At 40.6% G+C, this 72,089-nt stretch overlaps 1 protein-coding gene and 1 long non-coding RNA gene across 3 annotated transcripts; one reads left to right on the top strand and one right to left on the bottom strand.

The window, feature by feature from the left end:
* Positions 1 to 40,516: 40,516 nt before the first annotated feature.
* On the bottom strand, positions 40,517 to 48,105 carry ZSCAN23 (zinc finger and SCAN domain containing 23). Of its 2 annotated transcripts, none has more exons than XM_017656596.3 (4): positions 48,015 to 48,105; positions 42,388 to 42,783; positions 41,931 to 42,069; positions 40,517 to 41,580 (listed from the first exon to the last, which is right to left on the bottom strand). In XM_017656596.3, exons 2-4 carry the CDS (start codon positions 42,706 to 42,708, stop codon positions 40,967 to 40,969), a joined length of 1,074 nt encoding a protein of 357 aa, XP_017512085.3. In that variant the 5' UTR covers positions 42,709 to 42,783; positions 48,015 to 48,105; the 3' UTR covers positions 40,517 to 40,966. The 2 variants fall into 2 exon arrangements, with proteins under 2 accessions (XP_017512085.3, XP_017512084.3); XM_017656595.3 differs by having other exon boundaries at positions 42,301 to 42,783.
* Positions 48,106 to 48,212: 107 nt separating this feature from the next.
* Positions 48,213 to 57,297, top strand: LOC140846703 (uncharacterized). Its single transcript, XR_012126095.1, has 3 exons — positions 48,213 to 48,283; positions 54,920 to 55,060; positions 56,951 to 57,297. It is a non-coding gene; the product is annotated as an uncharacterized lncRNA (long non-coding RNA).
* Positions 57,298 to 72,089: the final 14,792 nt, after the last annotated feature.

The raw sequence follows: 72,089 nt of genomic DNA on the forward strand, positions 1-72,089 counted from the left end.
TCTTTGTCTATCCCTTGACTGACTTTGTGGGTAGTTGATTTGATTTTGCATCTGCTTAGTAATTAATTGTTCTACTTTCTTTACTGTGGTCTTATTTCCCATGGTGACATCTATTTATCCTTGGGAACACTTCCATCTATAGCAGTCCCTCCAAAATACACTAGATGTAGTTTGTGGGAGGTAAATTCTCTCTGCTTTTGCATATCTGGGTAGAGTATTCTTGGTTTGAGGCCCTTCTGTTTCATTGTATTAAATATATCATACCACTCCTTTCTGGCCTGTAAGGTTTATGTTGAGATGTCTGATGATAGCCTGATGGGTTTTCCTTTGTCTGTGATTTTTTTCTCTCTCTAGCTGCTTTTAAAAATCTGCCCTTATCCTTGATGTTTGCCATTTTAATTATTATATGTCTTGGTTTTGTCTTCCTTGGGTCCCTTGTGTTGGGATATCTGTGTACCTCCATGGCCTGAGAGACTATCTCCTTCCCCAGATTGGGTAAGTTTTCAGCAATTAGCTCCTCAAACACACTTCAAAATGCCATATTTTTGAGAACTTTTATTCTTCATGTTTTGTTCAAGAAAATATGCATTTATGTGCCTGGAATGGGACCAGAATGTCAAATAAAGAAATATGCTATATGCACTTTCTCATTAAAAAAGAAAAAAGAGAAGAGGCCTGCGTAATCAGTAATTTGTTCTTTGGCTACATTTGTTAGGTTAAGTGAAAATTAGTCTTCAAGCCATTAGTTTTACTTAAATTGTGATTCCTATTCTTTAAAGTCCTGACATCAAAAGGATAACATTACTAATGGTAATGAAATTTGTTTGCTTTAAAGACCTCTTGTGCTGGAGTTGGTTTCAAATTGTGGGACACTGTATGATAAATTAAGTCATAACTTAATGACTAGAGTGAAAATTGATGATGATTCAAAGCTATTGATGATTTAAATGTTTCAGCAGTAAAGTTTACAAAGCTTGTCCTTAATATATAGTATACTCAAAAATATCAAAAAACCATTCTTTATATGGTGCTCAAAATGCAAAGTTAACCTGGTCATCTTTATCCTGCAGATCTCAAAATCAATAAAGAGGATGCTGGGAATTTCCCTGAACAATGCAATGTAACAAATGGTTTTTGTTTTCTCTTGATTTTGAGTCAAGGATTGCTTCATTTATTTATATGAACTGCCCACCTGATGGGACTTTGAGTTTGCTTATTCTCCTCCCATGAAGAGTAAGTTGGGTCTCCCTTTGTTTTCCAAATGCAAATTAACACACCTCTAAGGACACATCTTTCTTGTTTGGAGTCTTGACTGGGGGCTACATGTTATATCTTAGAATACAGGCAGAAATTGAAGGCTCACAATTGACCATGCTGTCACTAAAAAGATATTGAACAAGTTTTTTTGACTGGACAAATGATTGCAGCAACATTTGAAATATATTAACCATCTAATATTCCTATTTGTATATTATACAAAATGTAAATTTAATAAAAAGTTATTAAACAACAACCCCAAGTTTTTTAAGAACTAAATTTTGAGACAGCTAGTAAAACATCTAGAAATCTGAACTAGCAATCCATAGGCAACTCTTCAAATCACTAAAGTAATGTAGCTGGTTTGATCAGATTGTTAAGAAAAAAGTAAATGGCTTGGTGTGTTGAATCTGACAAGATTTTGGGGGGACATTATGAAGAGCCAATTCGCATCAAAGACCACCCAGAGGTCTGATATGAAGAAATTCTGCCTTGCTATTTGCAGATGTTGACACTTAAGAGCTTTTTATGTTAGATGAGGTGCTATTGTTCAAAGTCTTTTCCATCTGTTGGCTTCCTAACTTCTCTCGAGTGAGTTTTCTGGTATTTAATAAGGAATGAATGTCCAGGAAAATTTTTACTACACTGATTACACTAAAAGATTCCTTCCAATGTGGATTCTGATATGATGGAAAAGCTCTGAGTTCTGACTATAAGCTTTCCCATACTTGCTCTATTGGTAACAATTCTCTGGAGTCTGGTGCAGAGGAAGGGCTAACCACTGTCCAAGGGTTTTAAATATAATTTACATTTATTATAGGATCTCTCTCCAGTATGGATTCTCTTACAATAAATTAGTCCAGTTTTTATCCTGAAAGTTTTCCCATTTTCTTCACATTTGTGGGTATAATTTTTATTTTGAATGAAGCCTGAACTCTTGGGTAAAAGCTTTTCCACATTTTATCATATTCATTAGGTTTCTCTGACCAGTGTGTAACTGATGCTGAATAAGAATGGAGTTCTGAGTGAAATTGATTCTACCTTCATCACACTTATACCATCTCAGATATCCTTCTCATCTTCTTTGATATTTTTGTACTTCCACATAATGGCAGTTCTCAGGAATACTTCCATTAGATCTGATAGTGTGTCCCTGTCAGCATGTTATTTCTTCAGATTTGTTCTACTTTCCAAGCACCTTCTTATTATCCATTTTGATTAAATTACCTGAGAGATTGAAAATTTCAGCATAATTCACACAAACCTTAATCACTTGTCATCAAATAAGCACTTATTGAAACTATATGCTGGAGAAATAGGTAACAGAACAAAATGTTTCACATAAGACAGATGTGTATTGAGCTTATTACTTTTAAATTATACCATATTATCTTCTAGAACTAATATTAAAATGTTTACATTTGAATGAATATAACTGAGATGTACTTCAAAATTATATAGAAAAAATTTGGAAATGAGTAGTTTTGTATAAATGAGACAAGACTGGCCATAATTTGATATGTTGAAGCTAGGAGACACCTTTATGGAGAATCAATTTACAATTCTATTTTTACCTAGGTTTGTTTTTTTTTATAATAAAGAAAGAAGAAAAGGATAAAAGTATTTGTGACTTTTAGCTGGTAGCATGTAAAAATATAAAGAAAAAAGCAGCAACTTAAAAACACACTCCAGGGGCGGAGCCAGGATGGCGGCGTGAGTAGAGCAGTGGAAATCTCCTCCCAAAAACACATAGAGCTATGAAAATATAACAAAGAAAAATCTTCCTAAAATAGAGACCACAGGACACAGGACAACATCCAGACCACATCCACACATGCAAGAACCCATCGCCTTGCCAAGGGGGTAAGATACAAGCCCCGGCCCGGCGGGACCCGAGCGCCCCTCCCCCCGGCTCCCGGCGGGTGAAAAGAAACCGGAGCATTTTTTTTTTTTTTTTTTGGCGAGCGCTTTTTGGAAGCCTTACCGGTGCCTGGGACCGGCGGCTGAGGACAAAGAATATCCCGCGTTTCTCCCTGCGGGACCGGCGGGCGGGTGCCTGAGACCGGTGCCTGAGGACGGAGGAAATCGCGCGTTTTTCCCCTTTTCTTTTTCTCTTTTTGGCGAGCGCTTTTTGGAAGCCTTAAAAGGACAGGGACCCCAGTGCTAGGGAGGCAGGGTGGCGGGACTGGTGAGCAGGTGCCTGGGACCGGTGCCTGAGGACAAAGAATATCCCACGTTTTTCCCTGCGGGACCGGTGGGCGGATGCCTGAGACCAGCACTTGAGGACAGAGGAAATCGCGCGTTTTTCCTCTCTTTTTTTTTTCTCTTTTCTGCGAGTGCTTTTTGGAAGCCTAAAAGGGACAGGGACCCTGGTGCTAGGGAGGCAGGGTGGAGGGACTGGTGAGCGGGTGCCTGGGACCAGTGCCTGAGGACAAATATCGAGCGTTCCTTCCCTGCGGGACCGGTGGGTGGGTGCTTTTTGGAAGCCTTGAAAGGACAGGGACCCTGGTGCTAGGGAGACAGGGCAGCAGGACCAGTGAGCGGGTGCCTGAGACCGGCACCTGAGGACAAAAAAAAAGAAAAAAAAATCGCTTGTTTTTTCCTTTTTTTTTTTTTTCTTTCTTTCTGTTCCCTCTCTCATTGCTGCTGTTGTTGTTTTGGTTTGGAGAGTGCTTTTTGGAAGTCTTAAAGGGGCAGGACAGGTCACTTAGACCAGAGGCAGGGAATCTGGGGATCTCTGGGCACCCTAACCCCCTGGGCAGCAGGGGGCACAGAGACCCCTTACGGAGATAAATAGCCTCCTGGCCGCTCCCCCTCCAAACGGGGCTCCACCATTTTGGAGGAACAGCCCCAGCCAGACCAAGCAAACAGCAACAGCGGAGATAAACCCCAAAGCAACTGGGCAGGAAGCAGAAGCCCTGTCTGCGCACAGCTGCACAGCACAAGCAACTAGAGGTCGCTATTCTCCCAGGAAAAGGCTACAAACCAACAAGAAGGGAAGCTCTTTTAGTGGTCACTTGTACCAGCTCTGCAAACTATCTCTATCACCATGAAAAGGCAAAACTACAGGCAGACAAAGATCACAGAGACAACACCTGAGAAGGAGACAGACCTAACTAGTCCTCCTGAAAAAGAATTCAAAATAAAAATCATGAACATGCTGACAGAGATGCAGAGAAAAATGCAAGAGCAATGGGATGAGATGCAGAGAAAAATGCAAGAGCAGTGGGATGAAGTCCGGAAGGAGATCACAGATGTCAGGAAAGAGATCACAGAAGTGAAACAATCCCTGGAAGGATTTATAAGCAGAATGGATAAGATGCAAGAGGCCATTGAAGGAATAGAAGCCAGAGAACAGGAACGTATAGAAGCTGACATAGAGAGAGATAAAAGGATCTCCATGAATGAAACAACACTAAGAGAAATATGTGACCAATACAAAAGGAATAACATTCGTATTATAGGGATACCAGAAGAGGAAGAAAGAGGAAAAGGGATAGAAAGTGTCTTTGAAGAAATAATTGCTGAAAACTTCCCCAAACTGGGGGAGGAAATAATCGAACAGACCATGGAAGTACACAGAACCCCCAACAGAAAGGATCCAAGGAGGACAACACCAAGACACATAGTAATTAAAATGGTAAGGATCAAGGACAAGGAAAGAGTTTTAAAGGCAGCTAGAGAGAAAAAGGTCACCTATAAAGGAAAACCAATCAGGCTAACATCAGACTTCTCAACAGAAACCCTACAGGCCAGAAGAGAATGGCATGATATACTTAATGCAATGAAACAGAAGGGCCTTGAACCAAGGATACTGTATCCAGCACGACTATCATTTAAATATGATGGTGGGATTAAACAATTCCCAGACAAGCAAAAGCTGAGGGAATTTGCTTCCCACAAACCACCTCTACAGGGCATCCTACAGGGACTGCTCTAGATGGGAGCACCCCTAAAAAGAGCACAGAACAAAACACACAACATATGAAGAATGGAGGAGGAGGAATAAGAAAGGAGAGAAGAAAAGAATCTCCAGACAGTGTATATAACAGCTCAATAAGCGAGCTAAGTTAGGCAGTAAGATACTAAAGAAGCTAACCTTGAATCTTTGGTAACCACGAATCTAAAGCCTGAAATGGCAATAAGTACATATCTCTCAATAGTCACCCTAAATGTCAATGGACTTAATGCACCAATTAAAAGACATAGAGTAATAGAATGGATAAAAAAGAAAGACCCATCTATATGCTGCTTACAAGAAACTCACCTTAAACCCAAAGATAAGCATAGACTAAAAGTCAAGGGATGGAAAAACATATTTCAGGCAAACAACAGTGAGAAGAAAGCAGGGGTTGCAGTACTAATATCAGACAAAATAGACTTCAAAACAAAGAAAGTAACAAGAGATAAAGAAGGCCACTACATAATGATAAAGGGCTCAGTCCAACAAGAGGATATAACCATTCTAAATATATATGCACCCAATACAGGAGCACCAACATATGTGAAGCAAATACTAACAGAACTAAAGAGGGAAATAGACTGCAATGCATTCATTGTAGGAGACTTCAACACACCACTCACTCCAAAGGATAGATCCACCGGGCAGAAAATAAGTAAAGACACACAGGCACTGAACAACACACTAGAACAGATGGACCTAATAGACATCTATAGAACTCTACATCCAAAAGCAACAGGATATACATTCTTCTCAAGTGCACATGGAACATTCTTCAGAATAGACCACATACTAGCTCACAAAAAGAGCCTCAGTAAATTCCAAAATATTGAAATTCTACCAACCAATTTTTCAGACCACAAAGGTATGAAAGTAGCAATAAATTCTACAAAGAAAACAAAAAGGCTCACAAACACAGGGAGGCTTAACAACATGCTACTAAATAATCAATGGATCAATGAACAAATCAAAATAGAGATCAAGGAATATATAGAAACAAATGACAACAACAACACTAAGCCCCAACTTCTGTGGGATGCAGCGAAAGCAGTCTTAAGAGGAAAGTATATAGCAATCCAGGCACACTTGAAGAGGAAGAACAATCCCAAATGAATAGTCTAACATCACAATTATTAAAACTGGAAAAAGAAGAACAAAGGAGGCCTAAAGTCAGTAGAAGGAGGGACATAATAAAGATCAGAGAATAAATAAACAAAATTGAAAAGAATAAAACAATAGCAAAAATCAATGAAACCAAGAGCTGGTTCTTTGAGAAAATAAACAAAATAGATAAGCCTTTAGCCCAACTTATTAAGAGAAAAAGAAAGTCAGCACAAATCAACATAATCAAAAATGAGAATGGAAAAATCACGACGGACTCCACAGAAATACAAAGAATTATTAAAGACTACTATGAAAACCTATATGCCAACAAGCTGGAAAACCTAGAAGAAATGGACAACTTCCTAGAAAAATACAACCTCCCAAGACTGACCAAGGAAGAAACACAAAAGTTAAACAAACCAATTACAAGCAAAGAAATTGAAACAGTAATCAAAAAACTACCCAAGAACAAAACCCCGGGGCCGGACGGATTTACCTCGGAATTTTATCAGACACACAGAGAAGATATAATACCCATTCTCCTTAAAGTGTTTCAAAAAATAGAAGAAGAGGGAATACTCCCAAACTCATTCTATGAGGCCAACATCACCCTAATACCAAAACCAGGCAAAGACCCCACCAAAAAAGAAAATTACAGACCAATATCCCTGATGAACGTAGATGCAAAAATACTCAATAAAATATTAGCAAACAGAATTCAACAGTATATCAAAAGGATCATACACCATGACCAAGTGGGGTTCATCCCAGGGATGCAAGGATGGTACAATATTCGAAAATCCATCAACATCATCCACCACATCAACAAAAAGAAAGACAAAAACCACATGATCATCTCCATAGATGCTGAAAAAGCATTTGACAAAATTCAACATCCATTCATGATAAAAACTCTCAGCAAAATGGGAATAGAAGGCAAGTACCTCAACATAATAAAGGCCATATATGATAAACCCACAGCCAGCATTATACTGAACAGCGAGAAGCTGAAAGCATTTCCTCTGAGATCGGGAACCAGACAGGGATGCCCACTCTCCCCACTGTTATTTAACATAGTACTGGAGGTCCTAGCCACGGCAATCAGACAAAACAAAGAAATACAAGGAATCCAGATTGGTAAAGAAGAAGTTAAACTGTCACTATTTGCAGATGATATGATACTGTACATCAAAAACCCTAAAGACTCCACTCCAAAACTACTAGAACTGATATCGGAATACAGCAAAGTTGCAGGATACAAAATTAACACACAGAAATCTGTAGCTTTCCTATACACTAACAATGAATCAATAGAAAGAGAAATCAGGAAAACAATTCCATTCACCATTGCATCAAAAAGAATAAAATACCTAGGAATAAACCTAACCAAAGAAGTGAAAGACTTATACTCTGAAAACTACAAGTCACTCTTAAGAGAAATTAAAGGGGACACTATTAAATGGAAACTCATCCCATGCTCATGGCTAGGAAGAATTAATATCGTCAAAATGGCCATCCTGCCCAGAGCAATATACAGATTCGATGCAATCCCTCTCAAATTACCAGCAACATTCTTCAATGAATTGGAACAAATAATTCAAAAATTCATATGGAAACAACAAAGACCCCGAATAGCCAAAGCAATCCTGAAAAAGAAGAATAAAGTAGGGGGGATCTCACTCCCCAACTTCAAGCTCTACTACAAAGCCATAGTAATCAAGACAATTTGGTACTGGCACAAGAACAGAGCCACAGACCAGTGGAACAGATTAGAGACCCCAGAAATTAACCCAAACATATATGGTCAATTAATATTTGATAAAGGAGCCATGGACATACAATGGCAAAATGACAGTCTCTTCAACAGATGGTGCTGGCAAAACTGGACAGCTACATGTAGGAGAATGAAACTGGACCATTGTGTAACCCCATATACAAAGGTAAACTCAAAATGGATCAAAGACCTGAATGTAAGTCATGAAACCATTAAACTCTTGGAAAAAAACATAGGCAAAAACCTCTTAGACATAAACGTGAGTGATCTCTTCTTGAACATATCTCCCCGGGCAAGGAAAACAACAGCAAAAATGAGCAAGTGGGACTACATTAAGCTGAAAAGCTTCTGTACAGCGAAAGACACCATCAATAGAACAAAAAGGAACCCTACAGTATGGGAGAATATATTTGAAAATGATAGATCCGATAAAGGCTTGACGTCCAGAATATATAAAGAGCTCACACACCTCAACAAACAAAAAACAAATAACCCAATTAAAAAATGGGCAGAGGAACTGAACAGACAGTTCTCTAAAAAAGAAATACAGATGGCCAACAGACACATGAAAAGATGCTCCACATCGCTAATTATCAGAGAAATGCAAATTAAAACTACAATGAGGTATCACCTCACACCAGTAAGGATAGCTGCCATCCAAAAGACAAACAACAACAAATGTTGGCGAGGCTGTGGAGAAAGGGGAACCCTCCTACACTGCTGGTGGGAATGTAAATTAGTTCAACCAGTGTGGAAAGCAGTATGGAGGTTCATCAAAATGCTCAAAACAGACTTACCATTTGACCCAGGAATTCCACTCCTAGGAATTTACCCTAAGAACGCAGCAATCAAGTTTGAGAAAGACAGATGCACTCCTATGTTTATCGCAGCACTATTTACAATAGCCAAGAATTGGAAGCAACCTAAATGTCCATCTGTAGATGAATGGATAAAGAAGATGTGGTACATATACACAATGGAATACTACTCAGCCATAAGAAGTGGAAAAATTCAACCATTTGCAGCAACATGGATGGAGCTGGAGAGTATTATGCTCAGTGAAATCAGCCAAGCGGAGAAAGAGAAATACCAAATGATTTCACTCATCTGAGGAGTATAGGAACAAAGGAAAAACTGAAGGAACAAAACAGCAGCAGAATTACAGAACCCAAAAATGGACTAACAGGTACCAAAGGGAAAGGAACTGGGGAGGATGGGTGGGCAGGGAGGGATAAGGGGGGGGAAGAAGAAGGGGGGTATTAAGATTAGCATGTATGGGGGGAGGGAGAAAGGGGAGGGTGGGCTGCACAACACAGAGAGGACAAGTAGTGACTCTACAACATTTTGCTAAGCTGAGGGACAGTAACCGTAATGTGGTTGTTAGGGGTGACCTGATATAGGGGAGAGCATAGTAAACATAGTATTCTTCATGTAAGTGTAGATTAAAAATTAAAAAATAAAAAAAGGAAGAAGGAAAGAAAGAAAAGGGGGATTACTCCTTAACAGGATAAAACTATTGGTAAATCAAAGATCAACGCATGCTTTAAATATCCTTAATGTTGATCACTTAAAGGGTGTCAGATGATCAGCTATGGAGGTACTCTTTTCTGATAATATTCCTTTCTCTTAATTAAAAAAAAAAAAAAAGCAGTTACTGTGTGCTGACCTCCAATGAGTTCTGCACAGTGGTATAGAGGGCATGTCAAAGTGTGGGCAAAGGGTCTGTTTGTTTCTATGCAGAAGATCAAGGCCTAGCTTGGATACCCAGAAAATGAACTAAGATACGATATGAGGAGGAGCTTCCGGCATCAGCACTCTCTGGAGGACTTGTGCCGGGGGATGATCATCAAAAAGCCTCCACAGGGATCCGGACGATGCTGCGGTTGTGGCTGCATCCAGCCCACCGTCTCCTGGACTTGCCATAGGAATGAGGAGGGAGATGTCTAGGCTGGCATGTGCATACAGTGAGACAACGAATTTGACCGGATCTGTACTGTTGGAACTCAACCAGGAGTTGGGAGGGGTGCAAGTTGTAGCACTCCAAAATCTCATGACTATGGACTATCTATGGTTAAAAGAACATATGGGATGTGAACAGATCCCAGAAATGGACTGCTTTAATTTGTCTGATGGTTCAAGTACAGTTGGACAATATCCATCATATCATAGATAAATTTTCACAAATACCTAGGGTGCCTAAATGGTTTTCTTGGCTTCACTGGAGATGGATGGTAATTATAGATTTGCTTTGTTTATGTCACCGTATTCCTATTATGTTAATATGTGTGTGCAAATTAGTTAGTAGTTTAAAACCCATACATACTTAAGGTACTATACAAGAAGATATGTCAAAGAAATAATCAATCCTCCCATGTTTCCTTCATATGCTACATCTATAGCTTTTCTTCTTCCTTCCTAATTACAACCCTTAAATAGAATTCGTGCCTCATATCGAATTTACCGAGTATCATAATTCCTCCAGGTGGTAAAGATACCTCGAGACAAGTGCTGGGCATAGAAGCCACAGGGCATAAATCTGCAAAGAAGTAAAAAGCTAACCTTTGCAAACAATATGGCTTCTCTCTCACTTACCAACTTTACATTTCCCTGTATGGCCCTGGAAGATGACTGGTTAGCCAGAGACGGGTAAGATTCCTCAAGGGAGGAACAACCTAAGACAGGCACAGTCGCAGGGGGGCCATCAGGTGAGAATTTGGGGATCAACAGAGGTGAGGCTCAGAACCTCACCCCCCCCTGCTTTGAGAGAAATCTTCTGCATCCGTGGATGTCTTGCTGCCCTTGTCTAGCCTGGATTAATACTTAGTCCATAGGCACACACCTGATCATTTGATCATCTACATTTGCCTTCTTACAGCACTAAACTATGTTTTCTACCTTTATCTTGCATCTACCTACCACTTCAGCATTTTATTAAAAATAAAAATAATAATAATAATAGGAGAAATGTGGGATCAACATATAAATCAAGTACAAAAATCAAACGAATATTCATATTTGACCTGATTGTTTATAGGTCATATTGCATGATCAAAACCGAAAGTTTCTGTGATGAATGCCCTTGTACTGTTCACCATGTAAGAATTTATTCACTATGTAAGAATTCGTTCACCATGTAAGAACTTGTTCGTTATGCTTCAGAAGATTGGAGACTGACAAGAATTAGGCTTGAGATGGATTAATGATTGTACATTGAGCGTTGACCCCCCTATACTGAATTTTGTTGTTGTTAACAACCATTTGATCAATAAATATGAGAGATGCCCTCTCAAAAAAAAAAAAAAAAACACACTCCAGAGCTAAAAATAATTTAATATCCATACAGTGAAACATATTTCAGCTATATGTATTACATGTAACTCTCTTGCAAGTATGTCCATAATGTAATATTAAATTTAAAAATAGCAGCAATTGATAGGTATGGTATAATTATATTTGGGCATCTGTGTGCTTTTCCAGTAAGTTTTGTTTCCTATATCATTTTTTAAAAGTGTATTTTTGGATTAAATACCTAAATATAATGCCTGAAACCATAAAACTCCTAGAAGAAAACAGAGTTAGTAAACTCTTTAACACTGACATTAGTAATTTTTTCTGGATATGTCCCCTAGGCAAGGGAAACAAAAGCAAAAATAAACAAGTGGAACTATATCAAACTGAAAAGTTTTGGCACAGCAAAGGAAACCATCAACAAAACAAAAAGTCAACCTACTGAATGGGAGACCTACAAATGATATATATGATAAGGGGCTAACATGCAAAACATAAAGAACTCAAACAGCTCAACACTAAGAAAACAAATAATCCAATTAAAAAATGGGTTTGAGGACACAGATACTTTTCCAAAGAAGATATACAGATGGCCAATAGATACATGAAAAGATATTCACCATCACTGATCATCAAAGAATGCAAATCAAAGCTGCAATGAGATATCACCTCATACCAGTCAGAATGGCCATAATCCAAAAGACAAGAAATAACGAGTGTTAAGAGATTTAAGATGGTGGCATGAGAGGTGAGACAGAGAACTCCTCCCAAAACTGCAGTGTGAAAATACAGTTAATACAACTAACTCTAAAACAGCAGCAGGAAAGAAGGCTACACCACACTGCATATAGACCTCACGAACAGAGCAGACATCACAAAATAGGGTAAGGTGCCAAAGCCTTGATCCAGCAGGACACAGGCCCTTCTCCCACCCCAGCTTACCAGCAGGAGGAAGACAAATGGAGCCAGGAGTGGGTGGAAGCCTAGGACTGCTGAACACCTAGCCCTGGGAATCTGCTTTGTGACCAGAAACCTACACTGTGTTGTGTTCTGGAGGATGGGGAGCTGGGACAGGCAGAGTGCTTGAGAGACAGATTCTGGCTGTTTGTGGAGGACAGAATCCACACCTGGTCACTCTGGGACAAGGGAAAGACAGGCAGTCTGAAAGGCTTCTTAGCAGTGAGAGGACTGCTGAACGGGCAGAGTTTGAACAGAGTTTGTTGTGTAGGAGAAGGGATAGGGGGACAAGGTTGTCTGGGCGTGCTCTGCCCAGGAGATTGGGAAATTTGAGGAGCTTTAGGCACTCCATCCCCCTGACTGGCTGCTCAGCTCAGAGGCCCAACACTGTGATACACAGCCTGCCGAACCTTCCTCCTGGCCTAATGACACTGGCTCTCAAAACAGCAGTCACTGCACTGGCATCAGGTCAGTGGGAGGGAGGCCCAGCCTATAACAGCTAGAGACACAAAGCACAGAGGATTACACATGTGTGCTTGGCCTACTGGCTCTGATACGGGAGGCCAGCATTGCAGATGGGAATCAGGAAACAGATCTTTCCTCCCTGCAGGCACCAGCTCTGCTCAACTATGACCCCCAACCTCACTCTAGGGGGTGTGCAGCTCCAGAGACTGGAGCTTCTGGGCACTAGTGGGCAATACACAGAAGTATGAAATGTCAAAAGAACATGGGTCAGACGAAAATCTCACAAACCCTAGAAAAATGGCCAAATGAAACCAAACTCATCAATCTTCCTGAAAGAGAGTTCAAAATGAAAATCATAAATATGCTTATGGAGGTACAGAAAAATATTCAAGAACTCAGGAATGAATTTAAGTCAGAGATACAATCATTAAGAAATACCATATATGAAATGAAACATGCAATGGAAGGACTTGAAAGCAGATTAGATGTAGTAAAAGAGACAGTAAATGGAATAGAAATTAGAGAAGAGGAATACAAAGAAGCTGAGGCACAAAGAGAAAAAAGAATCTTTAGGTTGTGTTTGTAATACCATATTAAGTGAGTTAAGTGAGTCTCAGATAGTAAAGAAGTTAACCTTGAACCTTTGGGAACCATGAATCTAAAGCCTGCAATGGCAATAAGTACATACCTACTGATAATCACCCTAAATGGAAATGGTCTGAATGCACCAATCAAAAGACAGTCACTGAATAGATAAAAAAACAAGACCCACCTATATGCTGCCTACAAGAGACTCACTTTAAACACAAAGACATACACAGACTGAAAGTAAAGGGATGGAAAAAGATATTTCATGCAACTAACAGGGAGAAAAAAGCAGGAGTTGCAGTAATTGCATCAGACAAAATAGATTTCAGAACAAAGAAAGTCACAAGAGACAAAGAATGACATTACATAATGCTAAAGGCGTCAGTCCAACAAGAGGATATAACTATTATATTTATGCACCCAACAAAGGATCACCTACATATGTGAAACAAATACTAACCGAATTAAAGAGGGAAATAGAATACAATGCATTCATTTTAGGAGACTTCAACACACCACTCACTCCAAAGTACAGATCAACCTGACAGAAAATAAGTAAGGAGACAGAGGCATTGAACAACACATTAGGACAGATGGACCTAACAGACACCTACAGAATTCTACAGACAAAAGAACAGAATACACATTTTTTTCAAGTGCACATGGAACATTTTCAGGAATAGATCATATACTAGGCCACAAAGAGAGCCTTGGTAAATTTAAAAAGATTGAAATTGTACCAATCAGCATCTCAGACCACAAAGGTATGAAACTAGAAATAAATTACACAAAGAAAATGAAAAGGCCCACAAACGCATGGAGGCTTAATAACATGCTCCTAATAACCAATGGATCAATGACCAAACAAAAACAGAGGTCAGGCAATATATGGAGACACACGACAACAATAAACACCACAAAGTCTGTGAGATGCAGCAAAGGCCATGCTAAGAGGGAAGTATACTTCAATACAGGCCAACCTCAGGAAAGAACAATGCCAAATGAACAGTCTAAACTCACAATTAACAAAACTAGAAAATGAGCCCCAAAGTCAGTAGAAGGAGTGACACAATGAAGGTTAGAGCAGAAATAAATAAAATTGAGAAGAATAAAACAATAGAAAGAATCAAGAAAAGAAAAGAAATAGATAAACCCCTACCCAGACTTATCATGAAAAAAGAGAGTCTACACACATAAACAGAATCAGAAATGAGAAAGGCAAAATCACTACAGACACTACATAAATACAAATAATTATGAGAGAATACTATGAAAAATTATATGCTAACAAACTGGATAACCTAGAAGAAATGGACAACTTTCTAGAAAAATACAACCTCACAAGGCTGACTCAGGAAGAAACAGAAAACCTGAATAGACCAATTACCAGCAATGAAATTGAACGGGTAATCAAAAAGCTACCAAAGAACAAAATCCCTGGATCAGATGGTTTCACTGCTGAATTTTATCAAACATTTAGTGAAGACCGAATACCCATCCTCCTTAAAGTTTTCCAAAAAGTAGAAGAGGAGGGAATACTATAAAACTCATTCTACGAAGCCAGCATCACTCTAATACCAAAACCAGGCAAAGACACCTCAAAAAACGAAAATTACAGACAAATATCCCTGAAGAACATAGATGCAAAAATACTCAACAAAATATTAGCAAAGATAATTCCAAAATACATGGAAAAGATCATCCATCATGACCAAGTAGGATTTATTCCAGGGATGCAAGGTACAGCACACAAAAATCCACCAACATCATCCACCACATCAACAAAAAGGACAAAATCCACATGATCATTTCCATAGATGCTGAAAAAGCATTCAACAAAATTCAACATCCATTCATGATAAAAACTCTCAATGAAATGGGTATAGAGGGCAAATACCTAAACATAATAAAGGCTGTATGTGACAAACCCACAGTCAACATCATACTTAACAGCAAGAAGTTGAAAGCTTTTCCTTTAAAGATTGGGAACAAGACAAGGATTCCCCACTCTCCCCACTTTCTGTCAACATAGTTCTAGAGGTCCTAGCCATGGCATCAGACAACACAAAGAAATAAAAGGCATCTGGATTGGTAAGAAAGAAGTCAAACTGTCCCTATTTGCAGATGACATGATATTGTACATAAAAATCCCTAAAGAATCCACTCAAAAACTACTATATCTAATATCTGAACTCAGTAAAGTTGCTGGATACAAAATTAATACACAGAAATTGGTTGCATTCCTATACATTAACAATGAGCAAGCAGAAAGAGAAGTCAAGAAAACAATACCATTCACAACTGCATCAAAAAGAATAAAGTACCTAAGAATAAACCTAGCCAAGGAAGTGAAAGACTTATACTCTGAAAACAAGACACTCATGAGAGAAATTAAAGAAGATACCAATAAATGGAAACACATCCTATGCTCATGGACAGGAAGAATTAATATTGTTAAAATGGCCATCCTGCCTAAAGCAGTCTATAGATTCAGTACAATCCCATCAAAATACCAACAGCATTCTTCAATGAACTAGAACAAATACTTCCAAAATTCATATGGAACCATGAAGACCCTGAATAGCTAAAGCAGTCATAAGAAAGAATAATAAAGAGGGGGGAATTATGCTCCCTGAGTTCAAGCTCTACTACAAAGCCACCATAATTAAGACAATTTGGTACTGGCACAAGAACAGACCCATAGACCAATGGAACAGACTAGGGAGCCCAGATATAAGCCCAAGCATATATAGTCAACTAATATATGATACAGGAGCCATAGATATATAATGCGGGAATGACAGCCTCTTCAACAGATGGTGTTGGCAAAACTGGACAGCTACCTGTAAGAGAATGAAACTGGATTATTGTCTAACCCCATACACAAAAGTAAACTCAAAATGGATCAAAGACCTGAATGTAAGTCATGAAACCATGAAACTCTTAGAAAAAAACATAGGCAAAAATCTCCTGGACAGAAACATGAGCAACTTCTTCATGAACATATCTCCCTGGGCAAAGGAAACAAAAGCAAAAATGAACAAGTGGGACTATATCAAACTAAAAAGCTTCTGTACAGCTCAGGACACTATCAATAGAACAAAAAGGCATCCTACAGTATGGGAGAATATATTCATAAATGACAGATCTTATAAGGGGTTCACATCTAAATTATATAAAGAGGTCATGCACCTCAATGAACAAAAAGCAAATAAGCCAATTAAGAAATGGGCAGAGGAGCCTAACAGACACTTCTCCAAAGAAGAAATTCAGATGGCCAACAGGCACATCAAAAAATGCTCCACATCCCTAATAATCAGAGAAATGCAAATTAAAACCACAATGAGATATCACCTCATACCAGGATACCCAAGATCCAAAAGACAAACAACAACAAATGTTGGTGAGGATGTGGAGAAAGGGGAACCCTCCCACAGTGCTGGTCGGAATGTAAATTAGTTCAACCATTGTGGAAAGCAGTATGGAGGTTCCTTAAAAAACTAAAAATGGAAATACCATTTGACCCAGGAATTCCACTTATAGGAATTTACCCTAAGAATGCAGGAACCCAGTTTGAAAAAGACATATGCCCCCCTATATTTACTGCAGCACTATTTATAATAGCCAAGAAATGGAAGCAACCTAAGTGTCCATCAGTAGATGAATGGATAAAGAAGATGTGGTACATATAAACAATGGAATATTATTCAGCCATAAGAAGAAAACAAATCCTACTATTTGCAACAACATGGATGGAGCTAGAGGTTATTATATGCAGTGAAATAAGGCAGGTGGAGAAAGAGAAGTATCAAATGATTTCACTCATCTGTGGAGTATAAGAACAAAGGAAAAACTGAAGGAACAAAACAGCAGCAGACTCTCAGAACCCAAGAATGGACTTAGAGTTACCAAAGGGAAAGGGACTGGGGAGGATGGGTGTGGGTGGGAGGGGAGGGATAAGGGGGAAAAAGGGATATTATTATTAGCATACATAATGAAGCTGTGTGGGCAGTACAGGGAAGGCAGTATAACACAGCAAAGACAAGCAATGATTCAATAGCACCTTACTATGCTGATGGACAGTTACTGTAATGGTGTGTGTTGGGGACTTGATAATAGGGGGAGCCTAGTAACCATAATGTTGCTCATGTAATTGTACATTAATAATACCAAAAAAAAGAAGTAACAAGTGTTGGTGAGGATGTGGAGAAAAGGGAACATTCCTGTGCTGTTAGTGAGAATGTAAATTGGTGCAACCATTGTGGAAAGCAATATGGAGGTTCTTCATAATACTAAAAATATAATTACCATGTGATCCAGTAATTCCACTTGTGGATATTTACTTGAAGAACACGAAACATTAATTTGAAAAGATATATGTACCCTCATGTTCATTGCTACATTGTTTACAACAGCCAAAATATGGAAGCCACCTAAGTATCCATTGATAGATAAATGGATAAAGATGTGGTACATATACGCAATGACATATTACTGAGTCATAAAAAAGAATGAAATCTTGCCATTTGCAAAAACATGGATAGACCAAAGGGTATTATGCTAAGTAAAGTAAGTCAGGGAAAGACAAATACCATATGATTTCATTTATACGTGGAATCTAAAAACCGAAACAAACAAAACAGAAATAGGCTCATAAACACACAAAAACGGGTGAGGAATAGATGAAGCAGGTGAAGGGGGAAAAATTAGTCAGAACGTTTGATTATCTTGATCTGGATGATTGGTTACATGAGTTTATATACATATCAAACTTCATTAAGCTGTATGCTGAGATTTGTACATTTTATTGTATGTATGTGCATTTAAAAATACACATGTTAAAATTTTCTGTATTCTATGTAGCCATTGAAGCCAATGCTTCAGTATAAGAAAATGTTCTCCTGCTTTGGGGATAAGAGGTCTGGGTCAGGGAGGTTGGTAATAAGTTAGAATGGAGAAAATGAACCACTCAATATGAGCAGTATTTTCCAACAATTTTAATGCAGAGAAGTAAAGGAAGAAAAGAATTATAGTCAAGGTTAGAATGGTATGCTTAGAGGAACTGGTTAAAAGTGGACAGATATTAGATCAAATGAAAAGTAGGCAAAAATTTTAGTGAAGAGGTCCATTTGGAAGAATTCAAAAAGATACCAGCATTTCCCATTATTTCCCAGTGGAATCTCCTCCACACCTTTCTCCTGAACAGGATGCAGCATCTAAGACTCAGAGTTAAGCTGACCCTTTCTGGCTGGAGATGGATCCTAGGTAAATCCTGTGCTGCTTCCAGATAAACTACTTAAACTATTTGGCACTTCTGGTCCCTGTAGGAGGACTAGGACCAAAGGATAATTAGACAGTTTGACAGATACTTGTTGAGAGTTACAGAGCTTAAGAAACCAATATTAATGTGGAACACAGGACAGGAGGACAGAAAGCACTTTCCCTTAATCTGCACAGGCAGGGAATAAAAGGACAGAGAGGGGAAAATACGCAGGAGAACATAACTTTGGCAATACATTTTAGCTATTTTCTTCTCACTTCAACTCTTATCTCTCTCTAGAGATAATACCTGCATTCGGATACTAGATCATTTCTTCCTTATCTCACCTTTCCTCCTAGATTATCCAGCTTCTTTTCTCAATCATCCAGCACAGGAACAGCCTTCTCCCTATACTCTGGACTGCTCCTGCACTCACGCCTGGAGCTCTTGGACAGTATGGTCAGGAAGGTCAGGAAATGCTCCAGTATGAGCAGCTCTAAGGTGTGCTCCCTGCTGTCTGTTTCTGGTCTCAGCCTCTGGTGGCAAAGAACCTGGAGCTGGACTCTTCAGGCCTAAGGTAATCTTCCTGGCAGAACTGCCTGAAATTTTGTCCGAAGAACAGTTCCATTTCTGTGCAGGCTAGATTCTTTAACTATTTGACATTCCTTCTGTTCTTCTGCAGTACCAAAGGCTGGACTGAATCCATTCCTGGTGAAACAGCTCAAAAGACAGGCTTGTTTGCAGTAACAGGGGTGCCTCAGGCTGGTGCTCAGGCATAGCACATTGTTAATAAAGACCAACTCTAAACTAAGATCACATTTACTCAGAGTGAATGCTGTACTCAAGGCAATGATTTGAAGGTAGACACTCTGTAAAAGATAAAACAAGCAAAAATGGCATTAGCAGAATGCCATAAAATTAACTAAAAGACACTTCAATACCTACAGTTAACCAAAAGAACAGGACTATTAGTTTAGCTTTTAGATGTAGGAACTTGAGTGAAATATTCAGATAATGAAGAAAAACAATACAAATAGCTTTGCCTGCTTATATTGCATGTTAAAGATTTATTCAACATTTAAAAATCAACATCTTTGTGTCAAAATTGTGCTAGATAATTTCAAAGGTTTTTATATAATTTCAGAAAACAATATTGTGCCCATCAGTCAGGGAAACCACATTTGAGTCACTCCCAAGTCAATTAACCACGGTCCCCTTGGCATACAAACCCAGTGGGTGTTTTATAGTCCTTTCCTTACCAGATGTCCCTGCAGCACCTAAACTGCAAACTACTTTCGGTCTCCTAAGGAACACTACACTCTCGTGGCTGTTTTTCCAAGCACTGATTATTGTAAAGTGCTTAGACTAATACTTGGCCCTCAGGAAGCATTTGTAAGTGCTTGTCAAATAAGTATGTGTCTCTAATTGCTCCTTGTCAACTTTATGGCTCTTCTGCCTACCAATATCTGGTTACCCTAAGTTAAGATCTAGCCTTCTCATCCCATATTTATTTTGGGCAATCTCATCCATTTTATAGCCTCAGCTGTCACCTGAAAACTCCTAAATCTGATTCCTTTACCCCAGTCTTGCTTTGGTGCTCTGGACCATTATAATCCAGTGGTGTACTAGACCCTTCCACTTACAAGTTTTTGAGCATCTTCAACTCAACACCACTGAAAGTTAACTCATCATTTTTCCCTCATACCCAGTGTCTCTTCCAATGTTACCAATTTCTTTTAAAATGGTGCCACATTCATTCACCTAGTCATCAATCCAAAACCTTATTTTTAATATAAAAATTAACTATAGTTAAAAAAAATGACTCTATAGTATTCAGTATGTGCCAGGTAGTGTGCTCAGTACTTGAAAAAAAAAATCTTTCTCCTTTTCAGTCATCAAATCTAGTTAAACCTCTCTCACTTCCATAGCCACTGTCTCACTTTCACCAACTTACAACATTGGTTCTTTCTTTGAAAACTACAAGTCTCTTAGCTGTCTTGCTCCCAGTGTTGCCCCCTTTCAATCCATTTACCACATTGCTTCTAGAATATTTCAACAAGGTTAGTAAGATTGTTATTCACCTGCTTAAATCCAGAGACTGCCCACTCTGTAGAGTATACCTTCCCATCTACTGTGCAATGCCACAGTTCACTGGGTGCCTCAGATGTCTTGCAAGAGTGCCAGCATATCAATGATCTCAGCTACTGAGGTGACAAAGAAGAACTGGGATAGCTGAAGCCTTTGGTCTGGTCTCTTCTGTAGGGCAGTGTTCTTACAAATTTTCTGTCTATGAACCATTACATTAAAAAGATGGAGAAGCATACTGCCCTACACTCTAAATTCCTTGGCATATTCCAGTTACTACTGCTTTTCCTCTTTGCTCAAGCTACAACACACACTCCTTCAACTGCTTGCAGTTTTCTGATCTCTGTTACACACTGTATCTATCCCCCAAGGTCCATTTTCTCCTTGCTGTCCAATTTCTTAGTTCACAGAGACAGCTCTGATATTGTTTATTCAGGAAGGCTATCTCTAACTCTCCACTTCCCATCTCCAAAGGCCCTCTATGCATGAAGTTTTATTTTCTTCAAGGCACTTATAACAGTATATTGTAACTGTTTCTCTGTCTTCCTCATTACACTGTAAGGTAGAGAGTACCTCTTTTATCTGATTTATTCCCATTATTTAAAGCACTTTCTTTCGTTTTGCAAAATTGTAAGGATCAAAGTTATAGTAAAGTACTTTTTAAAAGTGGGAAGGCTTTATGGTAAAAATACGCAATACCATGACCATTACCATAGGGGATTTTAACGAACACTCTGAAAAACTGCTCAGTTAAAAAGGCCCTTGAACTCAGGGAAGGCATAGGAAAGCACCTCTTTAGTCTTAAGGATCAGACAGCTGATGGACCCTGGAGCGGTGTGCCATCTAGTAAATCTGTGTCCTCATCTGAGAAGCGGATGATCCGCATAAACCTAGTTCTGTACAGCACTTCTGTTCAGTTCCCTGCATCTCCGAAACTTCTGGAAACGCTGACAAGGAAAAGGAATCTGGATCCTGAGGGATTTAGGAGAAAGGAACCCAAGCCAGGCCTGGAAAAAAGGCAACCCCCTATCCTCCTACCTCCAGGACCTGAGATCGCTGCGAAGATACAGAACTGGATCCAGATGGCCAGACTGAGCCAATTTCCCACCTACACTCACTCCGAGTTGGGGCGGCAGGGGAGAAGGAACAGGGATACTAGGGCCGCAACTCTTTTGAGAAACCGGAAATATGTCACAAAGCTCCAACGCATCTCCACGACTCATCGCCATGACTCTAAGCAACTCACTGGGACGGCAATCCTCTGAGGCCTCAGGCCTCAGGGTTCCAATCCCACAGAATCTGTTAAGATATCCATTATCCAGTTACCTTCACCCTCCAGGGTCAAAAGCAATGATCAACACTCACCTGAGGAGAGTGACAACAGGAGGAGCAAACATTGGTTTTCCCTTCACTGTTTTAAATGTTTAAAATCTCTGGTCCCTCTGCGTAACATAACTACTAACAAGTTAGGGGCTTACAGATCCCCGAGTACACTGAATTAGCAGAGAGCTGAAAGAATGCAACGGTGGTGATGGGCACTCCTTGCTCCACCGGCACTGTGAATGGAATGGCAACTGTGCAACACGGGGACAGGGTCAGCTGTAGCAGTTGTCTATGGTACATGTGGAGATAAGAGGGTCACTGGCTCCACAGCCAATTGATTATGTGGGTTAAATGCGATTATTTATGAAACCATTTGGCACAATGTCTGGTCCCCATTTATCCTAGCTACTACCTGAAAAGGCTCAACTTCTGCCTTATCCCTGCAAGCTTCTATTCCGGTGCTTTATCTTACCACTTTTTCTCTACATTTGAAGTCTAACATTCCATAGTGCTCCATCAGTCTCTATACCACTGCAATGCTCCTGAGCTTCCAAGAGCATCCATGTTGTCTGTGTAATTCCAGGGGGAAAATATGTTCCCAGCCAGGGGCAAATAACCTTTGAAGCTACAATCAGACAAAGGGAGAAATAAAATGGGAGTGAAAGGGCAAGCTCCCAGATTCTATTTCAGCCAATCAGGACCTGGATCCTATTTCACCCAATCGGAGCTTGGTCTCTCTCCTCTCCAGTCAGCAAAGAGCTCACCCACCACCCTTAGACCCTGCCAATTGACCAGAGCCACGACCTATCACCCCACCAACTACCCCTAGATCCAGCCAATCAGCCAGAGCCATGACTCATCACCCCCCAACTCCCCCCAGGCCCAGCCAATCAGCCAGGGCCATGGCCATCACCCACCCCAAACCGCCCTGGAAACCCATAAAACCTTTGTTCTGGGGAAAACATGCTCTCTCTCTGGCACCTGGCCACTGCGCTGGCACAGGTGTGAGATTGAGCTCAGGCTAGCTCGAATAAAGGCTCCTTGCTTTTGCATCCGTGTTGGCTCCTTGGTGGTCTCCTTGGGATTCACGACTTTGGGCACAACATTTGGGGGCTCGTCCGGGATCCCAGAGACCCCCAGGACTCCCGACCCAGAGGGCCCTATGCTGGCTGGTGAGTGCACTCAATTATCTGTCTGTCCTTGTCTACCTGTGTCTCACTCTGTCTTTATCTGTGTCTCACTGTTTTTGTTTGCAAGCAAGCCTGTATAAGCCTGTAGGAGTTCCAATCTGTATCTGGGTCGGCACTGACTTAGGCGGACGCGCTGGCAGGTCGCCGACCAGGGGTCTTGGGAGATGTCCCTTGCCCCCATCTGGAGGATGAAGTCCTTATCTGTGAGGAAAGTTGGCTGCCACTGCAGTCCGACAGGCCCTCAACTTACTTTAAGTTTTCCCTCCGTGGCCGCTGCAGATTCTTCTCTGTAGGTGCCTGTTGTTTGTCGTGTTGGTCTTAGTCTTGTTGACAGAAGAAGTGGGACAGACTCAGACGACCCCCTTGTCTCTCATGACAGACCATTTTTCTCAGACATTAGGGAGAGAGCTCACAATTTGAGCACGGACGTTAGGAAGGGAAATTTTGTGTTTTCTGCACCTCTGAGTGGCCGTCCTTTAACGTTGGCTGGCTGCCGGAGGGAACATTTAATCCAACCACTCTTTTACAGGTTAAAGATATTAGGGGAAGAGCTAAGAACCTCAGTGTGGAAGCCCAGAAGGGTTGGTGGCAGACTTTTTGTTCTAGTGAGTAGCCAGTTTTCAATGTCGGATGGCTGCCAGAGGGAACCTTATCATTATGTCTCAGTCTGTATGTTTGTGTGTCTAAGTGTGTAAATGAAAATATCTTTCTACCTCTGGATGGTATTAATGAAATTGATTTAAAGACAAGCACTTGTGAAAATTGGGCATTCTAAAACTTCCAGAAAATCTGATAAAAAAATGTTAAGCATTAATGCGAATTTGGGTTTGGCTGAGGCGCTCATGTCCTTATAGTCATCAGCTGCCTAAGTTTACCTAAGGTCATTTAAGTCATGTTATCTGCTAAATCTTTTAAGAATAAAATGCTTAAAGGCTTGGCTTTGTCTAATATTCAGTAAAGGTCTTGTAAGTAATCGAGCACAATTGTTACAAATGAGTGAACTAAATGAGTGTGGCAAGTGAACACCTCTTTAATTGTGTGTTACAGTGTGTATACCTACCTGCAGCCTGAGAATCTTTGTAGTAACCTAAAATCTTAAAGTTTTGCTAAGTTAAGAAGATATACTTTATGTTTAGTGACAGATTGTGCTGTAATGCTCATAGTTACAGAAATTATAAAATGTTCATAAATTTGTTAATCTAAAGAATGCTAGTGTAACCATTTAAAATAGCCTACTTCTCAGTGTTCACTGAAATTTAAAGTTTCTAATGGTTTTAAGTTCTAATTAAAACTAAAGTAATAAAGAAAACATTTCTGTATGCTAAAAGATGTATGTTTTAATAAGAGAAAGTATTAGGAATGGAAATTCGTTCTACATGCTAAAGAATGTGTCTTGATAAAAGAAAGTAACTTTGTTCTGAAGTACAGCTGTTTATTTAAACAGGGAGAACTCTGAATGCAAAAAGGGAGCTGTAGAAAGTTTGTGAAAGAATTGATATGGTCATGCTATATAAAATTAAAGCAAATGAGTCTCAGTATCAAGTACACAGCAAAATTAGAATTTCGTTTTCAGTTAAAAAGACAGTTTTCTTCAACTGTTAGTCTGCTCTTAATGTTGAAAGATTGCAGAAGGTTCTCTAATTGTTTTATCAAAGCAGTTTCTCATGCTTAAAGTCTCAGTGAGTTGCCAGAATATTTTTAAAAAATGAAATCTTAATATTAAAAAGACTAAAAGCTAAAGTTTGTTACCAACTGTGTAAACTTCTTTATTTGCCTTTGAGGTATTTTGTCATTCTGGTTAAATAGATAAGTATTGCTTCATAGCAACCTATAATACTATTTAAGCAAGTGCCAAATAAACTTTCTTCTGACAACTTCCCAAAATCAAATTCAAAAAGGTGCTTTTACCTCTAGTTAACTCTGATATTTTCCAGAGGACCCCTGGAACTTGTCAGAGGAATTTTTTTTTTCTCATTGGAGAAAGTATTTGACTAATTTGGCTTATTTATCTGATATATACTTACCTGCTTAATTACCTGAAAAGCACTGTCAAAGGGAATGATGCTAAACATTGTTACTGAATGTTTTGTTACAGAAATATCTGAATTTCCTTATGTCTACTGTCGTGCAGTAAGCTCTCATCAGATCTTTAACCATTGTCATTTGTAAGTCTTTTGCCATTTATAGTCACTGTTTTATTACTCCTACACTAGTAAAGAACTAGATTTCAGCAGAACAGGTATTGGTTACATAGGATTAAGTGAACTAAGGAAGATGGTTTTGTGACTTTTTGTTTCAGATGTTGATAAAGTGTTTTAAGCTTTTTCTCTTAAGCTGACAACAGTTTCATGAATGACAATACCTTTATAAGCAGACTTAAAATATTTATCTTTCTCTCTACCTGACCCCTCAAGAATTTAAAAGCTTTCAGTATTTTTATGTTTCATGGCAGTATGTTTGTTTGCATAAGTTCAATAAGAACCTGCTTTCCTTGTAAGAGGACAAATTAAAAACACAGGTTATACCACCAAGGCTTTGACTGGAATGTCATACCTGAGAGAAACATGCATAAACTCAGGTATGATCAGCTTTAAGAAACTAAGGTTGACTTTATAAAGCCAACAGAGCCCCAACGAAGCCCCTTGGAAGAACTGGCCTGGTACCTTGCTTATGAAGTTCCCAGCAGCCTTACCAGGTGAGTAAGGAAAGTCACTTCCTGGTAGGTGCAGGAATCTCAGGATGTCTCAGAGACCTCAAGAAGAGAAGAATTCATTCAAATCTACAGGTACTGCAGGCAAAGCCTGATGGCAAGTGAAAGGAAAGGAGCGACACACAGCAGCAATTCACCGCAGAATTCTGCTTTATTAGGGAAAGGTGCTGGGTTATATAGGAAGGGGCATGAGCTGATTGAGGTGTCACTTCTACGGGCCTGGTGGCTATTGGCTAGGTGCTGGGATTGGGTGGGGGGCGAGGTGATTGGGCTTCAGGTGGCACCGGCAGGAACCGAGGACCCCAAAGAGAGGCCGGAAGTTTGCCATCTTACTGGTGGGGGCCCTTCATTCCCCCCTTTCTCCTCTATGGGGTTGTGGATGTTGCTTTCTCTCTGACAGCTTCCTGCTGAATGGGGGCGGAGAAGGAAGTGACGGCTTGATTGGGAGGAAAGGGTTGATAGGACTCCCCACAGTAAGGATGAGTAGATGTGGACTTCTTCAGGTTGGAAATCAATGAAGGTTCCCTGTAACCATAGGCCGAGGACCTGTTGATTCCAATGGTGCCAAGAGGATATGGGTGTCAGGAGCCAGGCGTCTGCAGCCATTGTTTCCAGGAACAGTTTCCAGCAGAGAGAGGGGTCCATCTCAGCGTGTGGTGAGGAGGTCACGTGAGGATGAGGGATCTTCTGTGGCCAGAAGCTGGTAGTTCCTGAGTAAAAGCTGGTTGAAAGCTTGATTAGAGATTTTTCTGACTTGGGATTTGATGAACTTTATTATACAGGGTAAGAAGAGACAGGCAAGAAGAATGATTATTATGGGGCCTGCAATGGGCCAGACTAAGGTAAGGAGGGGGTTTGTTAGTATTGAAGAGAATGGGTTGGAATTGGAAGCAGAGTGGAGGCTGGAGGCAAGGTCGGTGAGTTTGGTAATGTCAGTTTCTACAATGCCGGATTCGTTGATGTAATAGTAGCACTCTTCCCGGAGGAAGACGCAGTGCCACCCTTCTCAGCTTGTAAGCAGATCTAAGGCCCACCGGTTTTGAAGGGTGACCTTAGCTAGCGAAGTGACCTGTCTTTGGAGAGAGGCTAGGGAATCGGCAGTGGATGTCAGGGCTTCCTCAAGTTTGGCATTGAGATCTCTAACTGCCCATAGAGAGTGACCCAAGGATCCTCCAGAAAATCCTGCCTCAATGGCTGAGGTGGTCAAACAGATACCGACCATGATGGGAAGGAAAGCAGCCCTTTTTGTGCACGAGGGCAAAGGAGGTTGGAGCTCAAGGAATTCCGCCATGCTGTAAAGTGTAAACTGTGGGATTAGGGTGACGAGAATGCAGGGTGTGCTGGAGTTGGGAGGCAGTGAAGTGCGCGGGAGGGGTGTGGAGTCGGGCCTACACAGTGGTGGATAGTGAGATTATCTGCGTATTCTGGTTCTCATAGGGGTATGTCTGCCAGGGGGCAGAGGGGTTGTCTTTCTGCATGGAAGGAGTAGTTGGAAATATTAAGGGGCACGGCGACCAGCAGTGGGTGCTGTAGTGATGCACAAAATAAACAATTGGCAGTGTTAAGGGTGTGGTTGAGAAAGATGGTGGTGTCCTGAATGAGCTGTAACGAAGAGTAGGAGTAATTGGAAGAGGGGCGGGGATAAGAAGATGAAGAGGCACCGTCAAGAGTTTGGATAATGACTTTTTCAGAATGTCTGATGTCTGATGCAAGTTGAGAGATCTGGGAATGAGAGGGAACATACTTTTGAGAGATATGAAGGGTACCATGGGGGGGGTCGAGGACCCCCTGTAGTAAACTGAGGCTGTGACTCTGGCAGCTCATTGAGAGTCCCAGGGCTCTGGGATTAATAAGGAGAATAAGCCATTGGGATATTTCATGAAACGGTTGGAGGAGTAATACTGTGGGTACCGGGAGTTACCCATGTAGTGAATGGTGCAAGACCAGTAGGGACATCTCCTGTAGGTGTCTGGCCATCGCCTGCAATAGGCTTGTTTTTGGTCATAGAGGAAGCAGAGGTAGGGAGAATAAGGGTAGCTGCTAGTGAACACTTCGGTGGAGGGAGGAAAGTGGAGGTATAAAGGCTCAGAGCAGCTTTTCAGAGGGCAGTCTAATGTGGCAATGAGGGCAGTAACTTTTGTTTGATGCTGTGTGTAACTCTGTCTGACTTTGAATCGCCATACAAAGGAGGCTGGGGTTGTGGGGAAGACAATAGGAATGAGGAAAAAAGCGAGAGATCAGTAAAGGAGGAAAAAGTCATGATTTGGGTATGGATGGCAGAGGGGGTGAACGGGATTTTGGAGGAAAGAGGACAGTAAGGTCAGGAGTCTGGAGGGAGGGAGAGTCTGTAAACTTTTGTAGGTTAAGAGATCTTTTAGGTGATGTGGGGACAGAATGGTAAGGGGTGCCCTGAATGTTAGTTTATGAGCTTCCTTCTGCAAGAGCTGTCCAGTGGCTAATGCCCGTAGGCAGGGGGCCCATCCCCTAACTGTGGAGTCTAATTGCTTGGAGAATAAGCTACTGGGGCAAAGGATGGGCCATAATATTGGCTTAGGACTCCTAGAGCTTGACTGGACCTCTCATGAATGTATAATGAGAAGGGCTTCGACAAATCAGGAAGATGGAGAGCTGGCGCTTCCACAAGGGCTCGACAGAGCTTAATGAAGGGGTGTCGGGGTGAGGAGGATAATGGTTCTTCAGGGTGGCCCTTGGTGAGGTCGTATAGGGGTCTTGCTAACAGGGAGAGGTTAGGGATCCATGCTCTAAAATACCCAGCCAGGTCTAGAAAGGAAAGGACTTCTGTCTTGGTTTTGGGAACGGGCAGGTCAGAGAGGAGCTGTTTTCTGTCTAAGGTAATGGACTTTCTTTGTTGAGATAGGAGAAATCTGAGGTAAGTGACAGAAGGGGAAGAGATTTGAGCTTTGATGGGGAATACCCAGTAACTTCTGGAAGCTAGAAGGTTAAGTAGGGAGGCAGTGTCAAGTTGAGACTGTTCTCACGAGGGACTGCAAAGTAGAAGATCGTCCACGTATTGTAATAAGGTGAACTCAGAGTGATTATGATTAAACTGTTTGAGGTCCTGAGCTAGGACCTGTTCAAAAATATGGGGACTATCTCGGAAGCCTTGTGGCAAAACTTTCCAAGTGAGTTGTTCAGAATGTCTTGTGTATGGGTCCATCCAGGTGAAGGAACTAAGGGATGGATAGGGACAATGGCCATGTTGATGAGGCGAAGGTTTTGGACAAGGCAGAAAGATCTGTTGGTTTTTTTTTTTAACAGCTAATATGGGGGTATTAAACAGGGAGTGAGTGGGTCTGAGGTAATTTTTGTTTAAGAGATCTTGAATGATGGGTTGGAGGCCTATGAGGGCTGAAGTGGTTAGGGGGTATTGGGCCTGACAGATATACTGAGAAGGGTCACATAATTTGATAGAGGCAGGAAGACATAGGGCCACGGAGGGGCTTGTAATGTCCCAAACTTTGGAATTTACAGGGTGTATGAGGGCAGAACTGGAGCTTTCATTGATAGAGGGGGGTTGTCGGCTATGAGGGCCATCAGAAAGGCAGTACTGGGGGCTGTGGAAGTGGATATAGTTATGGAAACATGGAGGAGAGAAAGGATGTCCCATCCTAGTAAAGGGATGGGACACTGGGGCATAACCAGGAAGGAGTGGGAGAAAGGTATGGGATTGTCTTGGATTGTACATAAAAAGGGGACGGGTTTAATGGGAAAATCTGTTTACCTCCTACCCCGACTATAGAAGTAATGGCTGGCGTGGTAGAGCCCCGGTATTCTCGCAAGACTGAGAAGGTGGCTCCTGTATCTAGGAGGAAGGAGATGGGGCAACCATCTACTATTAAAGTAACCCTGGGCTCCTGTTTGGTGATGGAAATGGCCAGACGAGAAGCCCCTGGGCCCCGTCAATCTTATTCTGCCAGCCCCACTACGGCGGGCTTAGGATGGGGGCTGTTCATCCAGCCTCCCCTTCGGGTGGTTGGGCAATCAGACCCCCAGTGGCCCTTTTTGTGGCATCTGGGGCATGGGGTGGTAGGAGATCTGGGGGAGGGGCATGCCCTTGACCAATGTCGTTCTTGTCTGCACTTGAAACAAGCTCCTGGGGGCGCTTGTTTGTAGAAGGGTGCTCAGGTTGTGGTTTTATCAGCTGGGCCAACATTTGGATATTGGCTTGATCAGCCTTTTGTTTACAGCGTTCTTTCTCCTCCTCCCGGTTATGGAAGACTTTAAAGGCCACTGTTAGGATCTCAGTCTGTGGGGTAGTGGGGCCCTGTTCTAACTTTTTGAGTTTAGCTTTAATGTTGGGGTAGCTTTGAGCTAGGAAGTATGTCATAAGGACATGTCTTCCGTCAGGCGTTTCTGGGTCAAGGCTGGTATAGTGTAATAGGGCTTGAGTTAGTCTGTCTAAGCTACGTCGTGGAGGGGGGCGATAATTTTGGGAGGCCCTCGGGACCGAGTCTGTGGGGGACTGAGGGGTTCTGGCTCAGTCTGTGGGGGAGTGACACGGTCCAGCCATGCCTAGTTGAGCAGGTCTTGAAGTGCAGAAGGGGGGCGATGAAAATAAAAATAAAGATAGAAAGAACTGGGAGGGCTGACGCTCCCACGTGTTGCTAGCTAGCCAGCAGCCCAGCTGCTTGCCTCTGTTGCTCCAGTTGGGCTTGAACTCATGACTCTGAGGTTAAGAGTCTCATGCTCTACCATCTGAGCTACAGCAGGGCTCCAGTTAGTTGCTTATGGAATGCGTAAACAGAATGTTTTTTGTTCTCCCTTCCTGCCACATCGGCAAGTGGAAGAAGGGCATAGCTAGAAGCAGGAGCGGTGTTTCTACACATCTTCAAGGTCTCCCTATTTTCAGAGTGAGGAGTCTTGGCTCATCTTCGAGGACAAGATATGTTTTTGTGGACAGATAACTTCCAAGGACTGTACCAGTTGTTCTCAAGCTTGTGCTTTCCTATGCTGTGTTCAGACATGGGGGAAGGCGCTTTCCCATTCTGCCTACAAACATGTGAGAAGACAAAGGTGGTCCCCAACAGGGGAGAAACAGGGGATGAGGGCAAAGACGGAGGAGGCCCTCGGACTTAGTTAAAGGGGGGTTGAAAGGCTCAGGCTTAATCCGCAGGGGACAAAGGCGGAGGAGGTGAGATGGGGGAGGAGATGGTGGGGGAGGAAGGGAGAAGGGCTGTTGTAGGAGAAGAAGGGGAAGAGAGTGAATGGGAGGCTTCTCCAGGGGCGGTGGCTTGCAGGCTAGGAGAACTTGGGGGGGGCGGGGGGAGGAGGAGGTGGAAAGCTTCGATATAGGGAATCTCCTTCCATTTTTTCAGGTGCTGGCAGTAGTTAAAGAGATTGCGAGTGATATTAGGATCAAGAGTTCCCCCTGCAGGCCATTGGTTGTTATTGTCTAGGGGGTATGTTGGCCAATCTTGGGAGCAGTATTTATGGAGAAGTTTTGGTTTTATATCAGGTGTCAGGGAGAGGGTGGCTAGATACTTGAGCAGGCATTCAAGAGGTGAACTTTCAGGGAGGGATGAGGAGGCTCCCATGGCTAAAGGACAGAGAAGGAGACAAACAGAGGAAGACGAATGGAGATCCTCAGACTGGAAGCAGACTGCAAGGAGACAAAGGGCATCCCCGATGATCCTTGGTGGTCTGCGGAGACTCGTATACGAGTCGGAATTTCTTAGGAAGTGTGGGTTGTCACCCAGACTTCTCTAAGAAGGCAGAGTGCCAGAGTCACGAGGTACCTAGAACTAGGAATTTTCGGCAGACAGAACGGATTTTGGTGGATGGAACAGAAGGAGGAGGGGGAAAAAAAGGGAGCATTCTCATCCGCAAAGGAGTCACCTCATTTATGGCTGTTGGAGGGGTGCCTGAGGGTCTTCTGCACCTGTGAAGGCCTGAGGCAGGGATTTATGGCTGTTGGAGGAGGGGCCTGAGTGTCCACCACAGTCGTGAAGGTCTGAGGTGGGGAGAGTTCCTTCCTCATCCCCGAGCATCAGTTCCTTGCCGGACGATCACGGTCAATGGCACTGCGATAGCTCGGGGGAGAGTGGCCCACCCAGGGGAAATTTTGCTTAAAAAGTTTTGGCACTGCTGGAAGGGACGGTGAGTGCGTTTATGACTGTCGGAGGAGGGGCCTGAGTGTCTGCTGCAGCCATGAAGGCCTGAGGCGGGGATTTATGGCTGTTGGAGGAGGGGCCTGAGGGTCCGCCATAGCCATGAAGGCCTGAGGCGGGGAGAGTTCCCTCCTTGTCCCCGAGCGTCAGGGCCTTGCCAGACGATCATGGTCAATGGCACTGTGATAACTCGGGGAAGAGCGGCCTGCTCCAGGGGGAAAACTTACCTAAAGGCCAGAGAGGAGTGGTGAGTGTGATGAGCCAGCACCGGAAAAAGAGGACGAGGGCAAGCTGCTGCTGGTGTCGGGGGGAAGACGGGGCCCAGTTGGGGAGTCCTGTCTCCCGGGTTTTGGCACCAATGAAAGGAAAGGAGCGACACACAGCAGCAATTCACCGGAGAATTCCGCTTTATTAGGGAAAGGTGCTGGGTTATATAGGAAGGGGCATGAGCTGATTGAGGTGTCACTTCTACGGGGCTGGTGGCTATTGGCTAGGTGCTGGGATTGGGAGGGGGGCGAGAGGTGATTGGGCTTCAGGTGGCACCATCGGGAACCGAGGACCCCCCCCCCCAAAGAGAAGCCGGAAGTTCGCCATCTTACTGGTGGGGGCCCTTCAGCAAGTCTGGCTTGGCTGTCTGGCCTCAAGAGGCCTTTAAAAGTTCAATCTGAAATTCCTTACAGAAAGTTCCAGCAAAGCATATTTAAAAGAGCCTGTGTAATCAATTGCTCTTCTTGCTGCACTTATGCAAATAATCAAGCCAGCTGTTAATTATTTTCTTAACCTGGTTACTTCTAATAAAAATGAGAGTGATTTTAGAGAAAAGTATTGTTTCAATAATGCAGCCTTATCCATACTAAATCCTAATACTAGTCATTGAGACATAACTAGATCCAGAATTCCAGCTTCTTCAAAATATCTAGCTATGATTTTCCAGATGTTTTAGTTTTCTCCTATCATTGCAATTAAAGTTTTACTATTTCTAGTTCTCATATTCAACCATGCATTCTTAATCTCATCGTTTGTCCTTCTAGAATGGAAAGTCCAACTCCAGATGTTGCTATATAACCTAATAACGCAATTTGTTTTATCTTGCCTAGAAGCCACAAAACTGCAAGTAGTAATAGAAATGAAACCCAGAATAGAAGCACCAACCTTCTGAAGCCCTCTCAACTGACCAGAGATGGAGACCTAGCTGCACCCTTTACTGCGCCCCCTTCTCAGCACGAAGCAGCCAAAGCGGTCATCGCCCCTTTTCCCTAGCAGCAGCTAGAGTCTCCATCTGTAGAGGGGAGAATGAGACGGGGACCATAGGCTTAGACAGAATAAGGTGAGAGCCTCTGGAGAAAGCAAGGCAGGATATTTGCAATCAGAGCAACGTAAATACATGCTGGAAAACCCCCCTACTAAAGCTATGTTGAACATTAAGCTCTAGAATCATTCTTCAGTGAGATCAGTTAATGTTCCCCAGATAAAGAGTAGCACATGTTTTATTATGCTAATTATTTGTAATCATGTATAAGATTCACTTTAGCATACTAAAAGGCCCAGGCCTATGTGCTGTCTTCCCTCCTTCAGATCTGACTAGGTAATTTTGCAAGCTGAGCAATTGACTTAGCATGCAGACCCAACTGTAGACGGCATAGTAAAAGGCAGGTTTCTTTAGCAAATAGACAATATCTCAGCCCACCTTAGAGGCTGGGCACACAGTCTTTTGATGTGCGCTCGAACCAAGGCGCCAGTGTCCCAGAGAGAAATCAAGGCAGGAAATTATCTTTAATATTCAAGGACCCCTTGCCATCCTAACTCCTTTTACTAACCCTTGGGCCCTGTATCATCAACAGGCTGGTCCAGATTCTCAGAGACCACGTGGGGGCCGTCCAACTGATAGTCCTCCGTGCTCAATACAAGCCCTTAGTAATCTTGTTACCTTTAGCCAGCTAATGGTGCTAAGACAACAGTATCAGCCTTTATCTCCTTACAACTGCAAAACCTTATTAGACCCACGATTGGGTCCCTTCTTAGGATCCAGAGAAAGGGGGAATGAAAGGGCAAGCTCCCAGATTCTATTTCAGCCAATCAGGACCTGGATCCTATTTCACCCAATGGAAGCTTGGTCTCTCTCCTCTCCAGTCAGCAAAGAGCTCACCCACCACCCTTAGACCCTGCCAATTGACCAGAGCCACGACCTATCACCCCACCAACTACCCCTAGATCCAGCCAATCAGCCAGAGCCACAACTCATCACCCCCCAACTACCCCTAGGCCCAGCCAATCAGCCAGGGCCATGGCCATCACCCACCCCAAACCTCCCTGGAAACCCATAAAACCTTTGTTCTGGGGAAAACGTGCTCTCTCTCTGGCACCTGGCCACTGCGTTGGCATGGGTGTGAGATTGAGCTCGGGCTAGCTCGAATAAAGGCTCCTTGCTTTTGCATCCATGTTGGCTCCTTGGTGGTCTCCTTGGGATTTGCGACTTCGGGCACAACAGGAGAAACCTGTTTATTGCTTACAAGCAATTGTCTACTTCTAGCCCATGTCTCTCACGACCTGGTTGCAAAAGGACTTCACAACACCTCTATGGCCCTGATATGCCCTCACTACCCCTTGTAACCACCTATTGATATGGAGGTGCATTACTTCTCTTCACCCCTTGGAAACACCTATTGACACAGAGATGGACTAAGGCCAGGGAGAGATTCTGGAAATACTGCAGTTTTACCCACATCTGATAAACCATTCTCTCAATAGATTCATTCAGGTAACTAATTTTAACAGTGGGATTTGTTTTGGGGGGTGGAGGTGGAGATTAGTCTCTTTTTTGTTTGTTTTTTTTGTAGGTATACTGTCTCATGGTTTCTTACCTAATCCAGTAGATTTGTTAATGGCTATTATTTCAAACCAGGCAGGTGATCACTGCCTTGGTCTAGGTAGTTACACCTAATCCCCAATAAACTCTTTCATATGTGTTCAGTCTTACTTTCATGGGAACACTGTATTCTTTCTGATTCTGTCTCCTCTTCTATATCATTTGGAAGAGTCATTAGTTGGAAGAACATACATCCTGATTTATGTGTGTTGTCTGGGTGTAGCATTCCCATTCATTCTGAAGTGTCCCAGGTTGGGCAATAAATTATACATTTGCCTTATGTCTGAGAACCACTGATATGCTAAAATGCAGATTCCCAGGCCATGCCCTCAGAAACTGATTCAGTCAGTCTAGGGTGATACACAGGAAATTGAACTTCAAACAGCCCAGGTGATTCTAACACAGATATACACTGAGAAACAGTAGTTTCATCATAAAGCTGAGGCAGTTGGCATGGAAAACTGGAAATAGGTCCAAAGAAACCTTTAAAAAAAAATCACAGTGATTTACAGACTGTACTCTTCTCCCTATTCTCCTTTTTATAGAAAGTAATTTAAAAAGTGAGGGGTAAAGAGCAGTCAGACTATTTTCATTGCTTGTACATAAGACACTTGGACCAACTATGAGATGGAGAGATTTCTAATAAATTTTATAAAAACGAAGCCCATTTCTTGGTAATACTGTCACTGTATCATCTCTCTTTATTTTTCCTTATCTTTGGTCAGCATTTGTTAGTCTAATCCAGAGTTTAGCACCTAATTTTGCCTCATATTTTGTTCCTTTTTCTCTTTCCATTCCATTTTGTTGTCACTGTCACTGTTGTTTGCAAATGCCTAAAATGTGTCTCAGGATTTCAGGTCTAAGTGTCTATGAAACTACATAAAAGCCACAATGATTTGTTCATAGTTTTGTTTTTAAAAAAGTTTTTTAATGTGACTAAAAAATATAAAGATTACCTGTGTTTAATTACTTTGGGCTTCACTTTTCTCACGTAGGTATGAAATGAAATGCGCTAACTCCACAATCTCTTTTTAAAGCTAATATTCTGACTCTATGTTAAAAAAACTCCAATAGCACAACAAAATACTTTCAGTGATTCCATACTGCTTATCAAACAAAGACTAAACTCATTAGGAAAGCATTCAAGGCCCTCTCAACCTGGCCCCCATCTACCATCTCCCATTCCTGGACTTCCCTGCAGGAAGTCGACCTAGCCCAACTGAAAAACTCCTGGTTCTTGAGTGTATGTTAATTGGGCCTTGCCTTGCCCTTTTCCCTCTGCCTAAAACACTTTCCTCTCTCATCCATCTCCTTCTATAGAGAATGTACCTTTCAATTACTAACTCAAAATTTAACCAATGACACATATGTATACTGGTATATATTTATATTTTAAAATTGCTCCACAGAAAATATTTAATATTATATAATAATTTTGACTTTAGATATACTTTAAACCTCAGATAATTTTTGTCTTACCAGAAAAAAATATATATATAGTCAAAACTAAATTATAATTGTTTTTTAAAGGAAAAGCACTGTTAGATATAGAAAAGAGGAGTCATTTCCAAATACAAAATACAGAGACTTGATTCTCCTGGAGTCCTGACCTTCAAATCAAAATCAGACTGAAAGAGTCTTTAGGTTCTATCTACTGCTGTTGGAAGGTTTTGGTTTTAATATTCTCCTCCATTTCTTGATGCACATTGTCCACTGTCTTAACTGCTCAAAGGGGTGCTAGATTATCCCTCAAGAACCAATAAGGCTTTCTAATTGGATTTGAATCAGTATTTCTTATACCTTGCTCAGTCATAAAACTTTGACTAGTCTGCTCTTTCAGACTGGATTTTTCAAGGGGATAGGCCAGGATGGATACTGATCCAGGGAACACCTGAAAGGACATCAATGCTAGAGAACTTCATGAGTTGAATAAAAGGAGCCATGTAGACAAAGAAAAGAGAGAAGTGAGGAGAATTTAGAAATGTGAAAGGGAAACAACTAAGAACTTCTATCCAGGAAACTGGAATAATTACAGACAAAGCCAAGGTCTTCATGCTATTTTCTACAGGTTAAACCAAATATTATTTCTCAACTAATGAGGAATGTGCATCCTGAATAAAAGAATCAGCATAACAGAATTAGCACAGTTAGTATCAGAAAACCAGAAAAGTTAGTTTGGTGAACTGTCGGTCATTTTAATCATGTTAACCATCATTGCATTCTAAGTGGTACATTTGTCTCTACAGCATATAGATGTTTTTGCTTCTTGATGTTTTACCAGTTGTTGAGAAAATTAAGAATTTTCGAGAAGCTGTAAAAAAAAAGCACAAACCAAAGCAAATATCCAGCCTTCAACTGCAGGTGTAAACACTTACTCCATTAAAAATGCATCCTTTAAAATCCTGATCTGTTATTATTTTAAATCTTCTAAGGGCTGATATAATGAAGTTATCCAAAAATACTGATTCAGCATATGGAAAGGCACTAAAGATAATTACAAACCAGAGTATAATAGTATATGTATTAAATATACTATACAGGCCATATACTTACTTGAGAAGTTGATTTTCTTTCAAACTTAAGTCTTTTATATTTTCCTTAACTTCACTCTAAAATCTGTATGTATTTCTATTGGAAATAGCCTCAAGACACAATAAAATATACTCGAGGAAATTTAAGATTTTTGATATTACCTACAGTTAGCCACAAGTAGTGACACAAGTAGTTTGAAATAATAGATCTAAGAATATATAATAGAGCCAAATACATGAAACTGAAAACCACCAGTCATCATTTCTCCATTTCTCTATAGAATTATGTGCAATTCTAGTTGCCCAAACCCTGTTTCTGAGCTCATGTAGAAGTTCTTAGCTTTTAAGTAGAAAGAGTTTGACTTGGACTAAATTGAGAAGAATGAAACAGTATGTAACATATTGAGTTCTCACCTATAGGATTATGTTGAATAAACTATGGAAACCAACAACTGAGATATTATCCACTTGTAAACAGAATGAATAAGTTGTTATGATGAAATCTCTATAGATTATATTGTTTCATAAAAACAGCAAGGTGGGACAGCTAGATGTAAGAGAATGAAACTGGATCATTTTCTAACCCCATACACAAAAGTAAATTCGAAATGGATCAAAGACCTGAATGTAAGCCACAAAACCATGAAACTCTTAGAAAAAAACATAGGCAAAAATCTCCTGGACATAAACATGAGCGGCTTCTTCATGAACATATCTCCCCAGGCAAGGGAAACAAAAGCAAAAATGAACAAATGGGACTATATCAAGCTGAAAAGCTTCTGTACAGCAAAGAACACCATCAATAGAACAAAAAGGCAGCCTACAGTATGGGAGAATATATTCATAAATGACAGATCTGATAAAGGGTTGACATCCAAATTATAAAAAGAGCTCATGCACCTCAACAAACAAAAAGTGTACAATCCAATTAAAAAACGGGCAGAGGAGCTGAACAGACAGTTCTCCAAAGAAGAAATTCAGATGGCCAACAGACACATCAAAAGATGCTCCACATCACTAGTCATCAGAGAAATGCAAATTAAAACCACAATGAGATATCACCTCACAACAGTAAGGATCGTCACCATCCAAAAGACAAACAACAACAAATGTTGGCAAGGTTGTGGAGAAAGGGGAACCCTCCTACACTGCTGGTGGGAATGTAAATTAGTTCAACCATTGTGGAAAGCAGTATGGAGGTTCCTCCAAAAGCTCAAAATAGAAATACCATTTGACCCAGGAATCCCACTTCTAGGAATTTACCCTAAGAATGGAGCAGCCCAATTTGAAAAAGACAGATGTACCTGTATGTTTATCACAGTACTATTTACAATAGCCAAGAAATGGAAGCAACCTAAGTGTCCATCAGTAGATGAATGGATAAAGAAGATGTGGTACATATACACAATGGAATATTATTCAGCCATGAGAAGAAAACAAGTCCTACCATTTGCAACAACATGGACGGAGCTAGAGGGTATTATGCTCAGTGAAATAAGCCAGGCAGAGGAAGACATGTACCAAATGATTTCACTCATCTGTGGAGTATAAGAACAAAGAAAAACTGAAGGAACAAAACAATAGCAGAATCACAGAACCCAAGAAAGGACTAACAGTTATCAAAGGGAAAGGAACTGGGGAGGATGGGTGGGAAGGGAGAAGGGGGGGGTAAGAAGAAAGGGGGCCTTACGATTAGCATGTATAATGTAGGGGGGGTACGGGAAGGCCTATGCAACAGAGAAGACTAATAGTGATTTTACAGCATCTCACTATGCTGATGGATAGTGACTAATGGGGAATGTGGGGGGGACTTGGTGAAGGGGAGAGTCTAGTAAACATAATGTTCCTCGTGTAACTGTAGATTAATGACACCAAAATAAAAAATAAAAAGGTGTAGAAGACTGTAAATAGTATGCCATCTTTCTGTATAATAGAGGAAATAAGATTAACTAGAATAATGGTTGCCTATAAGGGGAGAGATAGGGACCTTTATGTTGTTTTCATATTTGAGCCAGGTGAAGAATCTTTTTTAAAAAGCCACTCTAAGTAAATTTAAATTTAATAGAAATATTCACTCACTATAAATATAAATAAAATACTTCAAATGAGGGATTAAGTGGGAGGAGTCTTTCCTGGAACTCCACCGTAAATTAAACAGAGAAGCTGTGCACTATAGACACATAGATGGGAGGTTTTGTTGAACTAAAGAGCAAAACCTCAATGTTTTATAAGTCCTTTAAGTTCCATATACTTGTAATTTTTGTTTGATGATATAATGCTCCCAGTAGCTTAGCAGAAAGAGTATATTGCACTAGGAATTAGGAGACAGGGTTCTAGTTCCAGCTCAAACTACTTGTATAACTTTACACAGTTACTTACAGAGCCTCTGCTTTCTCATCTGTAAAATAAGGGCACACAGAAGTGATCTTTAAGGCCCCTTACAGTGTTTCTAGAATCTTAAATTACTCGCTATGTATTGTATATAACAATCTGGATTGTTATGACCACAGGTTTGTCATTTCTTTGTCTCCTGGGCTTAATATAAAGCTTAGTAAACAATCAGTGTTAAAGGAAAGAAATTTTTTTCTGTATGACAGCGGGTGGTAATCAACAGGCAATGTTGAGAGCCATGGAGGCTATAAAAGGCATCAACATGGAAGACTGATCTTTTCTCTCTAGTTTTGTATATGTTTGAAATTTTCTATAACAAAATATTAAATTAAAAAAAGTAGAACCCCAAAATGCTCATAAGTCACAGGAAAAATGCAAAGAAGCCTATATTTTTAAACAAAGATCTGAAGTGAGATACCAGAATTTTAGCTAAGTTTCTTGGTCTTTGCACAAATTTAAAACCATGAGCAGTATGTGTTATGACCAGCCACTGAGTGACTAACATATGGGTGCTTCAATTCCTTGGTTCCTAGCTGAAGGCTGAGCTACTAAAATCCTATAGGGAAAAGTCTTTTGTATATTGATGGGAGGATTCATCTGCCCTCTTTCATGTATTATGAGGATGGAAAATAGTCAAATAGTTTACAGAACAGATTTTATTGCAATTATTTTAAAATTAATTTTTAAATATTCATTAAAATGTCACCTTTGACATTATTTTGTACTCAGTCTACATATGATTTTTGAAAGTTTCTAAAAAAGATTTTTAAAACTAGGATGATGAAGTTTTCCAGAAGTACACCTAGACAGCTTTTTGCACAGGTGTGTGTGAGACTATGTGAGGAAGTCAAAATAACAATATTAAGTATTGCTAAATACATGGATATCACAGAGAACTTGACAGATATATTTAAAATATTATTGTATTTCTCTCAGCATAAAAATAAGGAGATTTTCACTGGTTTTCTTTGAAGTTTCATCTGCTAAATGTTTAAACTATTATTGTTCTCTTAGGGACAAAGTAAGAACGAACCTTGCTGCCTTGCCTGGTAGTCTGATATCTGGAAATGTTGCCCTGTTCCAGGAAGCTAGCTGGATTCAGTCACAGGGTGGACTTTCTGATGCTGGATGAGGTTGCAATGGTAAATGAAGCTCTTGCCACATTCTTCACACTTATAAGGTCTTTCTCCAGTGTGAATTCTCTGATGCTTAATGAGGACGGAACGTCGACCAAAGCTCTTACTGCATTGATTGCACTGGTAAGGTTTTTCCCCAGTGTGGATTCTGAGGTGATGGAATAGCCCAGCATTCTGGCTGAAGGCTTTGCCACAAATGCTGCACTGGTAGCGCTTCTCCCCAGTGTGGAGTCTCTGGTGCTGAAACAGGCCTGACCGCTGGCTGAAGGGCCGCCCACACTCATCACACTCATAGGGCTTCTCACCTGTGTGTGTTCTCTGGTGCTCGGTAAGGATAGAATTCTGGGTGAAGCTTTTTCCACATTCACCACAGATATAGGGTCTCTCCACTGAAGAGCTTCCCCGTTGCCTTTCCAATCGGCCTTTGTGATCACAAGTGTCTCCACATTCAGGTATCTGAATAACACCACCATTCAGTTTTTCAGGTACCACCACAAGAGATTTTAGTTCTTTAGAAGGCTCCCTCTTTTGGGCTAATTCCACATTCCAAGTCCTGGCCTCATCATCTGAAATAATAAATGGATTACATGAATGTTATGTTTTCAAAGAAAAAAGAATAAAACTGGCCAGGAGAATACATGGAAGGGGACAAGTAACCACGTTTTCTCTTTACTTTTCCACTCTAAACAGTTATACCCCAACCTCAGGGAGAAGATGCAGTATATTCTAACTGCTTGGTCTGCCTCTTCCACCAGACTGTAAACTTTCTGAGGTCAGGGGACACATCTACATTGCTCATCACTGTATCCTTCTACCTACCACAGTGCCTGGCACATAGCAGACACTATATAAATGTGCTGAATTGATGAACATTCAGGGAATAAGGTAGGCTTCCTGAGAAAATTTTAATCCTCACCAATTTCCTCAAGTGGGCACAAGTTACATTGATGCTGCTCTTCCAGGGTTTGGAGCTGGCCACATGGCAACTCCTGAGCTGCTCCTAGATTAGATTTCTCCTTCACGAACTCTTTCTGTTTGTGAGCACAGGTTAGGACCTGGTGAAAATTAAGGAGAGTTGGGAACCAATCAGAGAAAACACTGCAAGGAGGCCTTATTAGGGCCAAAGAAGAAGAAAAGGACCAATAAACTGGAAAAGAAGACTAGGCAAGAGATTAAGAGCCGAGAACAGATCAAGTGAGGCATAACGAAATCATTCTCCCTCTTGCGGCACTAAACTCCCTTACTTGCTCCTACAGGTATAAACACCTGTTCTCCCATCTTCCCACCTGCTGTTCCGGTTCATCCAGCTCTCTCTCCAAATCCTCCAGCACTGTCACCACCTCTTCACCACTCACTGGGTGGTGGTCTCTCACCCAGGCCTGGAGCTCCTCAGGCAGGATGGTCAGGAACTGCTCCAGCACTAGCAGCTCCAGGATCTGCTCCTTGGTGTGTATCTCTGGTCTCAGCCACTGATGGCAGAGCTCCTGGAGTCTTCGAAGAGCCTCCCGGGGCCCAGGTGTCTCCTGATAGCAGAATTGCCTGAAGTGTCTACGAAAGATCTCTCTGTTATGAAGGGTTTCCTTCAATAGGCCAGATTCTTGCCCACAGACATGGTCCTCTTCTTCCTCTTTTACCTTTTCTGCCAGAAGTCCCTCCTGCATCTCTGGAGTCTGAAGGGCCAAGGCTGCAGCCATTTTATGTTTAACTATTCAGAAATAATCTATTCTTAAGTAATTCTCCCTTGTTTTTTTCTTCTAGAAATCCAAAATCTAAAAAAATAATTTGCAGAGAAAAAAAAAATTAGAATGTACAAATTCTTTTCTGCTACAGACACTGGTGATATTTACACCAAAATCAATCACTTTGTTTAATGAAGAACATTGAATGCATGATTAATAAGGACTACCACCTGCAAATACTGATGCAGGTAATACAGGAAAGAAAACAACCCCCACTCACAAGTTTTATTGAAGAAAGGGAACATTTTGATTCTCCTGAATAAATCAGCTCAAATGAACCATCTGGAATACACTGGACTTCCATTTGAATGGCAAGATACTAAACTTATGTAAGTTTTTAGTTGAATGGAGGTAATAAGCATTGTGGCCCCAAGTAGTCACAGATGACACTAAGAATCAAGGAGAAAAGGAAACAAAATGGAGGAGGAAGAGAAAGAAAATAAAAAGATGGAATAAGGAGCTAAATAAATGCACTTGGGCTGGAGAGGCAGAATCCCTCCAATCACGTGAGGTGTGGAGGAAAGAGATCTGTGTTAGGAGTGGGTCAGATAAGGGATGGAGGCATGCTCCTCCACGTACTCCCTCTGTGGGCTTGGGCTTCATGTTTTCACCCTTAGTCTACTCTATCTATAAAACAGGGATTCTAAAACCAGCCTTACCTATCTTTCTAGGTTGATATACAGATAAAATAAGATCATGGATAAAGAGCACCAGAAGCTGGCAGCTTGACAAACTAAAATATTATTAATTAGCACTATTGTTATTTTTCTTATCATGTTTATTAAAGATTAAATGAATTATCCTAGTGACCTAAACACTATGGAAAAAGAATCAGAAAGTAGTCAACTGGAGTGGATTTAGAGATATTAAAATGAAGGAAATATAGTTCTAATATTTTTAAATGGGTAGAATTTGCACTCTTTGTTTTTTAATTTCTTAGAAATGGATGATGGAGATTAGGCAACTGTATATAAAATTGATGCTAACAAAGAGACAAATATCTCTGACCACTTAAAGCTTATGAACAATCTAAACTAGGATAGTAATTAATGAAAGAAATGTAAATACATGACCTAGTGATATCCAAGCACTATTTTTGGGCAGAGGCTTTCAAACATTTGACCAGTACCTTCAAGTAAGAAATATTTTACATTGAGACCCAGAACACACATACAAGTGCATATGAATGTATGTTTATGTATGAGTGAGATACACACACAAATAACTGAAATTATTCATAAAACACTATGTAGCCTTACCTTATGTGATATACACTATTATTTTTTAATCCTACTAAAAAAAACTCCTGATCACTGCCCACCACATAGATTTCATGACCTACATATGAATCATAATCTATAGCTCAAAAAATGTTTCTAATTTTAAGTAAAATTATTGTAATTCATTGTAAAAATAACCCTATGCTATTCTTAGGTATTGGCATACATTGCAAAATTTAAAAAACAAAGTTTAGAGTATATAAATTACAAGTGAACACTGATCATGCTACAACTAGGAGAAAAGTTAAATTCATATTGCTGTTACTGGTTATCCTTATCAAGGAGATAGAAACCACCAGCAACCTTTTGGGTGACTTGCAAACATAATCCTCTCCACAAATTTCTAACATCTTTGGATTGGTTGATTAGTAGTCACCACCCCAGAAGGGGTAAAGAGGGTTTTTCTCCAATGATAGGATGCCTGAATTCATGTTTTTTTTCCCTAACTTTTCTTGGTGCTTACTCATGACCACTGTGATCACATATTTTTCTGTCAAAACTTTTCAAACACTACCCATTTAGCAGATATTTTTTCAGAGTCTACCATATTCCATGTGCTGCTTTAGGTACTGGAGATAAGCTGCGAACAAAGTCCCTGCTCTCATGGAATTTCCACTCTAATGACAATATTAATAATAGTTGACACTTACAGTGCTTTTAAGGTACCAGGCATGGTTCTAGATGCTTTACATATATTAACTGCTTTAATCCTCAAACAACCCTGAGTAAGGTATTATTATTATTATTACTCCCACACTACAGATGAGAAAACTGGGGTGCAAAGAGTTTAAGTCACTTGCCCAAGGTTTCACAGGTAGTAAGTAGTGAAGTTGTAATTCAAACCCAGCAAATCCAATCTCAGAATTCATAGTATCAACCATCATACTACTATCTCTCTCCTCTATGTTGGTGGGAGGACACACTGTGAGGAAAGTGGCCAAAGGGGATAGACAATAACTAAATATATGCCAAGTGGTGTTAAGTGCTATGCAGAAAAATAAAGGCAAAGGAGATAGGGAGTAAAGGGGAAGAAAGGGTTCTGTTTTATGTAGGGTAGTCAGGGAAGGCCTTGTTGATATGGTAGTATTTCACAGAGACATGAAGGAAGTGAGGATCAAAATCACACTATCTGTAGAAAGACCATTCCAAGCAGAGGGAGCATTGAGTTCTTGGAGGTAGGAGTGTGCCTGGATTCTCCAAGGAACAGCCAGTTGAATGAATAATGTGGCCAGAATAGAGAAAGAGGGACAGTGATAAGAGATGAAGTTGGACTGGGAACAATTCAAGAAGAGCCATTGTAAGGGCTCTGCTGTGTACTCTAAGAGATGTGGAAAGCCATCAGAAGTTTTCAGCAGAGGGGTGACAAAATTTTACTTAGATTTAATATAAAAACACAACTGGCTGCTGTTGATGATAGACCACAGGAAAAAGTGGAAGGAGGGAGAAAAGCAATGACAATAATCTAATCTAGGGGAGAGATGATGGTGGCTTTAGGCATGTTCTGTTCTAGGGTGCAAAAGTTTTGGGGTATAAATATCAAAAAAGTAAATTAAGAATATGTTTCATGTTGCTCAATCAATCTTGCCTGAGTTCAAAGGATTAAACAGACACTCATGTTCTCTTATTTTTTTCGTCTGTCTGGGGCCCTGAAAAATGTCTTTTCCCAAAGGCTGCCCATCCACCTTGGTTTCAAGTCAATTTTTCTAACCATAAATAATGCAGTTGAAGCTTTGAGCTCTGCCGATAGAAATCATTTCCAGTATATGGTGTTTTAAATCTTTAATCAGTTTCACTAAGATCAATTTCTATTTGCTGTATATCCTAGGTTCCCTTTTGGTTTCCCTCCAGATTTTGCTTTTATCTGGTAGCCTAAATACTCATGGCCTCACACTGGCACATCTTAGTTCTTCGAATCCAGTGTCTCTAAAAAGGCTTCCCAAATGTTTTATAACCCTGCCCTCATGGTCACAAATACAGTCACTAATATCCCATTCAAGATCACTACTCCACTGTATATAAGTATATAATTAACATAATAACCTCTCCCATCTGAAAAAAATGTATCTGCCTTTTAAAGCTGGTTTCTCCTAGAGTCTTGGCAATCTCAACACCCCTAAATCAACCATCATTGTTATGGAGGGATGTTCTCCACCAAGGCTATGCACGTAAGTGAAAACTAAGCAGCACACAATGCAAATGTGCCTTTATCATAATACATATCCCCACCCTCACTTGAGGTCAACATCTATGTCTCCCTACAACTTATTGTATTAATTCCCAAACTCTCAAGCCTGGTTCCTAGCTTCCACTGTCTGGCCCCACTCTTGTTTTCCTCTACTCAACATGCAAAAACAAATCCATTTAGGCTTTGTTTCTCACTGTTCTTTAAATAGGCTTTTCCCGTCCCTGTTTCATATCCTTGGTTTTGCCTTCTGCACTATTCAAAATCTGCCTAATCTGCAGCTTGATCCGAATCTCACATCCTATTTGAAGTCATCCTCACCTATTCCAGTCCACCCTCTTCCTCCTTCCAGCTCTTATATCATGAGCCCCACCTTTTGCCCTCAGTCATAATCTATATTGCAGTTAGTTTTCATATTTAAAAAAAATACAAAAAATATGGAATAAAGAATTCCTTCACCAAGTTCTACTCTCCAGAAATTGATATTAAAGATTGGAAAGTATCCTTTCAGACACTGTCTATCCATCTTCAATCGTATACATGCATGCACACACACAACATGGCCCATATTTTTTCTTTTTTTTCTTCTGAGGTGAGTAGAAAGTAATATAAGATAGTGGACTACACAGGCAGATCTAGCTGTGCATTCTGACTAACAATGTGATCTTGGGCAATTACTTGATTGACTTTTCTGAACCTCAATCTTCTCATGTATAAATTAAGGACAACTACCTGGTAAAACTGTCCAGAGTATTACATGAAAAAATGCATATAGAGTGGTTTTGCACAAAGCCTGGCACATGGTAAACATGCAGGCTTCCTTTTAATGAGATAATGTACAATTTTTGATTCAAGGTGGCTTAATAAACAGCTGTTACCTACTCTTAGGGCCAAGCTAAGACTGTAATCTTTTCTATTTCCCAAAGTATAACATGGGTGATGGGTAGGGAAAGGTGTACCCACCCACACAAATGCAACGTCTGTTTCATCAGGTTTTCGAACACACTCTGACAGACATATATCTCTGTATATACTTCTCTCTAAATCCTAACTAGAGGCCCAGGACCACTGAGATCCAAAAGACGTAGGGTCAAAATCATATGAGGAGTAACTTTCTGGGTTGTGGCTGTAAAGCTAATGCAGAAAAAGTGAGTAGAGTCATCATAGCAAAGGGTTCAAGAAAATGGGCTCTGGAGCCAGACTGCCTGGATTTGAGTCTTGACTACACCCACTTACCAACTGTATGATTCTCGGCAAGTTACTTAATCTCATTTTCTCCCTGGATATTAAAAAGGGGTAGGGGAGGGTGGAAGCAGTTATATAATAATAGTGTCTACTTCGTAACTATGAAAAGCAAGTAAGTTAATACTTGGAAATTGCTTTGAACAGTGGTTCCCTGACACAAAATAAGTGCTATTTAATATTGGTTTTGGAAAAAAAAAAAAAGATGGTAATTTACTTTGCACTCTGTGAATCAGAGTAAGAAAGGATGTGGCATATTATACTTGCTTATTGTTTAAAGTTAAGTCCTCACTAGAGAATGACAGACGTGGGAGAATACAAACATTCATCTGTCTCCTTATCTGTTTTTGCTCTAAGAGGCACAGTTCACAAAGGCAGCGACGCTGGGACTAGAGTGGGAACAGATGCAGGGGGTGGGGGCAAGGACGCTGACTTTAACAAGGCCCTTCCAGGTCCTGGGCAGCCGCCTCTGCTCTTCACCTGCCTGGCCAAGTGCCCAAGAAACCCCGCTTCCGCCTCCCCACACCCATTCGGCGTAGCCCGACTTTAAGACTCACCGGGCATCCGTGTGAGGAGAGGCCACCCAGCCCAAACCGCACCACCTACGAGTCCTTGACAACCGCAAACCAGACAACGGAAGACTACAAAGGCAGGAAGTGCGTCAGACCCGGCCGCCCTCTGGAGAAACAGCGGTACTGGCTGCGGCCCTTCTAGGAGGCTCGGAGGTTTCCACTCCCCTCTCTTCTCCTCCATAATGAATACCCACTCCAGATGTAGTGAGACGTTACATGGCATATTCTCTGGCAGGGTGGCGATATAATAACAGGTAACGTAATGTTTTACATACACTAACTCATTTATCACCATTTTACAGAGGAGGAAACTGAGGCACATTCCTTCCACTTTGCCATTTCTTGCAAAGAAACAGTTTCTGTTTCTTTACTTTCTTGCATAAGTAATTCTAGGCTCATAGTTTTCTTGCGCGTGACCTGGAGTCAACCATTGCTCTGTGAAGCTCTGGTTCCTTTGAGTAGAGAATGGTATACAGAAACTAAGAGCTGGGTTTGGGGCAATACATAAGCCCATTGGTAGTGGGATATATCGTTGCTTCTAGAGCCTATCAGTGGACTTATGAACTGGAATATCTGTTCATTTTCCCCACCCCCAGATTTTATAGGATATCTCCGTATAAGTACGACTCCACAGAATTTTTTTCATTTTTGCCATTGCACATTTGTTTTTCCCTTCTCCCGCAGTGAAAACCCTGGTTCTCAATAGCATCAATATAGTCACTCAGTTTGCTCCTACAATATAAACAAAATAGTTTCAAATTTACAATGTCAATATCACTAGCAACAACACATATACTATGTGAAGTTCAAATTTCTTTGCTTGCCTTGTTTGTCTTGAATTTTATCTTGCTAATGGGTTTCAGTCCTGGACAAGTTCACTATGGATTCAGTGAGACTTAATAAATGACAGTGGAACGTTCTTGGGGTAAAAGGGTTTATATCCAACTTTATTCCCATGGTGGCAAGTCAGTCACTAGAATCCCGTTCACCCAGAGAAAGTCTGCATGCAGCAAGCTGGTCTCTGCCTCTGGGACTCTCTGTTCCTGCAGCCGTCTCAGTCTTTGTCCTCAGCTCTGTCACCACTCCAATCTGTGCTCTCCTGCAGCCATGCAGTCATGCAACAGCCCAGAGCACTGGGTGGAACTCTTTATATAGACTCAATAACAACATATTTCCCACATGTGTGTAGTGAGCAAGCCGACCAGGGCCCCGGGAGAATCCTGACCATAGGAACCTTCACTTTCTCCACAAATTATATTCCCATAGGTGACTATAGCCTGAATACTGTATACATACCATATTTGAATTAATTCTTTTTGTCTGTATAGTCATATTATAAACTTGATATACAGTTAGGACAATTTGTTTCTGATGGTTTTTCAATTTCAGGGTTTGCTTACCTTTCATCCCTTTTCATTTCCTTTCTGAACATGCAAAACACTTATTTCAAAATCGAAATGATATGAAAAGATATATACAGTTTTGCTTCCACCCCTAATCCTTTGCCCCATATATATTCATGCCCCATTTTCATTAGTTTTTTTATCCTCCCTTCCTCTTTCCCACCTTCTCTCTTCCCATTGCTTCCCTCCTTTCTTTCTCTTAGAAAAATAAGCTTTTATCCCATTATCTCTATAAATTATATTACATACACTCTTTTGCACCTCACTTTATCAATTAAAAGAATAACCTGAAAAGTATTCTGTTCATTGAAATATTCTCTCTCTTAAAAGCCATATAGTACTCCATTGTGTGAATACCATAATTTTTTCAACCAGTCTCTTAGGAATGGGTAGTTAGATTTTTTTCCAATATTTTGCTTCGACAAATAAAACTTCAATGAACACTGAAGAGAGAGAAGAGAGAAAGAGAGAGAGAGAGAGGTGTCTTTGTAAGGGTTTTATCATTTTGCCCTTTCAAAGGCAGTATGTGAGAGTGCCCATTTTCACACAGCCTCCACAGCTGTTTGTTTTCAGGCTTTTGAATTTTGTCAATGACAGGTCATGAGGTATTTTAAGAATCACAAACCCAATGCTGAAATCTCTGTTAAAAATAGATTTACAGGGGTTCTCTTGTCCCCTCCTAGTGTGAGCCAGGAGCTCTATTCTCTCACTTTATTTCTAAATAAAACCCTGTACCTTGCTTTCCTATCTTGAGTGTTTGTGAAGCTCATTCTTTGGCTTTGTGAACAAGAACCCCGGCATCATCTTTGGGGGCTCGTCCTGGATAACTTTGGAGGTGAGTATCGGCATCTGAGCCTGCCTTTTCTTTTTCTATTCTTATAGAAGGAAGCCATCTATGGCACACAAAATTGGGCACTTGTTAGCCACTTAAATGGGACTAGCCCATCTGCCGATCTCAAAGTCTCAAGCAACAGGTTCCCCAGCATCTTCCTCAGTGGATCCCCCATCTCCCTTGGGAGCTGGGAAAGTCAGCTGAGTGGAGGCCAGGATTCCACTTCAGAGGCATCTCCTCAGATGCGAGGGACTGAGGAAAGCCATGGGCAACTGCGAGAGTCTAGGCTGAGGCTACACTTCAGCAGCTTCTCAAAGGCCCACGTGTCTGGAGTCAGACCCTGACAGCCCAACTGGGTGTCCATAAGGAGCATTTCTCTTCCTCTGTCTCTGACTTCCAGCCTGCTTCTTCAGGCTGCCCTGGCCTCTATGAGGCAGAGGGCATCCCTAACGCCTTTCTAACTTTATCAATTTCACGGAATCCGATGCTCACCACCACAAGGTAGATGTATGCTCCGCTCTTATTCCTAACTAAATGCTGTGCTTTTTATCTCATAAAAATGTGTCTGGGCACCCGTTAGCCACTTAAAAGATGGCTGAGCTGACTTCCCACTTTCCTCTCCTAATCTGCGGACTCCCAGGGCAGACCGGACTAGTAGACAGTGGTCCTTGGCTCTTGACTCCGGCCGATTGATCCACGGGCTGAGTGAACCTCCGGCTAGGCTGCTGCCTATGCGAGAGTCGCAGATGACCCCCAACCTCTTGTCTCAGTGATCAGATTTGTTATAGTGGGTGACTGGTGAGATAATTTACAGGCAGTGGCAGAAACTGGTGTTTGAGGGTATAGCCCCCATCCCCCCATAAATGTCCGTGGCAGCCCCTGAATTTTATTTCTGTCCTTAGCAAAAAGTTCCCTTGCTCTCCATTCAAAGCAGTCCTCTTAGGCCTGTGACACTTTCTCCTGTGTAATGTAAATGATGTCTGTAAAGTAATCAAGCTGAAACCTGAGACCAACATGTAAATAGCTCTATTCTGTTGATCTCCTTTCCTTAGAGGCAGTCATCCTGGGGCTAGGCATTTCCTTTTCTTCAACCCCAGAAAAGCAAAACAGGCTTGTGACTTAGACCAGAGCTCTGGCAGCAAGAAGTCACACAGTCCCTGCACTTATCAGACAGGCAGGGGGCTCTCAAGGAATGACTAAAGCTCTTGTAGAGAAAACTAGGAAAACTCCCAAAAGGCATAAAGTAGGAGCACATTGCTAAGGTCCCACTAAATCCAGAGCTCCGAGGCGACTCTTGCTTAGTGGGAAGGCAAGAGGGAAATCAAGGCAAGGTGCAGGCCATGCTGGTAAGGAGTGGTTAAATCCAGTAGGCCTGGCAGAGGGGGTGATTGACCACTGTCACCTAAGCTCCAAGGCGAGGGAATGCCCTCACAGAGAGAGAGGCTGACTAGGTGCTGGACAGCCATCTTTCTCTCTCTCTTTCAGATGGGAGCATCCTCTTCAAGGTTAAAGCCAGACACACCTCTGGCATGCATTCTGAGGAACTGGGAGCAATTTCGATCTCCAGATCCTAAAAAGAAGAAATGCCTTATCTTCTGCACACAAGCCTAGCCTCAATACAAACTCTCTAATGGAGAGGCTTGGCCCCTGAAAGAAGTATACAATATAATAAAGTTATGCAGCTAAATTTATTTTAATGCAAGGAAGGAACATAATCAAAAGTCCCACGAACTACTACAATATGGAACTAGTTTTGTAAATTATTCTGGTAGAAATCTATTCTACTTATTGGGTTCATTATCTTCAAAAATTGGGAGGTTTTTAAACTAGACTCTCTGAAACAGAAGAAATTTATCTTCTGCAATACAGCCTGGCTTTAAATGACTGGAGCTAGAATTGTACTTGCATTTTATTTCCAGCCACCTGGAGTCCTATTAGTTCAGAGTCTTCATGGGCCCTGTTATTCTGGGCCCATCTAAACCTTAACCCAGTTATATAAACTGCTCGCTCTTAGAATGTGTTCTTGAAAACTGAGATACTCTTAGTCAAATAAGCTAAAAGGAAAGGCAATTGGATATCAGTAACTCAAATCTCTGTATCAGTTTATCTGTGTATATGTTCTTTTATGAAAAATGTTGCCAACTGTAGTCATTATGTCTCAATCTGTATGTTTGTGTGTCTAAGCGTGTAAATGAAAGATTTTTCTACCTCCGGATGGTATTAATAAAATTGATGTAAAGACAAATGCTTGTGAAAATTGGGCATTCTAAAACTTCCAGAAATTCTAATAGAAAATATTCAGCATTAATGTCAATTTAAGTTGAACTGAAACAGACATGTCCTTATGGTTATCAGCTGCCTAAGTTTTCCTAAAGTCATTTAAGTTGATGTTATCTGCTAAATCTTTCAAGAATAAAATGCTTAGAGGCTTGACTTTGTCTAATATTCAATAAAGGTTTTGTTAATAATAATTGTGTGTTACAGTGTGTATACCTACCTACAGCCTGAGAATCTTTGTGGTATCCTAAAACCTTAAAGTTTTGCTAAGTTAAGAAGATATACTTTGTACTTAGGGAGAGATTGTGCTGTAAAGCTCATGGTTACAGAAATTATAAAATGTTCACAAATTTATCAGTCTAAAGAATGCTAGCGTAACAGTTTACAATAGCTTGCTTCTCAGTGTTCACTAAAAATTAAGATACCTAATGGTTTTAAGTTGTAATTAAAACTACTTAAAGTAATAAGGAAAACATTTCTGCATACTAAAGAATGTGTCTTTTGATAAAAGAAAGTAGCTTTGTTCTAAAGTACAGCTGTTTATTTAGAGGGAGAACTCTAAATGTAAGAAGGTTGTAGAAAGTTTGTAGAAGAATTTAATATGGTCATGCTATATAAAATTAAAGCAAATGAGTCTCGGTATCAAGTACACAGCAAAATTAGAATTTTGTTTTCAGTTAAAAAGAGAAAGTTTTCTTAACTGTTAGTATGCTCTTAATATTGTAAGATTGCAAAGGGTTCTCCAATTGTTTTATCAAAGCAGTATCTCATGCTTAAAGTCTCAGTGAGTTGTCAGAGTATTTAAGAAAATGAGATCCTAATATTAAAAGGACTAAAAGCTAAACTTTACTAAAAACTGTGTAACCTTCTTTATTTGCCTTTGAGGTATTTTGTTGTCATTCTGTTAAATGGAAAAGTATTGCTTCACGGCAGCCTATAATCCTATTTAAGCAAGTGCCAAAGAAACGTTCTTCTGACAACTTCCCAAAATCAAATTCAAAAAGGTACTTTTACCTCTATTTAACTCTGATATGTTCCAGAGGGCCCCTGGAACATGTCAGAGGAAGTTTTTCTCATTGGAGAAAGTGCTTGGCTAATTTGGCTTATTTACCTGATATATAATTACCTGCTTAATTATCTGGAAAGCACTGTCAAAGGGAATGATGCTAAACTTTGTTAATGAATGTTTTGTGTTATAGAAATATCCAAATTTCCTTATGTCAACTGTCTTACAGTAAGCTCTCATCAGATCTTTAACCATTGTCATTTGTAAGTCTTTTGTCATTTATAGTCACTGTTTTATTACTCCTAAACTAGTAAAGAACTAGATTTCAGCAGAACAGGTATTGGTTACATAGGATTAAGTAAACTAAGGAAGATGATTTTGTGCTTTTTGTTTCAAATGTTGCTGATAAAGTGCTTTAAGATTTTTCTCTTAAGCTGACAACAGTTTGTTAAATGACTATCTATAAGCAGAATTTAAACTTTATCTTTCTACCTGATCCCTCCAGAATTTAAAAACTCTCAGTGACTTTTTATATTTCATGGCAGTATGTTTATTTGCATAAGTTCGATAAGAACCTGCTTTCCTTGTAAGAGGACCAAAACACAGGTTATACTACCAAGGCTTTGACTGGAATGTCATACCTGAGAGACATGTGTGTAAACTCAGATAGGAACAGACAGTTTTAAGGAACTAAGGTTGACTTTATCAAGCCAACAAAGCCCCTTGGAAGAACTGGCCTGGTACCTTGCTTACAGGGTTCCCAGCAGCCTTACCAGGTGAGTAAGGAAGGTCACTTCCTGGCAGGTGCAGGAACCTCAGGAATGTCTTGGGAACCTCAAGAAGAGAGGAATTCACCCAAATGTACAGGTACTGAAGGCACAACTGATGGCAAGTCTGGCTTGGCTGTCTGGCCTCGAGAGGCCTTTAAAAGTTCAATCTGAAATTCCTTATAAAAAGTTCCAGCAAAGCACATTTAAAAGAGCCTATGTAATCAATTGCTCTTCTTGCTGCACTTATGCAAATAATAAAGCCAAATGTTAATTATTTACTTAACCTGGTTACTTCTAATAAAAATGAGGGTGATTTTAGAGAAAAGTATTGTTTCAATAATGCAGCCTTATCCATACTAAATCCTAATATTAGGATTGGGACATAAACTAGATCCAGAATTCTAGCTTCTTCAAAATATCTGACTATGATTTTCCAGATGTTTTAGTTTTCTCCTATCATTTCAATTAAAGTTTTACTATTTCTTGTTCTCATATTCAACCATGCATTCTTAATCTCATCAAGTTTGTCCTTCCAGAATGGAAAATCCAACTCCAGATGTTGCTACTTAACCTAATAATACAATTTGTTCTATCTTGCCTAGAAGCCACAAAACTGCAAATAGTAATAGAAATGGAACCTGGAATAGAAGTGCCCATCTTCCGAAGCCCTCTCAACTGACCACTGATGGAGACCTAACTGCACCCTTTACTGCACCCCTTCTCAGCATGAAGCAGCCAGAGAGGTTGTCGCCCCCTTTCCCTAGCAGCAGCTAGGGTCTCCATCTGTAGAGTGAGGAATGAGACAGGGACCGTAGGCGTAGTCAGAATAGGGTGAGGGCCTCTGGGAAAAGCAGGGTGGAATATTTACAGTCAGAGCAATGTAACAATGGGCAAAGAAGTCCCTATTGAAAATCTGTGCTAAGCATTATTCAAAGTCAAGGTCACACTAATTCTCTAGGGTAAAGATATAGACATCTTCAGTGAGATCAGTTAAAGGTCAAAAGGCCAGAAGCTACTTGGCCTGGAATGTTTGAGTGTTCTGCAAGGGTATCAGCATAACCTGTGACTCTGCTGTCAGCCCCAGCAATCAGACTTTGACCCAGCTCACCTTGAGGACAGGGCAGGTGATGCAAGTCCACACCCCTAAGTTTTTTTCATGTTCTTGAAAAATCCTCAATTGCCTATAAAACCCCCTAGACTACGCACCAATATGGGCTCTCTTGTCCCCTCCTGGTGTGAGCCAGGAGCTCTATTCTCTCACTTTATTTCTAAATAAAAGCCTGTACCTTGCTCTCCAAAAAAAAAAAAAAAATAGATTTACAGTGCCAAATGTTACCAAGGCTTATGTAACAAAAGAAGGAGGTTTCATACCTTATTGATGAGAGTATAAACTGGTAACATTAATTTTGGGAAACTCTTTGGCATATCTACCAAAATTAAACATATGTATATTCTATGACTCAGGAATTAGACTTCTAGTTACAGACACCAGAAATGCATGTATGTTTGTATCTAAAGACATGTCTTGGAGCATGTTTTCTATAGCTTTAACCTAAAACAGCCCAAATGTTTATTAACAGTAAGATGGCTACAAAACTTGAAGTTTAGTCATACAATGGAATGCTGTGCAATGAAAATGAAGAAACTACAGCTACAAGCCACAGTGATAAATTCCACAAACACAGTAGTGAGTGAAAGAAGCCAGATGTAAAAAGACACATACTTTATGATTCCACTTATATCAAGTTCCAACAGGGAAAACTAACATCTGGTGTTAGAAATCACAACAGGGAGGAGGAAAGTTTGGGAGGGAGCACAAGTGGGGTCTTCTGAGAAAAGAGTAATTTTCTATTGCTTGACTTTGGAGGTGGTTATGTGGGTGGTTTCACCTTGTGAATTTTATTTAGTTGTACAGCTATGATTTATGTACTTTTTATGGGTATATTTCAATAAAAATGTATTAACAAATTAAAATCACTTTACAGTTGAAGAAAGCAAGGGTTAGAGAAATGAAGTGTGTTGCTGAGGTCAGCAGAGCCAGGACTCAAATCCAGCTTTCCTGATCACCTAGCTTTCTTGGCTCTGAAGGATTAACCATGAATCCTTGCATATGGGCTGTAAAGGAGCCATTTCTTTTGTTGCAAGTTTAACAGTGTCCATTAGACAAAAGTGTGGTTATTATTAATGCTTAAATATATATGTATAACAATCTTCTTACTCAACTTCCACTTTATATAAAATGCATCCCAAATAGAGAACAAGGTGGCTTTACAAATATATAAATATATATGTATATATTTAAGTCTAAAGTGGTGTAAAATTATTTCACAAGCCATAAAGTGATAAATATATTATATAGAAATATAGATTTTTTTTAAAAAGGTGATTGATAAAAATAGAACAAGAAAATTCTAAATACACTGTCTAAAATTATTTATTTATATGTATCTATTAATCTCTGGAAATACACAATGCAGTAAGTGAAAATAGTTCTTAAATTAGAATTCTAGGGGAATTAAAACATATATATATATTTATCCGTTGATACTATCTTAAAATGGATTTAAACAGTATTTTTTTCATAAGCTTTTTAAATATTATTTGTTGATCCCCTCCCTGCTTCTGACCCACAGACAAGAGAGGAGACACGATGCGATATCAAAGATCTGAAAAGGCCAGCCAGGGGACTCAAGACGTACCAGCTCTAGAGCAATGCCGAAAGGGCATTCCTCATATTTATTGAGTAAATGAACTTACAATGAACTCGAACATTATTCTCTGGCCTTGAGTCTAGCCCAAGGACGCGACGCTTCTCAAGGATACCAAAACTGTGTGAAGGTGGCTCCGAGCCATGAGAACTGATTTGGTTCTCATCACTCAGTCCTTGACTACACATCAGCAGAGTGTGTGGGAAAAACAATCAAGTCATGTGTGCTTATACATTTGATTTCTACCTTACTTGAATTACCTATTAACCCCATCAATCCCACAATTATTATTATTATTTTGCTTTTTAAATGTTATTAAAGGAAGTTTAAGGGACCTCCAACTCAGAAGTTTTATTTATTCTCATTCCCCACTTTCCTATTCATTCTTTTTGCTCTTTTCCCCACCTCTTAATATCCACTAGAACACCACTGTATCTGTCTGTGATTTGGTTTCTTGTACCCCTTATCATTCATATACACATGTATATCAATTTTTAGTACACATTTATTAGAAGTTGGTACCTGCACTTTAGGACTCAAAATACCATGTCCTTATTTAGGACAGTGGCAGGGACTTCTTTGCTACCAAATTGTTTGGTCCTTTTTATTAAATAACAGAACTCCATTTTTTATATGTATGTTGGCACATGGAATTACATTTCTCAGCTGCCCTTACAGTCAAATGTCGTATGACTAAGTTCTGGCTACTTATTTATAAAAGAAAATGTGTGCATTTTGAGAAGTCTCTGTGAAAAGTGTTAGCTTAGCTAGGAGAGTCCTTTTTTTTGCTCTCTCTGCTGAATGCAATACAGAATTGACAGCAGGTGCTTCAGCAGCCAGGAGAAGAGAAGCTACATGCAGAGAATGGTGACAAGGATAAAGGGACCTGGGCCCTTGATAATTCCATGGAATAAAAGCAACAACCCTCAACTACTTTTAGATTTCTTTCACACAGGAGGAATACATTACATGTATTTTTCATACTGTCACTAGCAGCTGATCATAAATTCTAATATAGGGTGTCTGTTCCTTGACTTCCTACCTAGGGTTTTCTTTTCCCTTTTTTCTGAAATGTGGCCCCATCATCTCTGATTGAACCCGCTATCTGCATCCTCCCCCTAAACATGAATATTTAGGAAACACATCATGGAGACAGGGCAGAGAATTAGATAGAAATGATGCCTATGGTGGTAGAAGGAATGTAAGTGGTCAGAAGAAAAGGGGAGAGAGACTCCCAAGAGATAAGAGAAAAAAGAAAGATGGATAGAAGGGAGAAAAGGCCAGAAAAAATGGTAAGAGAGAACAGGTAAGAGTGTAATTGTATTAGATGATTCACTAGACATTTAGAACATTATAATGTCCAAAATACCACATTGTCATTTCAGAGTCTTAACTGTCCACAACTTGGGTTACCCTTCAAGGTTGTCACATTTGGAGGTTTAAGCTCTCCTAAATAAATCTGTTCAAGGAACTTTAAAAAGTTCAAGATCCTTCCACCGATAAGTATACTGGCTAATCAATATAAAAATGATAGCTCTATAATACTATCAGACTCAACAGAAATGACAACTAATGCCTTCAGAGTCACTCAGTCCCTAAAATACCAACTTTCATATAGAAGACATTTAAAAGGAGAGTATTTCTCAAGTTTACATAATTTACCCATCCTTGGATACACTCTTGTTGACTAGTGGCTTTTCCTGCACTTGTCTTCATATCCAGTGAAGTTTCTAGGTTATCTTTTGATTTGAATCACTCTCTACTCTTTGCTTTGAAAAGACCTCAGACCTCATCTCAGAATCAACCCATTTTACTTCTCTCTGCACTAACATAAAGTAAAGATGTCTTTGAACAAGAAGCATTTCCTCCTAGGACCATCCTTTGTGGATATGTATACACAGTGGTATCAGCTATTTAAAGTACCATGGGAAAGGAGCTTCCTCTGCCTCCCATTACAGTCTGGCATATGTCTGGATCAACATCACAGCCTATTTCCTTAGTGACCAATGACTGAATACTATTTTCCCCAGTACTCCAGAAAGGGATTGTTTTTCTCTTCTGTAAGGAGTAATATCCTACTTTTAGAAGGTTAACCCAATTGTCATCAAGTTAACTGAAAGCACACAGGCAAACATTCAAGGGCTCTTAAGGGTTGGTGCCCAACACGGTAACTAATCTTTAACATAAGCTACCTCAGGAACACATTAGGAGTACTGTTATACCACCTCTGGGAACTTCAGCATTCAGAAGATTGTTCTAAATAAGTTACAGTGAGAAACATATAAATTTTAGTTAGAAGGAGGAAAAATGGAAGACAAAGACATGGAAACTTGAGTATATGCAGGGTAGCTGAGGAAGTGAGACCAATATAATATTCTGTAGGATAGTAAAGGAAAATAACATTGGAAATATTCGGACAGATTTGTAGAGGAAGCTCTTGAATGTTTAGGAGTTAGATGGTTGACAGCATTCACAAAAATCAGTTAATTGTAAAGGTGGAAGAGACCTTTGAGAGATTATATATTCTAATCCCATGATTCGCAGATGAGGACTCTTTAACACCCAGGAAGTGTGGGCAACGACTTGCATAAGGTCACACAGTGGTATAGCAGAGACTAGAACCTAGTACTCTTACTTCACCCCTTGTCAACCCCCATTCAAAGCAATGTGTCTAAGTTATTCAGATAGTGGTCACTGCACATGTATAAAGAGAGAAAAAGTGAGTAAGAAAAGCAATACCTAAATTTTGAATTATTCCTTTGAGAATTTTTATGGTATTTTCAACTCTGCATTGTGGGTGTGCCTTTACCTCTAAATTTGATTTGTGAATAAGATGAAACTTCCCATTCTGAAGTTTTACATTTTTAGTTAGCTAGACCTGAGGCCCAGAGATTGAAATTCTAGAGTAGCTCACTCTGAGAGATCTGAGAGGATCTAGTCTGTGGCTATGAGGATGTCAGAGGAGACTGGGATGGTGACAGATAATTAGAGTGCTCATGGGGCTACTCTGAAGTCTCCAAGGAACAAATGCTGCTTAAAGTTTTTATTACAATAATTAAAACAATGTGATCTTGATTAGGTTTTTTTAATGTTGAGAGACTTGACCTCTGTTTGAAGGATTTTCCATACTTACTACACATATAGGGTTTTTCTTTGTTGTGGATTCTCTGGTATTCAGTAAGATGTGAACTCAGATGGAAGGCCTTCCCACACTCATCACATTCATAGGGTTTCTCTCTATTATGAATTCTGTGATGTTTAGTGAGGTTTGAACTTTCCCTGAAAGCCTTTCCACAATCACTGCACTGGTAACATTTTATTAGGTATGGTATCTCTGATGTTAAATAAGTCCTGTGCTGCTTCTGAAAGTTTTGCCACATTCATTGCACTTATAACGTTCCTTCCCAGTGTGATTTCTCTGATGTTTAATAAGGACTGAGCCTTGACTAAAGCTTTTACTACACTGGTTACAGTTATAAGGTTTTTCTTGCCAGTGTGAATTATGAGGTGTTTAGAAAGGGTTGTGCTTTGACTGAAGGCTCTACCACACTCTTTACACTTGTACCATCTCTAGCACCAAATGCGATAGTGTATTTTTTCCCTTCATATATGCATAACAGTAACAATTTTATAAACAGCAGTAATAGTTGTGTGACTTCATTTGGGTACTCAGATCCAAATCCAATGTGTGCAAGTATGTGAGAGGAGGTCTTACCACACATACTTACACCCTGCTGGTGCTCGAGAACTCAACCCAGTTCTGATGCTATCTGCTCAGAGACAGCATTAGATTCCCAGGGTAAGGACTCTGTCCTATAAGACTGCCCTCCACCCCTGACTCCAGATGCCAGTAGCAAGCTCCAGGCATACCTGTGCTTCTGACCCACTGGCTACAGATTGGAGATTTCAACAAATTAATGGGTTCCATTAATTTGCTAGAATGGCTCACAGAACTCAGGAAAATACATTTACCAGTGTAATAAAGGACACAAGTTAACAGCCAGATGAAGAGAGACATAGGGCAAGGTCCCAAATAAAGGAGCTTCTATCGTTGGGTGGCAGGTGCAGGCATTCTGTTTCCCCAAGCATGGAAGCTCTCTCTGACTAAGAAGCAGGATCCAACCGAGCATTGCAGGCAGAGCAGAGAGCAGAGAGAAAGAGCTCTTCTCATGAGTTTTGTGAGGGCTTTATTGCATAGTCATGATTGACTAAATTATTGGCTACTGGCTAATTCAACCTCCAACCCCTGTGTGGGGATCCAAATCTCTCATTAACATGACAAAACACCTATTCCACATTTAAGATTCTGAGTGTTTTCAAGAACTGTGGATAAAGACCAAATATACCTGAGAAACATATATATTTGGTCTTATAAATGACCAAAAATATGTATTTCTTATGATTCATTATATCACAACACTGAAAGAGGATTTTCCCCCCAAGTGGATTCTCTGATGTCCAATAAGACTAATGCTATGCGTGAAGCTTTTCTTACACTAATCACAACTGTGTTTTTTTCCTTCCTCTGAATTTCCTTGACGCCCTCCAAACCTGTCCTTGCATTTACTAAAGTCTCCAAAATAAGTTCCCTGGAAAATGTCCCTGCCTCTGCAGATTCTACTGAGGATGATCTTCTGTGATTCCATTCCTTTGGATACTTCCTGCTTTGAGTCAACTTCCCAGTCTCAGGGTTGGTCCCACTTTCTAAAACAGGAAATTGATCCTTCCAATGCCACTGTCTTTTTAAACTTTTATTATGGGAATTTTAAACACGTGTAAAAGTAAACAGAATAGAAATGTCACCTTTTGAACTGATGAAACATTAAACTCCTAAGGGATCACTTATCTCTTTTTTAAGTCATGCTACCCCCAAACTCAATAAATATCTTTTCATTCAGTTAAGGAAGGAAAGTGTTATAAAGGTGAAATAGACATACCCTAGGAATAAGTAACCTACGTAATACTTACTAAGGTAGGACCCAGAACAATCTTGACCACCAAAAAGAGACAAAATTTATTAAAGCATTTGTTGAAAATCTTAGTGTGTGAAGAGTACTTTAAATAACATTCAAATACAATTATAATAGAGAGGCAAAAGTATATTTATTCTATTGCTTAGAAGGAAAAACCACTGTTGTAATCTTCCCAGAAATAGGGCATTTTCTGCAGACTCAGTGTAAATCACTAATTCCTTTATATACACTAAAATGAGTATTCCATTACAAACACAACACAAAATAATTGTTGGCAACATTTGATCAGAAGGAGATAAGTTAAATGTCCTGTAAAGCTCATTAAAGTGGAAATTCCACCTGAATTAAGAGGAAATATTGGTAAAGGACTGATTTCTTGGCTTTTCTGGTTAACTTTACTGTTACTTTCTGGAGATAGATTCTGAAGGGAATCAGGACGTAGGGGCAGGTGTGTGTGTGTGTGTGTGTGTGTGTGTGTGTGTGTGTGTGTGTGTGTATGTGTGTATGTGTGTGTGTTTGTAAATACAAAGTATATTTGCATTTAGAGATTATGGAAAGGAAAAGGTGTATTGAATCAAGACTGGAGTAACATGTAGGGGGATGTTCTGACAGAAAAAGAGAAGATAACTTAATGTGCAGAAATAAATGTAGTCAACATGAGAGCTTTAAAAGGTGATTTTATCACTGAGGGGTAAGGAAAACTTAAAGAGATAAAGGTTAGGGCAAGGCATTTTAGCAGGTCATTGTAAAGGAGAGGTGCACAAAAAATAACAGAATGATATGATAATTTAATGCACTAATGAAAAGCACAGATGGGTTTATGAAAACAAAGAAAACAGAAATCTTTTGCTTAAAAGACCCAGAATAAAAATTGTACTTTGTAAAGCGAGACACAAGAGGAAGGAGCCAAGATGGCAGTGTGAGTAGGGCAGCGGAAATCTCCTTCCAAAACCATATATATTTTTGAAAATACAACAAATACAACTATACCTAAAAGAGAGACCAGAGGAAACAGTACAACAGCCAGGCTACATCTACATCTGTGAGAACTCAGCACCTCACGAAGATGGTAAGATAGAAGCCACAGCCCAGTGCCCACCCCAGCTCTCAGGCCAGAGGAAAGGAGTCAGAGCAGGGAGGGAGTGGAAGCTTGGGACTGCTAAATGCCCGGTCCTAGTTATCCGCACCAGGAGGGCAGGTGCACAGTGCATGGTGTGCTAAATATTAGGGAAATGGAACAGTAAAATCTGAGAGTGGGTCCCTGCAGCTGGCACCCCTGGGACAAAAGAAAAGCAAGTGCTTTTTGAAAGTCTTAAAGGGACAGGGGCCTCACAGATGGATGGAAGCATCCAGGCACACTCAGCCCAGCAGCTGAGAACCCTGGGGAACTCTGGGTGCCTTAACCCCTGGGAGGCAGTGCAGCTCTGAGGCCCCTTACAGTTATAAACAGCCTCCCATCCATTCCCCCTCCAGCATGGCCCTGCAATAGCAGGGGAGCAGCCAGATAGCAGCCACGCCCACAGCAACCACCCAGAGCCTCCTCAGCAGCCACCTGGGCCAGACTCAGAGGCCCCATCAGCACCCAGCCACTCAGCACAAGCTGCTAGAGGTCACCATTCTCACAGGAAAAGAAGGCAACCAGCAAGCAAGTAGGAACTTTGTTCTCCCAGCTGACTACCTCTATTGCCATGAAAAGGCAGAAGAATTTGATCCAGACCAGAATCATGCAGACAACCCAGAGAAGGAGCCTGGGGAGATGGATTTAACCAATCTTCCTGAAAAAGAATTCAAAATAAAGGTCATAACCATGCAGATGGAGCTGCAGAGAAATATGCAAGAGCTAATGGATAAAGTTGGGAGGGAGAATACAGAAATAAAACAATCTCTGGAAGTACTTAAGAGCAACCTGGATAAGGTGCAAGAGGCCATTAATGGAATAAAAATCAGAGAATAGGAACATAGAGAAGCTGAGGCAGAGAGAGATAAAAGGATCTCCAGGAAAGAAAGAATATTAAGAGAACTGTGTGACCAATCCAAAAGGAACAATATCTGCATTATAGGGGTACCAGAAGAAGAAGAGAGAGAAAAAGGGATAGAAAGTGTAATTGAAGAAATAATTGCTGAAAAATTCCCCAAACTGGGGAAGGAAATAGCCTCTCAGACCACAGAGGCACACAGAACTCCCAACAGAAGGGAGCCAAGGAGGACAACACTAAGACACATAATAATTAAAATGGCAAAGATTAAGGACAAGGACAGAGTTAAAGGCAGCCATAGAGAGAAAAAAGGTCAGCTACAAAGGAAAACCCATCAGGCTATCACTACACTTCTCAACAAAAACCTTACAGGCCAGAAAAGAATGGCATGATATATTTAATGCAATGAAACAGAAGGGCCTTGAACCAAGGATACTGTATCCAGCACAATTATCATTTAAATATGAAGGAGGGATTAAATAATTCCCAGAAAAGCAAAAGTTGAGGGTATTTGCCTCCCACAAAGGAGGTATTTTAGAGGGACTGCTCGAGATGGAAGCACTCCTAAGGCTAAATAGATGTCACCAGAGAAAATAAAATCACAGCAAAGAAAGCAGACCAAACAAATTCTAACTAAAGGCAAAAAACAAAATCAACTAATCACAAAAGCAGTCAAAGGAAACACAAAAGAGCACAGAATAAAGTACCTAACATATAAAGAATGGAGGAGGAGGAATAAGAAGGAAGAGAAACAAAGAGTTATCAGACAGTGTTTATAATAGCTCAATAAGTGAGTTAAGTTAGACAGTTAGATAGTAAAGAACTAACCTTGAACCTTTGTTAACCACGAATCTAAAGCCTGCAATGGCAATAAGTACATATCTTTCAATAATCACCCTAAGTGTAAATGGACTGAATGCACCAATCCAAAGACACAGAGTAACAGGATGGATAAAAAGCAAGACCCCTCTATATGCTACTTACAAGAGATGCACCTCAAACCCAAAGACATACACAGACTAAACATCAAGGGATGGAAAGGCCAACAGACACATGAAAAGATGCTCCACATCGCTTGTCATCAGAGAAATGAAAATTAAAACCACAATGAGATATCACCTCACACCAGTAAGGATGGCTACCATCCAAAAGACAAACAACAACAACAAACGTTGGCGAGGTTGTGGAGAAAGGGGAACCCTCCTACACTGTTGGTGGGAATGTAAATTAGCTCAACCATTGTGGAAAGCAGTATGGAGGTTCCTCAAAATGCTCAAAATAGAAATACCATTTGACCCAGGAATTCCACTTCTAGGAATTTACCCTAAGAATGCAGCAGCCCAGTTTGAAAAAGACGCACCCCTATGTTTATTGCAGCACTATTTACAATAGCCAAGAAATGGAAGCAACTTAAGTGTCCATCAGTAGATGAATGGATAAAGAAGATGTGGTACATATACACAATGGAATATTACTCAGCCATAAGAAAAAAGCAGATTCTAACATTTGCAACAACATGAATGGAGCTAGAGGGTATTATGCTCAGTGAAATAAGCCAGGCAGAGAAAGACAAGTACCAAATGATTTCACTCATCTGTGGAGTATAAGAACAAAGGAAAACTGAAGGAACAAAACAGCAGCAGAATCACAGAACCCAGGAATGGACTAACAGTTACCAAAGGGAAAGGGACTGGGGAGGATAGGAGGGAAGGGAGGGATAAGGGTGAGGGAAAAGAAAGAGGGCATTACAATTAGCATGTATAGTGCGTGGGGGATACGCGGAGGACTGAGCAACACAGAGAAGACAAGTAGCGATTTTACAGCATCTTACTACACAGATGGACAGTGACTGTGAAGGGATATGTGGGGGGGGGGACTTGGTAAAGGGTGGAGCCTAGTAAACATAATGTCCTTCATCTAATTGTAGATTAATAATACCAAAATAAAAATATTTACAAAAATGTGCAGAGGAGCTGAAAAGACACTTCTCCAAAGAAGAAATTCAAATGGCCAACAGGCACATGAAAAGATGCTCCACATTGCTAATCATCACAAAAATGCAAATTAAAACCACAATGAGATATCACCTCATACCAGTTAAGATGGTCAAGATTTTTCTGAAGCTCTCATACCTTTAGATTCTCATCTCAGGTTAAATTTCTACAAGGTGCCACACTGTTTTCTCAATGGGTCTTAAAACTTGCTTAACTGAGCTCTCAATTAGGCTCGTTGTGGGGGAATGTTTCTTCTATAGTTCCCTGAAACCATTTACAGAAGAATGAGCAGTACTCATTCTGTTGACTATAACAATGCTTACCATAATGTCTATAGTAATTCTTAAGGGAACTCTACCAAGATTTTTCCAACTGCTTTCCTGACCCACACCTCATGTTGGTCACCTCTTGTTTTTCCTGGGGGCCAACTTGGTCAGGGATTTGTACCCTGAAGTCATCTGAACTTTCTTCTATTTCCCAACGCAGAGGCAATAATCCACCAGCCTGAGAGGAATATGCAGGGTCACAAGCTGAGCTTTATGATTGCTTTACGGCTCCTAGCAGTCCTTTCTCTAGGGGCTTTTTCTGATTTATGAGGGCTGTTCGAATCTAGGGGAATAGTCAAATTGAGCAATAGAAGAGATATCAGTAGCATTCCCTTTCAAGGCCCACTGTGTAGCATTTACCCATTGGCCTCCTGGGCTGTGCCATCATGCAGGTAGAGTAGGTTGGCTCCCAGCACCTGAGCCACTCCAGAAAGGCTGAGGGGCTTTCTTTTTCTTCCTGCGTCACGGCTGATCATTTAAAGTAATTTATAGGTTTTACTCGTGCTCTTTTGAGCCCTTCTACAATACAAGTTATAAAGTGGTCCGGTACCAGTTATGAGCCTCATCTGTATTTTGGCCCCACTCTGTGTCAGTGAATGGCACTGCCTGACAGCCAGTGGGGACTCGGGTTAGTTCCTCTGGAGATTTTCCATTTGCATTTATAGTGTACCATTCATCTCCAAACTCTAAGGCTCTTCTGATTACTTTTTCTTTCTCACCTCCAGTAAGGGTTTGGTTCAGTATAAGCAAAACATCCTTCCAAGCCAGTTCAAAAGTTAAAGTAAGCCATTGGAAGGCTTCTATGTACTTGTCTGGGTCATCTGAAAATTTACCCAGGTCCTGTTTAATTTGCCTCAGGTCTTGGAAGGAGAAGGGGACATGAACCTGAGCTGGTCGCCACTCTCCATTGGCTACTTCCTGTAAGGGCAATAAGGATGGGTATAACTGTCTTTTCTTCACCCCCTGGGAAGCCTGGTGGGGTTATTGGGCCAATGATGCCTGGGGTGTTAGTTATCCTGTGGTCTGACTTTTAGGGTTCTCAGCAAGTGGACTTAGATATGGATAAGGTAGGCCAATAGCAGAGCCAGTGGGGAGGAATTAGGGTTTGGAGTACAGTCAGGAATTAATCCACCTTTTTGGCACAGTCTTTTACTTTCTCTAAGGGCAAAGAAGGCCTGTACATATGGGACTTCTTACCATTTTCCTTTCTTGTGGCAAAATTAATCTAGCTGCATGATCTTATTATACAGTATACTTCCCTCAGGAGCCAGGCCTCTCCATCAGAGAGTTTGTATTGACACCAGGCTTGTGTGCAGAAAAAGATAAGGCACTTCCTCTTCAGGGTCTGGAGATCAAATTGCTCCCAGTTCTTCAGAATGCATGCCAGAGGCATGTGTGGCTTTATACTTGAAGAGGATGCTCCCATCTGGAATAGAGAGAGAGAAAGATGGGTGTCCAGCACCTGATCAGCCTCAGCCTCTCTCTGTGTGAGGGCGTCCCCTCATATTGGAGCCTAGGTAACAGTGGTCAGTCACCCCCTCTTCCAGCCTACTGGAATTAACCACTCCTTACCAGCATGGCATGTACATCGCCTTGATTTCCCTCTTGCCTTCCCAATCAGCAAGAGTCACCTCAGAGCTCTGGATTCAGTGGGACCTTACCAGTGTGCTCCTACTTTATGCCTTTTGGGAGACTTAATCTAGATCCTAGTTTTCTCTGCACAAGCTTTAGTCATTCCTTGAGTGCTCCCTGCCTGTCCTATAAGTGCAGGGACTGTGTGACCTCTCGCTGTCAGTTTTATGGGCTGCAGAAATGGAAATGCCTAGCCTCGGGATGACTATCTCTAAGGAAGGGAGATCAATAGAATAGAGCCATGGATGGAGTTTAAATGTTTAAATGGGGCCATTTACATGTACAGTTATGGAGGGGGGCTGTCTTTACTCAAACCAGTTTCTGCCACTGCCTCAGAATTATTTAGCCAGTCACCCACTGTAACAAATCTGATCTGTGAGACAAGAGGTTGTTGGGTTATCTGTGACTCTTGCTTAGCTAGTAGCCTAGCTGGAGGTTCACTCAGTACCATCAGATCAACTGGCCAGAGTTGAGATCCAAGGACCACTGTCTACTAGTCTGATCTGCCCTCGGAGTCCACAGATTAGTATAGGAATATAGGAAATTGGCTCAGCCACTCCCCAACATTCCCATCCATCCGGAGGCGGGGGATCAAGGACCGGCAGACACTGGGAAACTTTTGCCCGAGACTTAAGACTGGTAGCTGATGCTAATCATCTTTTAAGTGACTAACGGGTATAAGGTTAGAGGCATCAGAGGGAGAGGTGAGCATGTTGGACACTGATGATGTGCCAAAGTCCCCGGTTGCTGCCCCCTCCCAACCTGAAAAATGTGCCTTAGCCTAACCAATCCTTGTGCCACTGTAAATCTAAGCTCTGCCTCCCCCTACCTTCTTCAAAAACTCGCTGCCTGCCCTGCTGAGTGTGACTTCCCCGGCCTGTGATAGCCAGACCAGGGAACATAGGAGTTGCACTCAAATAAACTGCCTGGCCCTTTGTTGCCTCTTGTCGCCTGCTTATTTCAGCTAGAATTTATCTTACATTTAGTGCTGAAATTCCGGGAAGGAGTGTGAGTGCAAGCCCCTGACCAGCCACCAGCAGCCCTGCCCCCTCCTTCCCCGACCCAGGAACCCAGCCTGCTCTCTGCTGCGTGGACTATTTTCTGGTGAGTCCCTCAGTTTCCCCCGGTCTGTTTCCCTTCCTAACTCCATTTCACCTCATCCATTAGAAATCGTAGCTATATTCAGGTTGGGGCATCCAGCTTCTTGGGCATCCAGCCAACCCTCTGTGGGCACCCAGCCTGCCCCTGACCCTTCAGTGTGGGAGATGTCCCTCACCCAGGCTCCCAGGACATCTCCCCTGACTTGGAGCACTTGGGATGCTAGGCACTTCTCTCAGCAGGATTAGTTGGAGAGTGGTGCAGACATGGGGAACCAGCCCTCAAAAGCAGAGGCTCAGACCCTGTTGCAGTGTCTCATTTCTAATTTGGCTACTCTATATTTGTCCCAGGAAGTTCGCAAACAGAAGCTAGTCTTTCTTTGCTCTGAGGCCGGGCCTCAGTATCCCTTGGACAATCAATCTCGCTGGTCCCCTGAGGGAACTTTTGATTTTGGCCTCCTCCTCACTGACTTGATTAATTATTGCCACTGGAGCAGAGAGAGGAGTGAAATCCCATATGTGCAGACTTTTTGGACTTTGCGATCCCGCCCAAACCTTTATGTTAAGTGTTCAATGATCCAAGTTCTCCTGGCCTGATCTCCAGTTAAAGATTGTCAGCCTCGTACTCTGCCCAGTCCTTCTTCCTTTTCAGATCCACCAGAGGGCCTTAGTCTCCCATCTCTCTCACCTCGCTACCCCCACCACTCTCTGCCACCATCTTTAAGTTATTTGTCCTCCCCAGTGTTGCTGCCATCTTAAAGTCCTACATTCTCAACCACGCAGTCATCCTGCTCCTCTCCTCTTCCTGTGGCTGCACCACCGCCTCCCCGTCTCCTTCCACCTTCACCACCCTCTTTCCCCACTGGAACACGCTCCTCCTGCCCTCTGGTTCTGGAAGCCACAGATAAAAAGCTAAAAAAGAAAGAAAGCAATTAAATATCAGTAACTCAAATCTTCAAATCAGTTTTTCTGTCTGTGTATATGGTTTTATATGAAAAGTGTTGCTAACTGTAGTTGTTATGTCTCAATTTGTATGTTTGTGTGTCTAAGTGTGTAAATGAAAAATATTTTCCTACCTCTGGATGGTAATAATAAAAATTAATTAAAAAACAAGCACTTGTGAAAATTGAGCATTCTAAAACTTCCAGAGAATCTAATAAAAAATATTAAGCATTAATGCTAATTTAAGTTTAACTGAAACAGACATGTCCTTATAGTTATCAGCTGCCAAAGTTTACTTAAAGTCATTTAAGTTGATGTTATCTGTTAAAGATTTCAAAAATATGCTTAAAGAAAAGTTTGACTTTGTCTAATGTTTGGTAAAAGTTTTGTAAGTGATCTAGCATGGTTGCTAAAAATAAGTAAACAAATGTAGCAAATAAACATCTTAATAATAATGCTATATTAATGTATAACAGTGTATATATATGCAAATAGCCTGAGAATTTTTGTGGTAGCCAAAATTCTTAAAGCTTGCTAAGTTATGTAGACATATTTTGTGCCTAATGAGAAATTGTGCTGTAAAGCACATTTCCAAAAATGATAATATGCATTCCTAGATATACCAATCTAAAGAATGCTAGTGTAACAGTTTATAATAGCCTACTTCTCAGTGTTCACTGAAAATTAAGGTACCTAATGGTTTTAAGCTCTAATTGAAACTACTTAAAGTGATAAGGAAAACATTTCTGCATGCTAAAGAATGTGTCTTTTGATAAAAGAAACTAACTTTGTTCTAAAGTACAGCTGTTTATTTAGAGGGAGAACTCTAAATGTAAAAAGGTTGTAGAAAGTTTGTAGAAGAATTTAATATGGCCATGCTATATAAAATTAAGCAAATGATTCTCGGTATCAAGTACACAGCAAAATTAGAATTTTGTTTTCAGTTAAAAAGGACAAAGTTTTCTTAACTGTTTGCTCTTAATATTAAAAGATTGCAATGGGTTCCCTAATTGTTTTATCAAGGCAGTTTCTCATGCTTAAAGTCTCAGTGAGTTGTTGGAGTATTTAAGAAAATGAGATTTTAATATTAAAAGGACTAAATGCTAAAGTTTGCTAACAACTGTGTAACCTTCTTTATTTGCCTTGGAGGTATTTTATTGTCATTCTGGTTAAATGGATAAGTAGTGCTGCATGGCAACCTATAATCCTATTTAAGCAAGTGACAAAAAAAATCGAATTCAAAAAGGTGCTTTTTCCTCTAATTAACTCTGATATTTTCCAGAGGGCCCCTGGAACATGTCAGAAGAACTTTTTCTCATTAGAGAAAGTATTTAGCTAATTTGGCTTATTTCTCTGATACATATTTACCTAGAAAGCACTGTCAAAAAAATGATGCTAAACTTTGTTACTGAATCTTTTGTGTTACAGAAATCTCGAAATTTCCTTATGACAGCTGTCTTACAGTAAGCTCTTATAAGATCTTTAACCATTATCATTTGTAAGTCTTTTGTCATCTATACTCACTGTTTTATTACTCCTAAACTAGTAAAAAACTAGATTTCAGCAGAACAACTATTAGTTAAATAAAATTAAGTAAACTAAGAAAGATGATTTTGTGGCTTTTTGTTTCAAATGTTGTTGATAAAGTGTTTTAAGCTTTTTCTCTTAAGCTGACAACAGTTTAGTAAATGACTGCCTTTATAAGGAGAATTGAAACTTTATCTTTCTCTCTACCTGATCCCTGCAGAATTTAAAAACTCTCAGTGACTATTTTTATATTTCATGGCAGTATGTTTATTTGCACAAGTTCAATAAGAATCTTCTTTCCTTTTAAGAGGACCAATTAAAAACACTGGCTATATTACCAAGGCTTTGACTGGAACGTCATACCAGAGAGACATGTGTGTAAACTCACATATGAACAGACAACTTTAAGGAACTAAGATTGACTTTATAAAGCCAACAAGCCCCTTAGAAGAACTGGCCTGGTACCTTGCTTACAGACTTCCCAGCAGCCTTACCAGGTGAGTAAGGAAAGTCACTTCCTGGCAGGTGCAGGAATCTCAGGATGTCTCAGAGACCTCAAGAAGAGAAGAATTCATTCAAATCTACAGGTACTGCAGG

The sequence above is a fragment of the Manis javanica genome, chromosome 16 (genome assembly GCF_040802235.1).
Source record: "Manis javanica isolate MJ-LG chromosome 16, MJ_LKY, whole genome shotgun sequence".
Lineage (NCBI taxonomy): Eukaryota > Metazoa > Chordata > Mammalia > Pholidota > Manidae > Manis > Manis javanica.

Coding starts and splice junctions, on each gene's coding strand:
- ZSCAN23 (XM_017656595.3), bottom strand. CDS start 42,708: ATGGCTGCAGCCTTGGCCCTTCAGACTCCAGAGATGCAGGAGGGACTT. Junction 42,070..42,300: donor TGGATGAACCGGAACAGCAG/GTGGGAAGATGG, acceptor AATTTTCACCAG/GTCCTAACCTGTGCTCACAA. Junction 41,581..41,930: donor GTGCCCACTTGAGGAAATTG/GTGAGGATTAAA, acceptor TTATTATTTCAG/ATGATGAGGCCAGGACTTGG.